Consider the following 70897-nt stretch of genomic DNA (forward strand, 5'->3'; position numbering starts at 1 on the left):
GCCCGCAGTGTGTCTTTGTACATGCCCAAGGGCCTGCCCGGACATTGCTGACTTTGAGACATGAGCTGACAATGAGAAGTTCTTTCTCCAAGGCTGTGACCTGAAAATGGAGCTTGATGTAGCAGAGAAAGGGATTTGTCCTAGGCATGGAGGCAGTAGATGCCCAGCACTGCAAGTTTGGAAAGACCCGTGTCCAGCATCCCAGGTAGGAACTGCGGGGCATGGGGTCAGTGGAAGTGGCCCCAGTGAGTGGGGAGTGGGAGATGAACACAGGCTGGAACTGTTTCTTACATGTTGCTTTCTTTAGTTTCGCACAACTCTGAACCATCACTAGGTCAATATTTAGCATTTGTAATAACCAGCTCCATTTTACAGATGACAAAACTGAGGATCGGAGAGGCGAAGGTGCCCAAGGTCACCCGCCATGCATGGATCGGAAGCCACATCCCTCTGACTCCCCTGTTCACCTTCAAGACGGTCATTCCCAAAGCGTGTGGACTTTTTCAGACTCTCTGGAATGGTTGGGCGGGTGCTTTCCCCCAGGTGAGGCAGACAGGTTTCTGGGGACAGGTTACTGTCCGTGTTTGGGAAGAGAGGGGAGGGGTGTGTGGTAGCACTGGCTCGGTCACCCCAGGTGGGAGAGAGAATTGTTCCCAGGACTGGTCCCTGTCTTTCTGCAGCCAGGGTCTGGCACGGTGGCCCTGAATTGTGATCATGATTGCAACTAAGCTGGGAGAGCGACAGGTCTGGAAGTTTCCAAAGGCACAGATTTCCAGAGATTCAAAGGGCGAATTGCGCAAGGGCGGACCTCTCCTTGAGGGGCCCAGAAAGCAGAAAGTCAGCTTCTTGTTAGTGGAGCACGGGTGGATCAGTGTTCCAAGGAGCCAAGCCTTTTCCTCATTCAGCCTGTGAGCTCACAGAGCCCAGCCAGGGTGGAGGGGAGCAGGATGAGGAAGAGCTGGGTCATCCCCATCTTTGTCTTCACCTACCTTGATAGGCAGCAGGGAGCCCAGTGCACTACACCCTCTCCCTTCCCTGATCCTGCCTTTTTTGCATGGGGTGGATGTGTTTCAAATCCAGAGATCTGGGTTCGGATCTCAGCTTTCCCCTCGTGTTCCCTCCTGCAGCACCCTCCTCTCCATGTTGATGGCTGGTGAGCAGGGCAGGTCATTCTCCTCTGTCTGAGCCTTAGTTTTCTCATCCATATAATGGGGATAACACTACTTGCCTCTCAGAGTTGTGAACGACTGAGCAGACTAAAATGGGAGAGGGTTAAGAGGGCTGGTTCTAACCACAGTCAGCTTCATGCTCCATCATGGGACCCCTACCAGCTCTAAGCTTCAGATTGACCATGCATAAAACGGGGTTCCCTCATGGAATCATTGCCAGGGCCAAATAAGACGACGTGCCTGGCACACAGAAGGTGCCTAGTACAAGTGTTAACGACCTTCTTCTTCTGGGCCCATTTCCTGATGATTCTGCCTAGAAAAAGATTTGGATCTCAAGACAACAAATTGTTGTGGAGATGAATCTTTTCCTGTCTGCCAGTTCACCAAATGGGATAAGAATAGCATGACCTCTCAGAGGGCTCTTGGGAGCTAATTGCCTTGATATGCGTTCCCAGCTAGGACAGTGTCTAAGGCACAGGAAGTGCCCTGTGAACGTCAGCTTCGTGGCTGCCTATAAATAGTTCTCTCTGCTGGTGATGCCATCCTAGCCGGTGCAATGGCCCAAGAGATCTGGGCTGAGCTGACTCACTCTGGGTGACACATTTAGGTAGTGACAGCTCACAATGGCAGGGCAGGGGGAGCAGCTGGGCTCCTCACTGAGGCCCCAACGAACATACTGGGTGTTATCTTGAGGTTGCTTTTGGCCTTGGCCTTGGCCCGTCCCAGACAAGGTTGGAAAGAGGGATGTCTGTGACAGTCACGGGCAGGGGCTCTGGAATCTGATCCCGGCCGAGTCAGACCAGATGGCAGGAAGTTAGAGGGCTGGGTTAGACTCCGAGGCCAGTGTTCTTCCCACAACACTGTGTGCTTCTCGGGTCAGGGACCCCCCTGCTCTGGGTGCGTGCCCCTTGCTTCCGGGAAGATGGCCAGCTAGCGGCTCAGGGAGCAGGGGCGAAGAGAAGTTCAGAGAAAGTTTGTGGGGGAGATGACTTCGGAGCCAGACCTTTCAAGTGGCGGCGAGGGAGAAAGCGGCCGGCCACTTCCCCATCTCCCCCTCACTTCTCCGCCTCCGCCGGCTGCTCTCCGGCCGGCCCCGCAACGTGGAACATCCCCCGCTGAGGTCATCCGTGACTTTCCTGTGGCAAATCCAGTAGGTGCATCACAGCCGCCTCTTCACTACCCTGAGGGTCACATTTCGCTCCGGGCTCACTTCTCCCTTCACTCCTGGTTCTCCTTTTGCTTTCCTGGCTGGTCCTTCTCAGTTTCTCTTGTGACTGCGTCTTTCTCTGCTACTTACCTGCTACCCACCCACGCACCTGCTCATCCACACCTCCATCAGGGCATCATGCACCCATCCAGTTTCTCTCTCTCTGTCTCTGTCTCTCTCATCTCTGTTCGTTACTAAGGAGACTGTTATGGAAGCACCATTTACAGACACGAGAAAGGATTAAGGAAACCCAGCAGGAGATAGTGCAGCAGTCCAGGGAGTCATGAGCAGCCCTAGGCCTGGCGGTCCAGCGGTTCTCAGAACCCGGAGAGTATAGCTGGAAGAGGGGCTGGCTGTTAGAGAGCTGGGACCTTGGGCAGAGGGACACAACCAGCCAGAGGCATCAGCTCTCTGGCTTGACCCTCCTCCCTGCCTGCTGCCATTTCCATAGTCCCTGTCCAACCCGGGCCTTGGACCTCTGATGCCAGCTGCTTCCTCCTCCTAGGTCTGCATTCTTTGGTCACCACTCCAAAGGCTAAACCTCCCCCACCCCTACCCCAACCTGCCAGATGGCTCTCTCTGGCCAAAACCTCTCCTGAGCACCGGAACACCCAACTCTCTGCTGCGTGTGCCACAGGCACTACAAACTCAGCCAGTCCATGGTGAACCCGTGGCTTTCCCCTAAACTGTCTCCCGTATTTCCTGTCTGCATGAATGGCATTTCCATGGACTTTGTCACTTGAGTCAGGGACTGAGACTCGTTCTTGACTCCTGCTTCTTCTGTATTCTCCACTGCCCTTGCCAAGTCCTACTGTGTCCAGACCCAGGGATCTGACACAGAGGCAGGCCAGGAGTGGGAACTGTCCACCGTCCAGGGCAACTTCACCAAGGAGGTACTTTGAAGAATCATGCCACGCAGGTGCCTAGCAATCAGAGACCAGAGGCATTCCAGCAGAGGGATCAGCATGTGCAAAGGCACAGAGGCACATGGGATTCCATGGTGGGAGTGCGATAGGGCGCTGGAGAGCAGGGGCTGGACCAGACCGGCCCAGAGCCAGAGGCTGGACTTCCTCCTTCCTGGGCCAGGGAGCTTTCTGTGGAATACAGCTCGTCCGCGTGGGGACGCAGAGGCTGGCCTCCGAAGGGCACTGCAGAGTCAGTACTGGCTGGGCGATCCTGAGCATGTTACTTAGCGCGGGGCTGTCTACCAAATGCTGCTGCTGGAGTTCTTATCTTACAGGGCTGCCAGGAAGATGACGTTGATGACTTTTTCAGCGCCTGGCATGCAGAGGGCCCTCGACGACCTCCAGCTGCCGGCTCAGGCTCGGTTTTCACACCTGCTCTCCCACAGAGCGGCTGACGTGACTGTTTCATCAACCCTCTCCTCTGGGCGTGTTGGGGAGTGAGGTCAGTGTAGAGAATCCATCGTCACCGACGCGAACAGGGAACTGAGAGGCACAGAGCCTCCTGGAAGGGCAGGGAGAACTTTCCAGAAGGCGTTTCTGTGGGGTTCCCAAGGCCTGGTCCTGAGCAGGCACTCTCTGCGGGCTCGTAGGTCTGTGACGTGCCTGGGGGCAGGAACCGAAAAGGGGACCTGAAAGATGTGTTTTCTCAGACTCATGCGAAAGAGGCAGCAGGGGTGGAGGGCACCGTCGCAGGGGGCTCCTGGCAGGGCTGGGAGACCCCGGGAGACTCTCTGACCTGCAGCTACCAGAGTGACCACTGGCCTGGACTTGGCTGGCTGACCTCTTCTCTTTAAATTGACAATGATGGACAAGATTCAAAGATTCAAGATTGGTGACAAAGCGTTGAGACGTACAGCTTGCTGTGAGAGGCAGACGTGGGCAGCTCCACGCTGCAACTATCAGCAGCAATTAAATGGTAGACGCTCCCCAGCCCCCAGCCCCCACCCCCAACACTGCAGGTCTGTTAGCTCATTTTCATGCCCTGTCCCATCCCAGTGGGCGTTGGTCTGCAAGGCTGCCAAGTCTACACCCCAAACACCCTCATCTACAGAAGGGGAAACTGAGACCCAGAGTGGGGATGGCACTCATTTCATTCTACACGAGCGAGCAGGCTTGGGTGAGACCCCAATCTCCCAACACTTGGGCACCTGTTCCATGCCTCTGGCTTCCCTCCTTGGCCTTTGTGCCCGGGTGGGCAGGGCAGAGGAGCAGGGGAAGGTGGTCTCCTTCTGGATTTACTACTTCCACTGGCAGCGTCTGCTTTGTGGCTACAATGTATCAGGGATGGCACATGCATTTAATCCTCATAGCAACCCCTTGAAGGAATAGTAGCCTCCCCGGAAACAGACTCAGAAAGGCTAAAAAGTCCTGGCCCGGCCTGTGCTGGAGCTGGACTTGCACAGTGCTTGGGAGGATTCCAGAGCCCCCTGGCTTTGCTGCAGGCCTAGTGATGAGCACTAGGGTGGGCTCTGGGGGGGACGCAGAAGTAGGAAGATTCTGGAAGTCACTGTCCACCTTGTTGACAATGTTGAGAGCGTGTCAGATGCCGAGTGTCCCCTGTGTCTCATGGGAGAGACACGACTTGGTCCTCCTGCCCCCTTTACCCTCTTACTTCTTGAAGAGAGAATTAGGGGAACTGGCCAGGACCCAGAAAGAGGGAGGCTCTGTGAACCAGGAAAGTCCTGCTCGCCTTCAACAACCCCCCACCTCCCTACCCAGGGTTCATGGCCCCAGTGGAGGGCTCCTCAGCACCAAGAGATGACCTTGAACCTGGCAGCTGTTCTTTGGCATTGGGACTTCCTTTGGTTGGTCTGCTCCCACTCTCGATTGCCCACTCCCTGAGTTCAAGGACCCTGTCCTCTTTGTCTCTGTGGTCCCAACATCCAGCACCATGCTTGGCTTGTGATGGCCAATTTGATGAAGCTGTGGCTCCATATGCATGAATGAATGTATGACAAGGAAATCATTTCTTCCTTCAGATTCAGTGGTCAGATTGCTGCTATTTGAATCTTGGCTGCACACTTATGGAATGAATTGGACGTGTTATTTAGTCCCCACCTCGTCTCAGCTTCTACATCTGTAAAATGGAGATGAGAATCAGGCCCATGTCATTATGGTGCTTGGTATGGTATCTTGTATCGTGCTGTCCAATATGGCGGCCACTAGTCACATGTGGGTTATTTAAATGAACCACACTTAAAAGTTCAGATTCTTTTGTTGCACCAACCACCCTTCAGGTGCTCAGTGGCTTCTGCATCAGGCATGCAGATATGGGACATTTCTGTCATTACAGAAAATCTGTTGAGCAAAAGTGGCCTGGAACTCGCTCCTGCTCTTCTTGCTGTTATTGTTGCTTTCCCATGAGTTACGATAGAGCAGAATACAGGTGCACTGGCTCTGCCCAGAGAGGGACATCTGCCCTTGTGGCAGGCCAGGGTGAGCCTGTGCCCTGTATTATATTAGCTCTCTTTTTGGAGCACTGTTGCCTCATCTTTCCCTGGTAACATCCCACTGGGCCTACGCCTGGGAGTTACTCTTTGAGAAGCCGCCAAGGGCTAGAGCCTAACTTAAGTGCCTTCGCCACGATCCCCCCCCAAGCCCCCCAGGGAGTCCAGGTCTTTCCGGGGGCCAGCAGTACATTTCCTTCGTCTCGGGGGCCCTGATGCCTGGCGTTTGGCAAGCACTCAAAGTAAGTTTGGGAATGAAGGTTTCCAAGGATCTCAGACGATGATTCTGTGGCTGCATGAAGCATTTCTGATGCCAGGTGGCCTACAGTGTGGAGAACGAGCAGCCAGGAAGCAGGCCTGTGTGCCCAGCCAGGAGAGGTGGGCACAGGAAATGTTAGGGGTGACAGCAGCTACCAGGGAAGTGGCTGGAAGCACCAGCTGAGAGGCCGAAGGAGGAGAATTGCTCCCAGAGAATGCAGGGGGAGAGCCGTCCTGCACATGGGCGACACCCCAGGGCCACCTTGAAGCTGAAAGGCAGGACTGAGGTTTCGGCACATCCCTGGCGGGGCTGGGACAGGCCACAGGCAGCACCAGTTTCTGTTCTGGTGTGTGCACGTGGCTTGATGTTTCTCCGTGCTGAAAGAGCCCGGGGAAATGAAAGTTAACCAGAAACAATTATCTCCGGCTCTGTAACCTTAAAGACTCTTCAGTTTGACTTCCCCAGTCTTTGGAGCTACTTCTTTCCTGGGCGTGTTTTCTTTGCAAAGTGTGTTGTTTCAGAGAGAAGTAGTAGCTTCCCGAGTGCTGACGTCTGAGGTCAACTGCGGGATTCAAGCCGGGGCTGCCGTAGGCGGCTCGGGCTGCTGGATGGAGCGCGGAGTCTGAGAGAGTTAAGCAGCACACGCTTACGTCTCACTGTCCTGGGGGCTGGAGAGTCCCAGACCCAGGTGCCATGGCTTCTGGCTCCCGGTGAGGACTCCTTTCTCGACCTGTAGATGGCCGTCTTCTAGCCATGCCCTCACGTCGGTGGAAATGGAGAGCTCCAGCCGCCTTCTCTAAAGAGCACAATCCCATCCTGGGGGCCGTGCCAGTGTGACCTCATCTGAACCTAATGTCTCCCCAAGGCTCCACCTCCTGATGCCACCACGTTGGAGGTCAGGGTTCCAACATAGGACTTTGGGGCAAAAGCACTTGATCCATATCAAGGTAATCAGATTCAGTCTCTTTTAAATCCATCTGCAAACTCAGGGGGCACCTTGAAGGGACAGATAGGCATTTTGCTCCCTCCGGTCACCGGAAACCTCCAATGCCTCAGGTGCTCTCTTGTGCAAGTCTCCACCTGGCCTCTCTCTCTTGGAAACCCTTCAGTGCCTCTTCGGGCCCATCTCCCTTCGAACGCAGCCCTGCTGTTAGTCCACCTGAGTCCCACCACCCACCTCCTCACACTCTTCTGCTAGCCTCACTCGGCTTTCTGCAGCAGCCCCGGGACCTCGCACGTGTTCTTCCCTTCCTGGTTCCCTCTGTTCCTGCCCTGCCACCCAGCTGACTCACCCCCCTTTGTCAGGCCTCAGCTAACATGTCACTTCTCTGAATCTGCCCCAGTGCCACCGGAACACTGAGCCGGGTGCAGCGCGGGCCTCCCACAGGGCGCTGGCACCTCAATGCACCAGCAGCTACCAGCTGGGGCTGCCCGGACTCTGAGCCTTGGGCCAGCAGGGCTGAGACCGTCCTGTTAACAACTGTGCACTCAGTGTGTTTCCGCTGGTGCAGATGGAGCTCCCTAAGACCTGCAGAACGAGTGAGAAAGTCACAGTAATGAGTGACATCATCGAGTTCACAAGCGGGTCTCGGATGACAGGTTCCGACAGTCTGGACAATGCTTATTGAATTGAACGCTGACAATGACTTACTCATCTCAGGAGCTTATTCATTTACTGGTCCAAAAAGCATAAAAGCATACAAATGGCTTTGTACTCACCTGCTGTTATGGCATAGAGCTTAATTGCATGGGCTTTGGAGCCAGGCTGCCTGTATTTTTTTTTTTAAGATTTATTTATTTATTTGAAAGTCAGAGTTACACAGAAAGAGGAGAGAGAGAGAGAGAGAGAGAGAGAGAGAGAGAAGTCTTCTATCAGCTGGTTCACTCCCCAATTGGCCGCAATGGCCAGAGCTGCACCGAACCGAAGCCAGGAGCCAGGAGCTTCTTCCAGGTCTCCCACATGGGTGCAGGGGCCCAAGGACTTGGACCATCTTCTACTGCTTTCCCAGGCCATAGCAGAGAGCTGGATCAGAAGTGGAGCAGATGGGACTTGAACCAGCGCCCATATGGGATGCTGACACTGCAGGCAGCAGCTTACCTGCTGTGCCACAGTGCCGGCTCCTGCCTGTATTTGAATTCTAGCTCTGCCACTTAGGAGTTTCATGATTTGGGGCAAATCACTTAGTTTTTCTGTGTCTCAGTTTCTTTCCCTAGAAGATGGGGATACTAACAATCCTTATCTAATGGTCTGGCTCTTAGGGCTAAATTAGTCTTTATTTGTACAGAGCCTAGAATAACCCCTAACTTGTAAAAAGCTACATACAATTTGTTAAATAAAGAATAAATCTTGGGGCCAGCCTTGTGGTATAGCGGGTAAAGCTACCTCCAGTGAAGCCAGCATCCTACATGGGCAGTAGTTCATGTCCCAGGCGCTCCACTTCCAATCCAGCTCCCTGCTAATGGCCTGGGAAAAGCATCAGAAGATGGCCCAAGTGCTTGGCCCCTGCCTCCCGTGTTAGAGACCTGGAAGAAGCTGGCCCAGCCCCTGCCATTGTGGCCATGTGGGAAGTGAACCAGTGGATGGAACAGCTCTCTCCCTGTCTGTCCCTCTCTTTCTGTGGCTCTGACTTTCAAATAAATCAATACTTTTTCTAAAGAAGGAATAAATCTCCCAAGTAGTGCGGTAGTGTCTTGGAAGTTAACTGCCTTCTGGGATGAAGCATTGGCTGGAGCCCAGCATGAAGAAAGTTCAAGACAAAGGCAAGTTCATTTTCAGTGTGTGCTCATTCTCTGTTCCCGTCTCCTTTCACCTTCTGTCGTCTTCTGCACGGCAGAGGTGTTCATCCTCTTCTTCACTAACACCTGTTTTCCCGTCTGCTCCAAGGCCAATTTTACTGCAGTGTAGATGACTGCTAGGGCTTCATGTGCCTCCTGTCTAAAATTATTGTGAACCTGAAGTGTCCTGATTAGCCTTGGAAGCCAGGAGGGCAGAAACTGTACATTACATGTGTTGCTCTACAGCACAGCCCCGGTTCTCGGCACCTCTCAGTGGAGCAGCCCTTGGCCAGGCTGATTTCTCACCTTCCAGGATACAGAGTCAGGAGAGGGAGGGTTGGACCACGGAGCAGAACGCTGAGAGTCTTGGGAACACAGAGGGCATAGAGGGGAAAATGTGCCACTGGCGCTTAATGACAAGAGATGATCTTCAGATAAAAATCAGTCCTGGCTGGTCCGTACTGCCCGCCGTGATGGCAACACCTTAAAAGATGCCGCGTGACCTGCCCTCAAAGGAGAGCTGTGGTTTCAGTCAGGGTGGCGGCAGCCAAGGATTTAGAAAGCAGAGCTTAGCGTGGGACCTGTGGCAGGAGGCTGCTTGGAGCCCATCAGTGAAGCCATTGTTTGAAGTCGCATGCAATCAAATTAAAAAAAAAAAAAAAAAAGAAAAGAAAAGAAAAGAAAATCAGGGGAGGAAAAAAAAGAAAGAAAAACAAACCACTTAAAATTTTAGGGACAGAATCTTTTGCCAAATTGTTTTTGTTTTTTTAAGAAAAAAAAAAATCTGAAGCCAATGAAGGCAACAGGAGTGTGGCCATCTGGGTCTGCTCCTGGGTTTCAGAGTGAGTTGATGGTGCATAAGCAAAGTGGCCCCCGGCGGGGATGGTCCACTTTATAAGAGCTGCCCTCTCGGCCCCCACCAGCCCTCAGGTCTTCAAACCTGCCATATCTCAGGTAAAATAGACTGTGCCAGGTGCTGTACTAAGCCTTGGGAGTCCAATGAACAAGACACAGGCCTCTGTCTTCAAGGAGCTTACAGTTTCAAAGGAGGGACGCTTACAAGCACAGTTGGCTGAGATGACTGACTGGAAATAGCTACAGTTCTTTGGCTGTTTTTTTTTTTTTTTTTTTTTTTTTTTTGACAGGCAGAGAGAGACAGAGAGAAAGGTCTAGCCTTGGGAGTCCAATGAACAAGACACAGGCCTCTGTTTTCAAGGAGCTTACAGTTTCAAAGGAGGGACACTTACAAGCACAGTTGGCTGAGATGACTGACTGGAAATAGCTACAGTTCTTTGGCTGTTTTTTTTTTTTTTTTTTTTTTTTTTTTTTTTTTTTTGACAGGCAGAGAGAGACAGAAAGGTCTTCCTTTGCCCTCCAATGGCGCCGGCTGCAGCGCACCACGCTGATCTGAAGGCAGGAGCCAGGTGCTTCCTCCTGGTCTCCCATGCAGGTGCAGGGCCCAAGCACTTGGGCCATCCTCCACTGCCTTCCCGGGCCACAGCAGAGAGCTGGCCTGGAAGAGGGGCAACCGGGACAGAATCTGGCGCCCTGACCGGGACTAGAACCCGGTGTGCCGGCGCCGCAAGGCGGAGGATTAGCCTAGTGAGCTGCGGTGGCGCCGGCCTTCTTTGGCTGTTTTCAACGTGACTTCCTAGCTCTTCTCATCCAGAGAGGGAAGCTTCTTCTTCCCCCTTGGAGGAATACCGAGGCTGACCTGGTATTGAACTTTCATCAGTAAAATACATTTGAAGTGCTGGTGTGTTAGCTTTGAGCCTAGGCCTTGTGTTATTACACCATTTCTAGGACCTTTGCAAAGTTGCTAGGAGAGCAAACCCGAGCAAACCTCCTTGCTGATGAGAGACACATGAGCCAGTCACCTCTGGCCTCTTAGCTGACAGCAGGCCAGCTCTAAGATATGCAAATAAAGAGACTCAACCAGCTATCCCCTATGTATCTGGCCAGCTGACCACAGATGCATGAGTGAGCTTAAGCAAGGGTAGCCGAGCATGGCCCAGATCAGCAGAGTGGTTCAGCCAGTTCACAGATGCGTGAGCAATAAGAAACGTTCATTGCTTAAAGCAGGCATTGGCAAACTATGGCCTCTGGGTGGGCTGGCCACCTGTTTACATACATAAACTTTTATTACAATACAGTCATGTCCATTGATTGATTGATTGATTGTCTAACATTTTGAATTACTAAGATGGAGATGAGTAGTTCCAACAGGGACCATGTGCCGTACAAAGCCTAAACTATTAACTCTCTGGTTCTTCAAGAAAATGTCTGCTGACCTCTGGTTCAAAGCTATGGAGTTTTGGAAGGATTTGTTACATAGTGCCAGCCCTCAATGCCTAGGGGCTAGAAGATAGGGCCAGTGAAGACACAAAGAAGGATGGGTTAGCTCTTCTCTATGGTGACAGGGAGTGCTCGGGAGAGGAAGTGATGCTAGCTATGTCTTGAGCCTGTGTGGAATTGGCCCAGAGGGAAACGATGAGGAAATCAAGGGTCAGAATGATTGTGATCAGCCCAAGGTCATGTGGCAGGTCTCCCAGTTCCTGTTCAGAGATGCCTTTTCCCTTGCTCCCTTGGAGAGACAATTTAACCTTTTGAGTCAGAGAGAGGGCCATGGGGCAGACAGAGCTGGTTTGGCCCTCCAGCTCTGCCCTTTGTGAGATGTGTGGATTAGGGCAACGTATTTCGTTTCTCTATACCTTAGTTTCTTCATCCATAGTGTGGGGAAGTAATACCCATCTCATAGCGTTGCCAGGAAATTGAGATGATGGGCACCTTGCTTTGTAGTGACACAGCAGGCTGCAGAGATATTAAGCACAGCTCAGACATAGGCACCACGGGGCTTTCTGGGTTTTTTCTTTTTTCTTTTCTTTTTTTTTTTTTTTTTTTTTTTTTACCCAGCACGGGAGATTGTGGACCAAAGAAATGTGCTCCACTGCTGGAATTTTGAATGGGATGGATGACTTTGAACATCACAAATGTGCACCTGTGAACCCTTTGTCGCTTGGAGACCACCTGCTTCCCTCCTGGGATTATCTCACCCTGGAGACCCCCACCACAATAGCTTCTTGGAACCCCTACTCTGGACTGCTCTCTATGTCCCAACCCTCCCCAAGTGGTGGGAGAGTGTATGGGCCTGGGGATTTGGTCACCTTGCTCTTGTCTCTAAGATCTTGAACTCAGGATGGAGTCCATCCACAACCCCTTTAGATGATGAGGACGTGTGAAGGGGGGTGAACTGGAATTGTTGTGCTGGGCTCTGCTCTGGGAATTGGGAATGAGCCAGCCTTGAGTTCCTCTTTTGTTCCAGAATTCAGAGTTCACTGTAGGAGGTGGACCATCAGAAACATCAAACAGATGTTTTTGGCCCAAGGCAGTGAGCCTAGAAGCAGAGAGAGCACGGTGTAGCCCGGGGCTCAGGAAATGCTGCTCAGGTATGTGAGCTGAGTCTTCTAGCCTGGGGAGGAGCCGGCCACATAAAGACTGAGTGGGAAAGGCAGAGCAAACAGCCTGGGCAGAGGGAGGGTGATGAAACAGCTCAGCCTGTGCAAGGCATGATGGGAGCTTGGGGTGGCTGAGCAGGGAATCTAGAGAAAGGTGAAGTCAGCAGAGTGAGCGGAGCTTAGGCCATCCCATTGTCACAAGCCCAGAATCAAATGCAATCTGGCAGGCAGGTGACAGGGGGGTTGTAGGCTGTAAGAAACCATTCAAATGATGGTTTCTGCTTTCTTGGCTCCCAGGAAGGGCAGGGTGTATGGAAGTTTCTAGCACCACCATGGATCCATTCGGTTTTAGAGCCCACTAGAGTTTCACCATTGAGTTCCCTTCTATTGCTTAGCGAACCGAACAGGAGATTTTATCATGTGGTGGGACGTGGAGGGAGCTGATAAATTGCACTGAGTCTGTGAGCAAAGGAGTAGGTGGAGGATATTTCCCATCAGTGCTCCCTGGCTCCAAGTGGTGATGGGCAGGGTCTGGGGGCAAGGCCAGTGGTCAGGGACAGAGTGGATATTTTGTAGGCTTTTTGGAAATCCTTCCTGTTATTCCAGATGAATGAAGAAGTGAATCCAAACCTGGAAGTGGATATTTGAAAAAAGTCCCATCATCACTTTGGGAGCTGAGATGTCCAAGTGTCACAAAGAAGAATTTCTCAATGAGGAACTGGCCAGCAAGGGGGAAAAATACCCTTCAAAAATACTTCCTGCTAGAAGTCAAATGGTAGGCAAACAAGAGTTGCACCATCAATGCTGTGTTCTTTCTGGGTTCATTTTTTGAATACGTTGGTGTCTGCAAATCCAGCATTGTGTTTGCCTAGCACTGACCCCCAAACTCCAGCCACAGGAGCAGCTCAGCTTGTGCAGGGCTTGAGCTGTTAGGGAAGAGGTTCTTAGTGATGGATCTCTAGGGAATGGGGAGCGAGCTGAGGTTCTCTGGTCATCCCAGAGGCAGAGTGACCCAGGACGTAAGAAGTCATGAGCTCCATTCCTCTGCCTCCGTGTAGACATGTGAGGACCATTTATATCAGCCAAGAGCGATTCCATCTTCCTCGTTGTAATTTTAGAGATAGCTGAAGCTCTGGGTTCATAATCTCCTTCTCACCTAGAGACTGAAGGAAGAGTTGGCTTTGGCCAATAATCTTGACCTCCCACTGCCTGGAAGGCTATGTGCTGGGCTGGGGGATGAGCAACACAATGGTGGCATTAAGCACGCCTTGAGGAGGGGAGCCCTGGCTCTCCCTTCACCCATTATAATACCTTGAGAAAGCATCAGTTTCCATATCTGAGAAGTAGGGGAGTGACATCGTAAAGGTAAAATTCTGCAGGCATGCTTCAAAGCTCCATAGAGACACCCTTATGCTGCATCCACGCTACCCCAGCATGTATGAAGGCTGCATCAACATGTCCTAGTAGTCAGGTGACCCAACCCCTGTCCTCAGGTTTCACTCAGCCTCTGGGGAGGTAGATAGGACCAGGGGTGTTTAGGAACAGGAGGAAGCAGCTCCCAACTCATTTTTGGAAGTGTGTACGTGTCTTTCTGCTTGTGAGGGTGTGTATGTGCTGCGTGTCTGAGAGCAGGAAAGTGTGGATACATTTGTGTGACTGTGATGAGCACAGATGGGTAAACGTGTGAGAGCTGAGTGTGTGTGTGAGTGTGCAGCTCCATGTGGGAGTGTGTGATTGTGAAGGTGTGTGAGCAGAGTAGATTTGTGGTTTATGCATGAGTCGGTGAATATGTGTGTGGATGATAGTTTCTGCATGTGGGCGTGTGTGTAAGGATGTGTATGTGCTTTGTCTATATGAGTGTGTATATGTGTGAGAGAGTTGAGTATGTGTGGCCTGTGTGGGAGAGCTGTGTGTGTGTGTGCACAGTTGAGTGTTGTGTGTCTGTGAGAGGTGAGAATGTGTGAGAGAATTGTGTGTGTGCATGCATGAAGGATTTTTAGCATCTTTGTGCTTGTGCTGAGTACCGGGGACCAAGCAGTGTGTGTGGAGCACTGAGTGCAGGGACTGGTGGAAGACCCCAGAGAGGATTTGTTCATTCGCTCATTCAATAAATATGCATATGGGGTGGCATAATGGGTTGGGCCCGTCTGCGGTGCGGTGTTCCATGTGGGAAGTGGTTCAAGTCCCGGCTGCTTCAGTCCTGATCCAACTCCCTGCTAATGTGCCTGGGGAGGCAGTGGAGTATGTCCCAGGTGGCTGTACCTATGTGGGAGGCTCGGATGGAGCTCCTGGCTCCTGGCTTTGGCCTGGCCCAGCCCTGGTTGATGTAGCCATTTGGGGGAATGAGCTAGCCAATGGAAGATCTCTCTCCTCTCCCCTCACCCTGCCCCCAGTCTCTCTGAGACTCTTTCAAGTATATAAACAAATTGTTAAAAAAGTAGAGATGCATCGAGAGTCTGCATGAGTAGCCGGGCAGCCCTGCATGGCTACCAAGCACCTGCCTTTGTTGCTGGTTTCCACTGCCCACCTGGAGCAGGTGCCTGCCCTTCCTGGAGCACTGGAGGCTGACCTTGTCCACCATGTCTGCAGGTGCCTTCTCACCCGTCTTCTGGTGCAGGTTGGTCCCTGGAGGCCCCCATGAGGAGACAGAGGGCCATGGGAGAGGTTCGCATCTCTGGCAGAAGCTGGGCCCTTCCCATTGGTGACCCCCAGAGGTGGCCCCTCTTCCAGGAGCACCCTCCCTCCCCTGGCTCCCTCAGCCGAGAGACTGAAGGGTCCCCATTGTTGCAGGCCTGGGAGCCCCCACATCCAAGTCTCCTCCGTGAGTGGTCCCTTCATTTGCACATCTGGGGTGACCCCCATTTTCAGCTGGGGTCTTCTGGGCTGTACCTAGGATTGCATGGCAGTCAAGCTTCCTGCCAGGCCCGAGCTTGCTCAGCTTGGGGTGTGTCCTCAGCACTCTCCTCTTCTGTTGTCTTTGGTCAGAAAGCGGCCAATCAGCGGCCAGCAGACTCTCTCAGGTTCCCTGCAGGCCTGAAGATCCTAGATTGGGCTTTCTGTTCTCGTGCCAGCTCAGGGGTTGGGGGCTCGGCTCAGGGTGGCTCTGGGCACTCCCCGCCTTGGGGAGGAGAAGGGGGAAGATCAGTACCCCCGAGCAGCTGTGCCCGGCCTTGTGGGCAGCTGACTGCAGCTCCAGCAGTTCCTCCTTCAGGACTGTTCTGCCTACCCCGCCTCTCCCCTTCCCACTTTACTCAGTTTGCAGCTTTCTGCCAGGATGCCCCAAGGTGTCTAATAGTTCCTTCTGCTATGCAGCAAATAGGCACAGAGCACTTGTGATGCGCCAGCTCCTGCTCCAAGCAAGGAAGAGCTGGCAGTGAGCAAGGCAGGCCGTATTCTCGCCCTTTGGAGCTTGGAGTACAGGGGAAGCCATGCGCAACGAGCAAGGAGACGCACCGTTCTGATTGGTCGGTTAGTGGTGCATGCTTGCAGGAATGCGGTGGGTGAGGCGTGTGAGCAGTTTCTGGAGGGTGCTCATGCAGGACGTATGGAGAAGGTGGCCTGTGAGCCGAGACCGGGAGAGGGCCTGACAGAGGACGGTGCACCCAGCAGGGCATGCAAGGGCAGAGCCTTGAGGTGGGAGCTATGGCTGCATCCCAGGAAGAGTGGCCAGAGTTTGCCCCTTACAGAGTTTCGTCGGGAGACCGGAGAGCAGAGGAGAGACGTTTGCATCTCTCTCTCCTTGTGGACAAGGAGGACAGTGATGGGCTCTGAGGTGAGGGAGGCAACAGAACAAACCTGCTGAGACCTTGAAGGCTGTGTGGGTGGCTTTTGAATCTATTCTCCATGAAGCAGGTGTCTTTGAAGGAGCAGAGAAGTGATCAAGATTTAAGGACCCCTCTGGCCATTGTGGAGAGAAGGAGAGGTAAGGGCAGGAAGAGGCAGCCAGAATGGGACCACTTAGTGACCAGGAGATCACCACTAGCACACCTGACATGCCAGGTACTGGCTGCTGTTGTTCTTGGAATTGACATCACCACCCTGTCAGCAGTGCGACTGTTGGACCTTATGTTTTCGGTTTAGGATTCACATTCTTTTCCAGGAAATGGAGATGGAGGCTGGGAGCACTTACATGCATAAGGTGTAAAACTCTTACAGGAAGGGAGGACATGGGTGTCGCTCTCATTTCAAGGATGAGGAAATTGAGGCACAGTTCCTTAACTGAGGTTGTAACTTGCTCAACTGCTTCTAAGTATTCAGTCCTATCAGAAAGGACCTCGAATCCAGGACGCAACACAGAGGTGCATTTGTGTTTTCTTCTCGCTAATGTAACCCCAAGATCCTTTTCCTCCTGGCCCAGTGAGATTCCAGGCTCCAGTTTTTGGTGGAGGGAAATCCAAGGCCCACTCCTTTAACCACTACAGGTTCATAATTCTTTCTCATTGGCTCTGCCATAATTCTCACCCAGCAGGAGGGGCAAGTCCACCTTACTGTGCCCCATTCCTCACATGGCATAATGGGATTGAGTAAATTCTACAACAATGGCTCTCATTTACTCCATGTTTCCTGGGGAGTCAGACACTTTGCCAAGCATTTTATATGTACAATAATCCCACCATACCCTTACCTGGTTAACATTATTCTGTGTGTTGTGGGTGGGGAAATGGAGGCATAGAGAGGTCAGATTGTTTGTCCAAGGTCATATCTCTAGTGAGGGGCAAAACAAAGGCTTGAATCTTGGACCTGATGACTTTAATCCTGTGCTCTTTCCATGAACGTGTTCTGTTATTCTACTGCGTGCCCAGCTTAGTCAGAACATTCATGCATGGACTAATGAATTCACTAGTTAATTAGATGTATAGTGCTGATTTGGGGGAGTAGACTAGGGCAGGGAGGGGCTGCTATTGCCAGGTGAAGTGGGTTGGGCTGTCTCCTGGTTGAGTCTGACTACTCCACTTCCAATCTGGCTCCCTCCTAATGTGCCTGGTAAAGTAGCATAAGATAGCTCAAGTACCTGGGTCCTTCCACCCAAGTGGAGAACCTGGATGGAGTTCTGGGCTCTTGGCTTTAGGCTGGCCCAGCATTGGCTGTTGTGGCCATTTGGGGAGTGAACCATGCAATGGCAGATCTCTTTCTCTCTCTCTCTCCTGCTCTCTCTATAACTCTACCTTTCAAGTCAATCAATCAATCAATCAATCAATCTTAAAAAAGAAACAACAGGGCAGGGAAAGAATGATTGGAATCAGATCAGTCTGGGAGGAACCTGGGGTTCCTGGGCTTCCTGGCGATGTGGTCCTAGGCAGAGGTAGTTGGCAGGAAGAGGCCCTGTAGAGATGCTCACACCTGAATCCCTGAAACCTGTGTGTATCTTAACTCATGTGGCAAAAAGGATTTTATGGGTTTGATTAAGATAAGCAAACTTGACAGGAGCTTGTCCTGATGGGCCCGATCTCATCACATGGGTCCCTAAAAGCAGAGACCCTTTCCTGGCCATGGTCGGAGGGAGGGATGCTATGAAAGGAGGACCAGAGATGTTGCAACATGGCAGCGTCTCACCTGGCCATTGCTGCCTCTGCAGGTGGAGGAGGAGGAGCCAGTGAATGCAGATGGCCCCTGGGGTCTGTAGAATACAAGGAAGCAGATGATATCTTAGAGCTTCCCGAAGAGAGCACAGCCCAGCTGATGCCTTGCAGTTAGCCCTGGTGAGACACACGTTGGATTTCTCATCTACAAAAGCAAGCTTACAACTTTAAGTTGGTGTGAGCTACTGACTGTGTGGAAATTTCTATGACCACAATAGAAACACTGATACGTTTACTTCAGACCTTGGGACTCTGTTCACCCCTGAGCAAAATGGGGGCCACAAACCTCTTTCTCCCTCTCTGGGTGGTTGTAAGAATCATGTGAGACTGGTATTATCAGTTTCTGACATGGAGGCTGGCACACAATAGATATCTGGGCACTATCAGCTAAACTGGAGTTTGACAAGGAGCTGCTGGGACATTCTCTTTGAACTCAGGCTGCAACCGACAGGTGCCCACTGGTGTGAAGACGGCAAGGCTTGGAGGTGTGCAAGACACAGTGGACTAGGCCGGTCGTGGAAGGCTCCACAGAGGGGCCTGGAGATAGCAGTTGGAGGGACATCTTGGGAGAATGATTTTGTGACTTGTAAGACATTAGGTCTGTCTCAAATCCAAGTATCTGGGTTACGTCCCACGCAGGTGGCGGGGGTGGGGGACATTAAATAGACTTGAGGTCAAGGTGTGGTCTACTGGAGCAGGGGTTTGCAGTCAGGAAACCCTGACTCTGGACCCTCGCTGGGCTGTTTCCTGCCATTGTGTTGTCTCTTCCAGATCTGTTCCTCCCCTAGAGCTCACTCAGTTGGGGGAAGGTAAGCGCTGAGAGAAGGTGGTTCTTCCCATCAGCGCTCGCTTGCCCCAGGACCTGAGGGAAGTGACGTTCTCCCCCTTGTCAGCAAAATACAGATGCTGCTCTGGGCAGCCTCTCAGGTACCCTGTAGCTCCGAGGGTCTGCAGGCCTGCGTGATTCCAAGGCAGGGAGAACCCACAAAACAATAAGCTGAAGGACGGATGTCACCACTTCCGAACAGTAAGGGCTACCCTTTACTTGCTAAATGCCAGGCTCTGCTCTCACAGTCACTCATTCATTATTTGCAGGCACAGAGAAGTTAGGTTTCCAGCCTTGAGTCACTCAGCATGACTGTGGCGTGTGGCCTGGCTGGGCTTCACCCCCAGCAGCTGTCCTCTGTAGGCTGTGCTAATAACAGAGAGCCTTGGGTTATTTCCATTTTGTTTCCTCCATTGTTGGGGAGTTATCACGCATCACCACCAAGGGCTGGTCATGTCTACTTTGCATCCATCTCCTCTTGGCTTGAACTCTGTTTCTTACTATCATCCAAGTTACACTTGGATGTTTTCTGGAAATTGAGGGCTGAGTTGGAAGAACGTTTTGAGAACTTAATACTCAAGTCTTCATGTTCTTGGATGATTTGTGAGTCCTACCTTCTAATTGATTATAATCACTGTTGAGATTTAGTGAACACTTGCTGCACATCGTGTCCATTCCAAAGACTTCAAGGGTGTTGACACTTCCAACCCTTGTGCTGTCCATATGTGATGAGGCAGGTCCTCTTCTCAGCCGCCTTTTGCAGATGAGGACATGGAAGCCCTAGGCATTGGCGAGAATAATGTGCTCCTGTCACACAGAGACTGTGAGACTTTGCTGGGATTTAAACGCAGGACGTCTGCCCACAGGCACTGACTTCCCTTGACTGCCTGTCTCAAGGTAGCCTGCTCCGGGAAGTACTGTGGAATGTTTCTAGGAGCTTGGTACTAAACGTGCTCCGTGGTCAAATGTTTATAAAAGTAGAGGAATATGAATTGAAACAAGTTACTCTATGTACAGATTCTTTAAAAACCAAGTGGTTGTTAAGACTTTCGAGAGTTAGACGCCAGACACACTTGTTAAACTCATTTGACCATGGATACTCTTTACTTTTGGTGGACTGTTTCAAAGAACATACTTTGTGAAAATCAGCCCCAGGATCATTCCAGCTGGGAAGGCTTTGGAGGTGATGTGGAAGAATCCTAGCTCCAGATTCTCTCTAGCCTTCCCTCCCCATTCCAGTTTTCCTTCAAATATCCCACCATCACCTGACCAGAGATTTGGCTGACCTTGCTGTGCACTGGGCTTGTTGACAGGAAATCAAGGCTGTATACTGAGTTTCTCGGAACTTCTAATGCACTAATTTCCCCTTTAAATCATCTTTTCTAACATAGAGGATTTCTAATAAAGCCAAATCACTGTTCCTAACTGATGAATAATTTTGGTAAATCTAATTTCTATATATCATAAACTTTTAAAAAGAGGCACATTTGAAATTTCTTTATTGGATGGGAAGAAAATGTTGGATAAGGAGAGAAGGACGGAAGAGGGTGCGGAAGCCAGGGATAGAAGCTGTTGGTTTTCCCCAAAGGTTGCACAAAATGGTATGACTTCTGCTTTTGCTGTGCTCTGAATTGCACTTGGGGAGCCCACTAGCTTACTTGAGAGGTTGGGGTGCAAGGCAGTCTTGTTGAATATGAAAGTCTTGGGTGTTTAACTTGCTGGCTGGCTTTTCCTGTTCACAGCAACCACAAACAGCGTTCACTTTGGCATGCAAGGTTTTTCTCATTTGGTTAATTTCCATGTTCAGTTCTGAGTACCAAGCACATACTATGGATTCGCTGTGAGTCTGGCTCTGTGGGTTTACTAATCTTCTTAATCTATACAAGCTGGTGTGGATTTATTCATTCATTCCCAGGCCCTGGAGATACAGAGATGACTGAAGCATGGTGTCGGCACTGGAAGAGAACTCAGTTGAGTAGAGATGATTAAGCCAAATAGGCAGCAGATCAGAACTTCCGGCAGAGCTTAAGGATCAACAAAGATGGACAAAGCTGAGTGACCATAGCCATGTGGCAAGCTTGGCATTCTGGAGGACTTTCTTGATAGAAGGGGCAATTGAATTGGACTTGGAAAGATGGGTAGGGCGATACTGAGTGATACAGAGAAGTTAATGGAAAATACTTTCTGGGAGAGGGAACTGCGTCAGCCAGGAGAAGGCTTAGGAACACTAAGAGGGTACTACTAGCTTGTTACAAGAGGCAAAGGGACACTAGATCTCGGTTATTTTGCTATTCTATGACAATGGGTGCCACAGGTCCTGTGGTCCCTTAACATCTGGCAATGATGGAAATCTAGCAGAGTTTCTCTAGGGATCAGCTAAGTGATTTAACACTAGAAACCTCGTTTTTATTATCAACAGAATATGGGTAAGTGTTTATCTTGCTATGTTAAGGTAAGGATTAAGAGTGAGTGATGTATGTAAAGTTTGGGAACCAAGGATAACAACTGACATGCTCAGCGACGCTCGTTGTTATTATTATTACTTTTCTGATGACTACCACCGCTCTGGAATGTTCGGGGATTTCGTCAAACAGCTTGGCCATCAGACCTCTAAGGGTAGACACGCTCAATTATTTCTTCATCTTCCGCACTTACGATTTCTGAGCTGGTAGCTTGCAGTAAATGCCTTTCAGATGACTTGAATGATTGAGTGGATAAACATGAGCAAAACATGCCTTCTTGCTATGAAACAACATCCCAGGGAGGCTGAAGATAGCAGCCCCGGCCTTGGTGGGAAGCCCTCCTCGCCACTGGATCAACCCTTTATCTTCATGTGCATCCTCTGCGAGTTCCTCTCGGGTAAAGAACATTTGACCCCTGTTTAGAAAGATGGCCTTTCACAATCTCCCAGTTCCCTAGATGGGACTTGCTGAGCTGACAGAATGAAGAGAAGAACTAACTATTTTTAGGATGAACTAGAAAGATTAGAACTTTGCTCTCTGCTCAAATATCAAACCTGCCATCTGTAGGAATCCAGAGAGGAATGGTTGGGGAATTGGATGCAAAGAGGTGTGTGCTTTTATTGCTCAAAATTCCCTCATAAAGATATTAGTAGACATGATGATGGAATGTCATTTCTGTGCGAGGCACAATATTGATAAGAGCTTTGCATTCATTATCATCTAATTCTTTCTTTCATGTTAAATATATTCCTTTTTACTTGTTAATTCATGAGATCGGCTTATTTCTTCCTATTTTGCATGATAGGAAAATCGAGGCATTGAGAAATAAAATATATCAATCAAAGCCACACAGAGAGGATGAAGTCCAGCTGGAATTCCAACCCTGGTGTGTCTGTCTTCAAGACTCCGGCCGCTGTGAGAATGAAAACAATGCAACAACACAGTACAGGGGGAAGAGAACAGCCTCAGCTTGCTGACTGAAGAATGCAGTCCTTCAAGTCGCAGCTGATGTGTTGAGTGTGCCATTTTGCCGGGACGGCGGCAGATTTGTAGAGGAAGAAGTCAAGAATTCTGTCTCTGAGGAGCTTCAGCCTCGTGAGGGAGGTGTAAGGACTCTGTTATCTTTCACCTGTGCATCTTCTTCATTACCTTCTTGGGGTCTGCCCTTCCCCACTGCATGCCACGATGGGAGGTTTGCCAGCCAAGGTGCCTGTACTCCTCCAGCCAAGGGGTTGGTGCTGCCCATGTTGGAAAACCAGACTCTGGGAAAGTAAGGTCGTGACTTGAGGTCCGAAAATGGCTGGCACTGACTGCTCCAGCTGCCCATTTGTTTCTGCTTTTGCTTCTTTCTGAGAGCTTCCTTTTGGCAGATCCCATGTCTTGGCTCACTCAGCACACATTGTAAGTTGTGCTTCTCTATTCTAGAAAGTGACAGTCTCAAAGCTCTTTCCCAGACTTCCTTGAAGAGGTGCCCATTGGGCATAACCAGTGAAAGGCAAGTGTAAGTCTGTGGACATGGTGGACTTGTGGGCATGGTGGTCGTGTCCACATGTGGACACAGTGGACTTGTTGGCATGGTGGTCGTGTCCACATGTGGACACAGTGGACTTGTGGGCATGGTGGACACGTGGACATGGTGGACATGTGGACATGGTGGGCATGTGGGCATGGTGGACATGTGGACATGGTGGTCATGTCCACATGAGGGCATGACAGACTTATGGACATAGTGGATTTGTGGACATGGTAGTTGTGTCCACATGTGGACGTGGTAGACATGTAGGGATGTGTTTGTGTCCACATGTAGACATGGTGGACACGTGGACATGGTGGTTGTGTCCACATGTGGACATGGTGGAGTTGTGGGCATGGTGGTCATGTCCACATGTGGACACGGTGGACTTGTGGGCATGGTGGTCTTGTCCACATGTGGACATGGTGGACACGTGGACATGATGGGCATGTGGACATGGTGGTTGTGTCCACATGTGGACATGGTGGGCATGTGGACATGGTGGTCCATGGTAGCCAGCTTGTAGAGTAAAAATTATTGTTATTCTCCATCTTATGGGTCAAAAGAACTTCTTGGAGCTTGTGTTCTATGGAAGTGAAGAAAATAAAGTGATTAATTCAAACTGTGACAGCTTCATGAAAGGAGTGACTTTGAGCTGAGTTTTGAAGGATTAGCAGACTTTTGGTCAATGCAGGAGGCAGTGAGAAGAGCATTTCCAGCTGACACAAGAAGAGGAGATCCTGGAGGCACGAGCAGGGTAGGGAGTTTGGGAAATAAGGTTGGTTGGTATTCAGTGCTGGAGTGGGAAGTGTAAGGGAAGCAGGATTGGAAAAGTGGACAGGGGCCAGATCATGAAGAGCCTGGTACACTGGCAGCCTTTTTGGGTTGCAGAGAATGGAGGCATCCATCCAGATGACCTCAAGTAATAAGCTGATTGTGAGAATATAGATGATAATAAAGAAGGTTCTAGAATTAGATCCAAGCTTCTTAGAGAACCAGGACTGCACACAACCAGTTTCATACAGTGGAAAAAACCCTCAAGATAATCAGGCCTCATGGAGGTTGGAATGCGTTTTGACAATGTAAAGCTGTTCCAAATCAAGCCCAGTCCTATAACTGAATTGTCTCATATTTCTTTCAGTAACAAAAGCTTCCTGGTCCCTTCTGTAGAGATCTGACATGAACATGAAAGCCGTTTGTGTCCGAGGCTCCTCGTGTGTCTCCAGCTCACATCCTAGAGAGCGTGCATCACTTGGGATGGGGTTGGCTCTGCTGTGATAACAGATTAGCCCTGGAACTGTCTCATCTTTGCATAGTTACACAAAGTGTCACCCAGAATATGTGACTTCAGAGTTCCCTGTGGCAAGAGAAGATATAGGGACAAAGGAGGCCCCAGCTCCGTGACTTTCTGGACTCTTATCTTTACTGTGCATTCAGCAGAAGCAGCCACATGGTCCTCACCCAACTGTAAGTGAAGTTTGGAAGTGAAACACACAGAGGATTCGATAAGTGTGAACTCGCTGCTGGAGTCTGGGGGATTTCAGCGGCCCCCTTCATCTCTGCTGGGCAAATCGCTCTTGCCATGGTCACTTCCTTGACCCCTTTCTGGCGATGGATTGGCTGCCCTGCACGCAGGTGCCTTTTCCTGCTTCCATGAGCTGTGTCATGGGCAGAAGAGACAGTGGACTCCCTGATGTGGGCAGGGCCATTTCCATTTGATGATTAAATGACTTAATGGAACCACTTGAGTGTGGTGTGTGAGGATCAGAAATGGAGAGTGGTAGTGGGGCACTGAAGGGTGTGGTGGGATTTGCAGTTTGCTTGGGCGACCCCAGGACTGGGCTGAATCTGATGGAGGGGAGACACAGGACACAGGACACAGGACAGATGGAAAGTGGAGAGATGGGTCATGCTACTTCTGCTATTGTCTTAAGAGGATGCAGTACAGGAGCAAAAGGAGTCAAAGCAAAATCTGGCACTGAACCTGGGAGAGACGAAGCAGGCGGGAGTCAGGCTGGCAGGGGAGGGCCCATGGAGCACCTGCCGTGTGACTGTGTGGGAAGTGGATGAGGTGCCGTCTCCGGGAAGCCAAGCCCAGACCCTGCACTTGCTGGGAGTCCCTGCTCAACACGCTCCTGCAGGGCCCTGCTGGAACGCTCCAGGGGAGGGAAGCTCACCACATTCCCAGGAAGGCTGTGCTTTGTGGGACCTCAGTAACATTTCAGAAATGCCTCCCAAGGTCCATCTCAACTCTGTCCTCCCTTCTCTTTCCTTTCTTCTCCATCCATGGTCCTTTTCTCCCTTAACTCCCTGCCCATAAGCAAACGAGTCCTATCGGCTCCCTCGGATTCCCCCGCCTTCTCTTTCTCCTCTGCCTCCTCTTCCTCCACCTTCTGCCCTCTCTCCCCCTCCTGCCTTCAACTTCTCAGGCAATCCCAGAATGGAACTTCCCACCCAACGTCCCTTTCCGACCCTCCCCAGGGGACATTTCAGTCCCCTCTGCTGGGATGGGAAGCACCCCAGGGCTTCCAAGGAGCAGAGGTTGCATCTCTGAGAGGACAGTGATGACAGAATTCATAAAAGGCATTGGCCATTGAAGTGTTCTCCTTGGATATTCACATACAAGGTCTTCCACAAGTTCATGGAAAATGTGTATTATGCAAAAGCTGTGCATGGACCTCAAAACTTTTGGTAGCATAATCAACTTATTGGTTAATTTCCCATTCTGGGAACTTGTTGAAGGAGCCTCGTATAACAGGGAGAGCTGACTGTGGGGTGATGGGAAATGCCTTATCCTGGGTGCAGGAGGCGAGGTGTGACGTTTAGCTAACTGTGCTCCTTACAGTTGAAACCTTGACAACAGCCTGAAGTCAGGGGTCCACAGTTAGTGGCCCTGTCCTCTTCTGAATGCCAAGCCCAGTTCCACGTCTCCCTGTGTGTTTCTTTAGAGTGCTTATGCGTTTAGGGCTCACTCAGACCCAAGCAGGGAGCCCTCCTGGTCCCTGCCCGGATGTCACTCTGATCTAGTTTGGATGAGAGAGAGAGAGAGAGGGAGAGAGAGAGAGAGAGAGCACTCACCTGCCCTAAGTAACAGCAATAAAAGTGACAGTATTAGGAGCACTAAAATGTGAGCCAAGCTAACAGAGATTATCTCATTGAATCTCACCAACGACTGACTCAGAGAGTCACTGTTTTATTCCCATTTTGCAGGTTTAGAAAGAGCAAAGACAGTGCCCAAGATCCCACAGCTAGAAAGTGGCAGAGCTGGGGTTTATGTCCTCACTTGTAAATACTTCCTGCTTTTCTCCTCCATCACACACACACACACACACACACACACACACACACACGAGGAGGAGCAGCACCTGAGCAGCCCACGATTGCCAGGAGCCCCTCCTGCAGGGGTGATGTCAGAGCTGAGTCCTCAGGAGGTGTGGGAGCACCTAGCAGAGAGGGGGCGAGAGGGGGCGGCGTGGACAGCGTGGTGGTGAGGGGGTGAGAGAGTGGGAGGTGGGCTTGGGGAATCCGGTGCTCAGCGTGGCTGACACGTGGCTTTCCTGGAGGGGAGGGTGTGAGATGGGGGTGGAGAGGTGGACAAGGCCAGGACAGGCAGAGTGTAGGTGTTGTGCTATGAGAACCCAGGTTATCTTAGGGGCCAGGGGTGTGTTGAAGGCCCCAGGAGAGGCCTGTGTTTCGGAAAGCTCGCTCTGCTGTGTAAGCAGGGTTTCAGGGACAGATGGGCCGTCACTGTGACCCCTAGGATGGCCTGACCAATGCTCACTGTCTGTGAGGCAGGAGAGGCCTGCAGGAGGCCACACTTCCTCAGTCCCACCACCCCTCAAGTCCCAGAGGAAGTAAGGCAATGGCCCCAGAAGTCCTTATTGTCAGGGGGATGGCGTTCAGAAAGAGTGGGAGATGTGCGCTCAGTCCTAGCTCCGTAGCTTGCTGAGGGGACCTGGGCCTGGCTGCTTTGCCTCTCAGAATCTCCGATTTGTCAGAGATAACATCTTCATCACAAAGTGGCAGTAGGGAGCCTGGGAGATGAAGGCGGACACACAGGTTTTAACCGTTTTCCGCCGAACGCTTTGTTCCAGTCCCCCATGTCTGCGTAATAGACAGCCTGAAACCTTAGCGGCTTAGCACAATATTTTGTTTCTGGGTTTGTACCGTGGGCAAGGGAGGGACCTGCTCGTCTCTGCTCTACTCAGTTTCAGCAGCAGCAGCCTAAAGGCTCGTTTGCTTGTCACTCTGGAGCTGCTGTGGGCTGTCGCCCGGGACCTTAGCTGGGACTGCTGGCAGACCGCCACACATGGCCTTGAACTTCACGCAGCCTGGGCTCCCTTACAACATGGCGCCTGGGCTGCCGGCAGCAGCAGCACTCAGAAGCAGAGAGCATCGGGTGGCTGCACAGCTCGCTTCGGAAACCACATGGAGTCACTTCTGCTTCAGGTTATTAATTAGGAACCAGTCACTAAGGCGGGATTGCGTGCAAGAGGAGAGGAGTTAGACTTCCTTTAAGGGGAGGAGTTCAAAGAACATTTGGACATGGTTTAAAGCAAACGAATTGCGACCTCACGGCCATGGGTCAGGCGGGATGGCCATGAGCAGTCAGAAGATGGGGTCTCTTCCCTCCTTTGCGCTGACTTTCATGAGACTAACGACCCAGAGCTGGCTGATAGCTCAGCTGAGACACCGCATAGAAGGTTGTTTCAGTACTATCAAGGGCTGAGCTATGATATCACATTTCAGAAACAGAGGCAGTCTCAGAAACTTACAATTGATGGAAAGTAATTGAAACCTAGTTTAAATTAATGTACAACGGATGTATTGGTTGAAGTTTTAAAAAACGTCTTAGAGTGTGTGCTTCAGGAAAAGCTTGCTCCAGCAGCACGAAGATGACTCCTGTGATCTGAAGTCCCTGTGTCTTCTCTTTGCCTTCCCTCACTGCGGGTGGCCTGGAAGCTCCATGTTTTCATACTTCTTCATTCCTAAGCAGATAGACAGAAGATGCCTTTTCTCCTTCGTTTCCAGCAGACACACTGAAGCCCACCCTGGCTGGGCCAGTGTCCATCACATGCCTACCTGTGGACCAGTTGTGGTTTGCAGCTTGGTGGAACTCCGTGGCTGGCTTGGTCAAGGTCACAGCGCTGGAGCTGGGGCAGGGATGGAGTCAGCTCTCCCTAAACCCTGTAGTGGACATCAGCAGGAAGGGAGACACGGCACTGTGTCTCCCAGGTTTAATCTCCTCTGCCTTCCATGCCCGTTCAGTTACGAGGAATCGTAATTGGACCTTGGGTTGGAGTAGGGGTGGTGGTGGGAGGAGCCCTATCTTTTATTATTATTATTATTAACAGACTTATTTATTTATTTGAAGAGGGGTGGAGAGAGAGAAAGTGGGAGAGAGCTTCTGTTTGCTGGTTCACTCCCCAAATACATGCAACAGGCAGGTCTGAGCCAGGTCAAAGCCTCTGACCTTAGCCTCAGTCTGTGGGCTCTAGGCTTGAGAGGAAGGGAAAGGCAAGGGTCCCACTGGGGAACAGACTCCGGTGGCTCCCACAGAAGGAAGGAAGGAGACTTTGGAGGATTGCCCAGCACCCAGAGCACCAGGCCAAGACTTGGCAAGGTGCTCCTGGCCGGGCCCGGCTGTTCTGACACTCTGGGCGATGGCATCATGCAGTGAGGCCACCTGCCTGCCCGAAGGCCTCTGGCTGACCAGGTACATCTGCAGCGAGGCGAGGGTCACTCTGGCCCTTCCCTCTGCTGCCCCGTGCGTGCGGCTCAGCTCACTGTGGTGTGGAAGGAAAGAGCAGCTCCAGTGCTGCTACCTGCGGGCCAAGTGACCCCAGCACCTGTGAAACTCAGTTTCCCAATCTGCCAAGGAGGACAGAGAGCCCCGGCCTGGCCTTCGTCTGCCACCAGGCACAGGATTTGGAAGGCAGTGGCGCAAGGACTTGGTGCCCACGACCCATGGTGGAGGATTCTCCATACTGCTGAAGTCATAGGCGCCCTGGCTTTGCCGTTGGAAGCTGGAAGCTTCCGCAGAATCCAGGCTCTGGCTGCAAGCTGCCACCTTCCAGATTGAGCAGAAGATACACAGGGCACAGAGGAAGAGCTGCCCCTGCAGGCCTCTGTCCTGAGACCTCATCGTCTCTGTTTTTCCTGGGAGGCCTGCAGGGCATCTGGGAGCCTTCCAACCTGCACGGTGCTACCTGTTGAATAATCGGTACCTCGGCACCTGTCATCACCTGAGAGAGGCAGCCAGGTGGAGGTAAGGAAGCAAGCCACACACGAAGGAGGGGAAGCCCCCTCCCTCTCCCCACCAGTCACCTGTACCCTCTCTGGGCCTGTTGACTTCCTGATTCAGGGTGTTTCCTGAGCCCTGTCAGTCAGGTGCTCCCTCTGTCTCGAATCTGTACCCTTGCTCCCTTGGTATTTGAAATCAAGCCCACTTTATTCATTCTTAAATAAATGTCTTTAACAGAAATGTTGAGGTCATAAATACGTTCACTTGTGAAGAAGCAGGTTGCCGTTAAGTACAATTTAAATATATTTATACATAAGTGACACCTGGCATGGATTTGCAAGGGGCCACAGAACCAGTATTGATTATGTATGCATTGATTCACATCCGATTTAATTCACCCAGGGTTAAGACTTATGAGGCTCTACTTCCCTTCTTCTAGAGAGCAAAATGCAAGGGGTGTTACTGGGCCAAAGTTGCAAACTCTGTGAATGAGGTTTGCCCCTCTCTTTATGTCCACGAGAACTCTTCAATCAACAATTATGTTCGAGTGTGTTTTCTTGGAAAACTCAACATGCTTCCAGAGTCGTCAGTGTGACAGCCCAGGAACAACGTGCTTGCATAGCTCGAAGCTGGGACCAGAGAGGTGAGGATTTATACCAAGGCCCAGGAGTGCAGATTGGATGGTATGAGACTCCGTCCCTGATTTCCATGGCTGCTGTGTGTGTGTCCATTAGGGGGCTGTGTGCTGAGGCTGTGCGGATGAAACCATTGCTTTGAGGAGCTCCCAGGACATAGATAGGGTAAGCGTTGACTGAATGTTGGATGTTCCGTGTTGGTGGAGTCATGTGCAAAGTGCTTTGAGAATAGCGTGTGCACGTGATGTGTCAGAAGAGATCCAGGCTTTGAGGCCAGATACACCTGAATGTCAGTTTCAGCTCTGCGGTTTACTGTGTGACCCTGACAAGTCACTTAGCACCTCTGAACCTAAGAAAGGCAGACTAACAGCCTACCTGTTGGCACTGATGGAAACTGAGTAATTGAGCTACTGTCAGTGCAGGGGCGGGCTCAGGTGGGGAGCTGCCATCATCTGCAGCCACCAGGGCCTGCACAAAGCATGCAACACATCCGAGCCTCCGGCAGCTCCCAGCGCTCTCATCCGTCCTGTAAGTGAAATGCGCTTTGTAAAACCGTGACATGTTGAGCAAATGCCAGTTATCACTGTCAGGGCGATTAGCCAATCCTGATGAGGGCTGAGAAGGCAGGGCAGCAGGGCGGCTTGTCAAAGTCCAGAGAGTCACTGCAGGTCGAGGCCAGGCGGCTGCTCCGGCTCCGGCCCCTCTCACCCACTGCCCTTTTCGCTCCCAGCCTCTGTAACCCAACCGCACCCTGGAGCAGGCTCTGCAGATGGCCGGCTTGGGTTCCCTGTCAGCAGAGCCCTTATGCTGGCGGGGGGACATACCATGGGGCCTGAGAAAGAAGTCAGGCGTGCTTGGAATGCAATTGCAAAAGAGGTTACAAGAGCCCGGCCAGAATGCTGAAATCAAGTGATGTCGAGAGGTTTTGTTATTTTTGAAAAAGTGACTCATTCTGAGAAACCCTAACGGCCTTGCAGAATGTTCACCTAGTTGCCTGTGTGTCTAACACAGAGCCCGCTGCAGAGAAAAACAAACCCTGTTGTCACAGCGGCGGAGGGGGCGGTGGGGGCAGGGAGGGCTGGGGGCAGGGGTAGGGGTCACCATTTGATGGAGGAAGGGTTGGAGAACCACGTGTGCTCCGTCTCCCAAGTCCTTCCCCCCGATTGTTCTGTTCATGTTATGGCAAAGCACACGCTCTTGCGTCAGTCTCTGGAGGTGGGATGCTGCCTGGCTGACATCAAAGGAAATGGAAGACAACGGGTTCTCAGAGAGCTTTAGCTGTTTCCCCGAAATGAGAGAGAGAGAGAGAGAGAGAGAGAGAGAGAGAGAGAGAGAGAGAGAGAAGGAAAGGTAGAGGAGGAGGGGTGGAGGAACGAAGGAGAGGGAAGGGATTTGTGAATGAGAAGCAGCGTGCTTGGGACAGACACACTGGGGCCACATCTGTTCTCCGTGAGGGCACCTGCCAGCCCTGCCAGCCCTGCCTGTGGGATGCTCAGGGGAGCTGGGAGGTGGCCTCTAGCTTGTCCCTGCCTTTAGCCAGCTCTAGGACCCCCTGGGACACAGACCCCTTCCACGTGTCTCCGCTTCCCGGGGCGCTCGGTGGGAATAATCAGACATAAAGAGAGCTGTGGAGTGCGCCTCAGCATGCGGACCGCTGGGCCCCGCTCCAGCTGTGTCGCGGACAACCTGCGTGCCTAACAGCTCCCGGGCGAGGCAGACACGGCCTGTGCCTCTACGGACCTCACTTAGGGTAGCCTGGGCTGCATGATCTCTGATGTTTCTTCTTGTTCTGCCATTCAGTGGGGCAAAATATTCAAGGGCTCTTGGCCATTGAGCCCTGCATCGAGTTCTGGGAATGAAAAAGAAATGAGTGAGCCCTGGTTTCTGCCTTTAGGGTCTAGCTGTGCAGATGTGGAAGCCGGTGGGAGAATGAGTGACATCATCACCCAGAGTCTGCAGGGGCCGGGGGGTTGTGTGAAGGTGGGGTGGGGTGGGCGGCTGCTTTTGTGGGCATCTGCTTGTGTGGGCATCCAGGAGTAGGGCACGAGGGTGTCTTTGGGCCCACACAGCCTTTGATGAAACGCTGGAGGATGGCACTGGACAGGGTGTTGTGAACCAGACTCTCAGAGCTGGCTTTGGCTAAGTGTTCACTGCCACCATGGTGTCACCTCTGCCCAGGGAGATGTGGTGCTGCTCGCCAGGAACTGCCAAACTCAGCTCTGTGGTACCCCAGCTCCCTAGAGGGTCCTGGGAAACCAGGGAAGACGGCTCCTGATGGGCCAGCTCCCCAGAACTCAGTCAGATGCTTGAGATGTGTACACACACATGCACACACACACAAAGTCCACACGTACAGACATGCGGACATCTGTGTGGTTTTCAAAAAGTTCATGGAAAATACACATTATGAAAAAACTGTGCATGAACTTAAAAATTCTTAACCAAAAAAATTTCTATTTTCCGTGAACTTTTTAAAGCCTCCTTGTATTATGTACACACACACACAGGGTTTGTCTTCATTATTCACAGATTCCACATCTGGGAATCTGCCAACTCACCAATGTTTACCCGTAACCCCCAAATCAATACTCGTGGCACTCTCTCCCTCATTCAGGGACACGTGCAGAGTGGCAGCAAAGTCCGACTCAGCCCACACTCACGGTCCCCACTGGGGTCGAGAGGGTGGCGCTCTGCCCTAGCGCGCACTGTATAGTCTCCTTTCTGCACTGCGTTTGGTGCCACGTTTTGAGCGTCTGGGTGCTTTTGGGGCCATGTCACAGCTGGCAATACCTCCTCCCTGCCCCGGGTGTAGTGGTGAGGATCTAGCTGCGGTTCCTAAGCGCAGAAGGCCCTGGAGTGCCTGATGGGGGGACGTACGTGGAGGAGATGAGTTTTGTTCAGGCATGCGCTGTAGTGTTGCTGCCCGTGTGGTCAGCGTTGATGACTCAGCAATAAAATGACATAAGGTTCTTGGAACAAAAATGCACAGGAAACGGAGCTGGGTTTTGATGGTGGATGAAACTGCCAGAACCCAAGTTGTGCAGGTTCCTCACCTCTGGCAGCTCTGGTTTCTTCTCCACGCCAGCACTCATGGTAACTCCACTGAACACGGCTACCACACATGTGTCCGTGTGCATTGCCATGGAGAGATAGATGGCTTGAGGTCTCCTTAGGACCTTTGCGTGGGGGCAGGAGACTGAGGGGCAGTAACTGGCCCAGGTGAGGCAGCCAGGAAGCGGCTTGTGCTGGGCCTCAAGCCCTACAGGCCGCGGCAGGGGGCCCTGCGCTCCTGGCCTTCCTCCCTCTGCGCCTTTCACCTGACCTGGTCCCGTCCTGGTCCCCCAGGCCTTGTCAACCCTTTCTGGTGTTTATGGGAAACGTGCTGAGAACCCAGACTGTTCCCCCAGGCCTTTCTGAGGTTGCAAGTGGACATGGTTCAGCCGGAGCCGGGGCCAAGGGCTGGCAGGCCTCTCGGACTGAGGCTTCTCTGGCTCCCACTGGGACGGGCCGTGCTGCAGAGTGTCTGCGAGCCCCCAGGTCTCTGTTCCAGGGACAGATTCCTCCCCAGGTTCTCAGGAGCCTTTTGGTCAGTTGAGCTAGAGCTTCCTGAGGCTGCAGAAGCGCTTGGCTGGCTGCTGTCCCACGTAAACACGCTCGTCGCTAGAAATTATTTACGCGCCACGGGGAGGCAGGACAGGCTCCTTGATGGGCTCGTTAATAAGAAGCCCGCGGCTCCTGCTGTGGCCCAGATTCCTGCGGGCCGGGGTAGGGGGAGGTTTCCTTTCGCTCAGTACCCCCTGATTAGAAACCTGTGGCCATCCGTCTCCAGGTGCAAGTGCGGATGCCGCAGTTCGGCACTCAAGGCCTCTTTCGAGATGCAGGTCTTGCTATCGTCCACTGTTTCAGCTGGGACCACTTTGCACTCTCTCAGCAAATGAGCAAGCCTGCAGAACTTGGAAATTCATTTATTTATTTTCATTTTATTTGAAAAGTATAGAGAGACACACAGGCTCATATACAGAGTGAAAGACACACACACACACATACACACACAGGTCTTCCACCTGCTGATTTACTCCCCAAATGCTTGTAACAGCCAGGCCTGTGCCAAGCTGAAACTGGGGGCTTCAATATGGGTCTCCCAGATAGATGGCAGAGACCCAAGGACTTGTGCCATCACCTGCTGCCCCCAGGATGTACATTAACAGAAAGCTGGATTGGAAAAGGAGTAGCAGGGACTTGAACCAGGCACTCTGATGTGAGATACTCGCATCCCAAGAGGCAACTTACACTGTGCCACACACTTCCCAGAACACACACCTGCGCATCCCTGCCTTCACCATCCCTGCCCCACGCTGCAGAAGTTCGTACTGTGTGTGCTTTCCTCCGCCTGGAAACCTTTCTCCTTCTCAGCCTCCTTGCAGGTAGCTCAGGCATCACCTCCTCTGAGGGCCCCCCCTGCTCACTCCCGTGGAGGTGTCGGTGCCTTGCCTTGGGGCGCCCTGGCCTCTGTTCTGCACCCCGGCTGCACGCTGCGTGCAGGGACCTTGCAGTGCAGGGACAATGACAGTGCCTTTGTGTGGACCAAACACACACCCCACTGTACGCACCTTAGCCTGGCACCCATGAATCATACCATGGATGCTCGGGCGATGATGATGATGATGAATATAGCTCCCGTGCCACTGTCTTGTAATCCCTCTTTCTAAACCTTGCTCTTAGCAGACCCTGACCTACCAGAGTGCAGGGCCCATGAGCTCACTCATCCCCCAACAAGCATCTGTCACCTTGTAAGGGTTCAACGAGGAGGACACACCCAACAGCAGCACAAATGCAAAGTATCAGATGAGGCCATGTTCTGAACCCTTAGTAGGAATTAACTTACTTGATAAATAGTCCTAGGAGATAGTTACTCTCAGTCTTCTTGCTTTATAGAGGAGGAAATTGAGGCATAGAAATAGCTTGTCCCAGGTCATACAGCTCGTGGGTCACAGAGGCGAGGTTCGAACCCAGGGCGAGCCCAACAGTCTGTTCCACCGCCTCTCGTGAGTGATGCCTGGCAAACAGTGGGTGTTTAGTGAATGTTGAATGAGTGCTTTGGGTCATTGAGTGTTTTGATTGCCCAGCCTAGAGACAGAGGAGTCACAGGGATCAGCTCCTGAAAGGGTAAGTGCTTCTGTTTGTTCACCTTATCTCTAGAGATGGTTGGGGATGTGCCCTTGAGCAGCGCGCCTCTTCCTGGTCTAGACCCAGCACAGCCTTCCAGAAGCAGCCGCGTCCTCACCGCCATGGCCCTGCAGGCTGCTGGGCCTCAGCCCTCTGCCTAGAATGTCCTTGCCCTGTCTCCCTCCCTTCCTCCCTGCCACCTGGTGCTGTATGAGAAACCCCTCTGTCTTCCTTCTCACAACCCTCTGGCAAATCCTGCTCAGCTGCCACCTCTCTGCCTAGCTCTCCCTCATGGAACACACTCTCTGTTACTTACATGCACACACACTCATGGCAAAGTGGGGAATGTGCCAGACGCCTGGCTGGCAGTCTGGCTCTGCCACTCGGTACAAACCTCTCCACTGACTCTCAGTTTTCCCATCTGTGAAATGGTGCTGATCAGACCACAAAACTCACTGGGATTGTGTGAGGATGAAGGAGAATACACAGAGTACTGTCGATGTGCACTTAGGGCACTGAGGCTGGGGTGCGGAGACACTTGCTGTGTGCATGCTCCATGCATGCCTTTCATTTTTCTGGAATGTGGGTCCTGCACACCCTGGATGTGCCCTTATGTATTTGTATATCTCTAATTTTTAGTAGAGTGCCTGGTACACAGCAGGTGCTCAGTGCATGTACATAAAACTGAAGTTCAACAAAGCAAGGATTTATTGAGCACCTAAAATGTACTAAGGGCTGAGTATACAGAGATGGGCAGGGGGCAGCTGGATGTTCCAGATGCACTTAGGTTAAGAGAGCCCGTAAGGGACTGAGGGAAAGCCAGCATGGTGCAGTTGTCCACTCACTGACTCATTGAGGAGTTTGTGGGGCATTTGTGTGGTACAATGGGTTAAAGCCCCGACCTGCAGTACCAGCATCCCAGTGGGCACTGGTTCCAGTCCTGTTTGCCCCACTTCCAATCCAGCTTCCTGCTAATGTGCCTGGGAAAGCAGCAGAGGATGGCTCAAGTCCTTGGACCCCTGAACCCATGTGTGAGACCCGGAGGAAGCTCCTGGCTCCTGGCTTTGGATCAGCTCAGCTCCGGCCATCATGGTTGCAGTGAACCAGAGGATGGAAGTCTTTCTCTCTCTCTCTCTCTCCCTTTCTGTAATTCTGTCTTTCAAATAAATAAAATGAATCTTTAATAAAAGGCATCGTGGCCCCAGGGTATGGGGAGACAGAGAAGAATACAAGGTCTCCTGGTCCCCCAGGAGATGCCCTCAAGTATACAACATGGACAATGAGTGCTGTCATAGAAGGACAAGCAAGGCGGGCTGGGAGGCACAGAGGGCACAGAAATCGGCACATCCATCTGTCAGGGATGGGGACGGGCAGCGGGTGCTGTTGACTCTGCTTTTGCCTGTGTGGACCCTGGGCTTGGGTCTCGGCGTCTCCTTTTCTTCCTTCCAGCCTGAGTGTTCACCTTCCCTCAGTGAGTTCACCTTGGAGGCTTCCCCCATTACTCTGTTGTTGTCCTCCGATGCTCACCACAGTCCACAGGGAATGAGAGGTGGGCAAGGAAAGGGGAGCTATCACTTCGGGAATACCTAGCAGGTGCCAGGCCCAGCGCTCTGTAGTGGCTCTGCACTATTTAGGCTTCCCAGCCCTCTTGTGGGACCAGGATTACTCTCCTCTGTGTTTAGACTACAAGAGAGGCCCCAAGAGGGCACGTGCCTTTGCCCAAGGTCACCAGCTGGAAACCAGAACCAGACTTGGAATCCAAGACCAGCTGCCTCCCCGTACCACGGCGCTTTAATGGCTCTGGGAGAGGCCAGGTAGGCAAGAAAGGAAATGGAGTGATTCGTTTACTGCCCCAGGCATTTTCAGCAACAAGCAAGTGATTTCCCTAATTCAGGTCGGCTATTAACACAGGCTTGGCAGTAAGAATGAGGTTGTAGAAAAACAGGTTTTCTTCCCAACTCAGCAGCACCACCTGCAGGATCTAAGGGAACACTGCAGAAACGGTCGGGTGGGCAAAGTGGGAGGGAGAGGAATTTAACTGCAGAACTGGTGAAGTGTGTATGACCCTGCATCCCTTCTGACTTCCAGTCTGGTCCTCCTCCCCTCCCACTCTTCCTTTCCCCTCTCCCCATTCTTATTTCCCATTCATTCAATCAACTTTTATTGAGTACTTAATCTTGGCTGTATTCCTCTTTGTGAGATACAAATAGAGAAAATTTGCTCTTTAAAAAAAACCAAGATTTATTTATTTAGTTATTTATTTGAGAGGCAGAGCCACACATACACACAGAGAGGGGTGGGGAGAGGGAGAGAGAGAATCTTCCATCCAGGGGTTCATTCCCCAAATGTCCACAACAGCACAACAGCTAGGGCCGGACCGGGCTGAAGCTGGGAGTCAAGAAATCCATCCGGTGCCCCATGTGCATGGCAGGTAGCCACGTACTCGGGTCATCATCTGCTGTCTCCCAGGCACCTTAGCAGGAAGCTGCATCAAAAGTTGAAGTAGCCAGGACTCAAACCTGGCATTCCTATATTGGATATGGACATCCAAGTGGCAGCTTAACTCGTGGTGCCATGACACACAACACCTTCCTCTCAGATTTGCTTGTTGACCTATTGACAGTAACAATGTACTTGATGGTTACAACTAAGATGCATTGAGCAGTGCCAAGTGTAGGCACCATGCTAAGGCTTTGTCTCAGTCACTCCTTAGGGAGGGTGAGGGACATCCCTGGAATGAGAAGTTGGAGGACTGGAAGTCAAACCCAGATCCTTCTGACTCCAGAGCCAGAGATCAAAATCATTAAGCAAAATTGACTCAGGTCTAAGGTTAACCCCACACGTGTCCACACGCTAGTAGAATTGTTTTTTCCCTGGTTCAGATGATGACTTAGTTCCTGTCTGAGGGTGGTGCTCACTCTCCTTTTCAACCCATTGCTTCTTAAGTCCCTTGGAGGTCACACTGAGATTCTAAGTGTCCAGACGTGGTGCTTGGTGTCAGGGATGCAGAAGTGACTGTAGCTCGGGGAGGTGTTCACCATAATACAGGGCAGGTGACAAGACTCACTCTGACAGAAGCACTGCATGGCAACACGGAGCGCCAGGGACACTGTAGCTGCTAGGAATGGGACCTGCTGGGTGGCGAGTGCCCTGTGCCACTGTATGTGGTATCACTGACCAAATGGAATGGGCACACGGGTCAGGGGTGAAGGAAGGGATGGGGACAATCACGTTGGCCTCTGCAGGGCTGGGAGGCTGCACAGGCAGAGGGCACTGGAGCTTGGACGCTGTACAGACCTTGGTTTCCTATTCTTTTCGACTGGGAGGTAAGTTCAAGGTTTGAGCAAGCAAGTGTTTGTTCTGTGACCTGCAGGGCAGGAAATCTCCAGTTTCCATTTCTGCAGTAGCTACTGAGTTGCGTTTCTTTTAAATTCCCAGGAACCTGTTCTCCTTTTTTGGGTCCATGGGTAGTTTTTCTGGTCTGGGCGTGGTTGGCTCCCGAAATTAGAACTGATCAAGGGCAGGCGTCATGTCTAAAACTAGAGGAGTGACTGTGGATAGGTTTGTGGGAATTTCTCTGGCACAGCTGAGGGGAAATCGATGGCAGCCCCATCACACACACACACACACACACACACACACACACACACCTCTCACAGGGAAGACAGGTGCCACATGGAGGCATGTTTATAGCACGTTTGTGGCTCCCTCACCTTTTCCTACATCCTCACCTGCCAAGAACACTTTTCTAGTAGCTGTACAAACTTTACTTTCTTTATCCTGTAACAGAAAATGAAAGTTTTTTTTTCCCATTTTCCAAATATACAATTACTACATATTGACTCTGAGTTTTCCTCACTGTGCACTCTGAAGATGCTAATTTGAAGCTGTGTAGAGAGAGTGCTTGCCCTGGGTGGAGATCTTGCGGCTGGATTGTACCTGTGACTAGAAGTGTGTTAGGGAACAGAGATGCAAAGGGAACAGTAACGCTGCTTCCAGCCTTCCAGGTGCTCCTGGTGCTTGCTGACTCCGTGACCCCTTTAAGATTCCCCTTTAATGGGGCCTGTGTTGTAGCATAGTGGGTGAAGCTGTCGCCTGCGAAGCCGACATCTCATATGGGCACCGGTTCGAGTCCCAGCTGCTCCACTTCCAATCCAGTTTCCTGCTAGTAGCCTAGGAAAGCAGTGGAGGATGGCACAAGTACGTGGGCCCCTGTACCCAAGTGGGAGACCTGGAAGAAGCTTCTGGCTCCTGGCTTCATTCAGGACTAGCTCTGGCTGTTATGGCCATTTGGAAAGTGAACCAGTGGATGGAAGATCTCTCTCTGTCTCTCCTTCTTTCTCTGTAAGCTGACTTTTGAATAAATAAATATATACATATATAAAATAAGGATTCCTCTTTAGTAACTAGCATCATGGTTAGAGGACATGGTGAAAGTAGGGAGGCTCAGTGGTAAGACATTAGGGCAAGGGAGGTCTCTGCCAGTGTGGGGTGGGGGCAGAGAAGCGAGGGGGATGATTCTGTCTTTTTCTGCCCTTGGAGAGAGATGTGGGCCCGCCCTTTGATTTCTCACTAATTCAGAATACCAAGGTTCCTTTGTCGCCAATGTTGTGGCTTAATAGGTATCCTGCAGCCAGTCTGGGAGCACAATCAGGCTGGGTGACCTTGTTTCTATGGAAAAAATGAGTTCTGAGACCCAAATAATTGTCCTACAAATCAACTAATGGAACACACCCCTTAGCTAAGGTGGAGAGCCTGTGCTACTTATGGTGGGAAAGTTGATTCGTGAAAACAGCTATGGAATGGGAATCCTGATGCCTGGATCACAGACTGTCCAAGCCCCCTGGGTCATGGTCATGGGCAGGTCTCCTGGGTTTCCTCTTTTGGGGCTCACCTGGACAATGAGGGGCTGGATCAGATGAACTCTGTGCCCCTTTGATCGTTGAGTCTTTGGAACACTGAGTCTCTTTGTCATGTTATTTCATCTCCTGGGCACTCTTGCACTTCTGGCTGAACAGAAGTTTAGTCTGGCTCCTCCCCACTCCAGATCCACTCTTGGGCCAGCTGGTTTCTGGCTGGGTCCAGCCAGCGGGAGGCACTGGCAGGAAATGAAAGGGCAGCAGGGGAGGGGAGACCCGGAAGCTTTTCCTCTGCTGGTGGAGCTGTCTCTGGCAGAGACTCTGTAGTTCATGCTCGGCCCTGCCTCCCACGTGAGTCCCAGCTTCTGATGGGATGACCCAGGCCTTGGGCGGCTGCACTTGCCTCCTCCCTCTGTCCTGCCCCCTGGGATAGACATGGTTTCCTGTTCTTGTTGGTCCCTGGGCTCCCTCGCTGTGTCCTGGTTGTCTTGTCAACTCTTCCTTCTCCTGTGTAGCCCATTCTTCGTGGTGACTCCCTCTGTTTCAAGAGTGTAAAATACTGTTTACTCGGCTGGACTTTGATGCATTTAGACTTTTATTGGCAGCGAGGGCGACGATGAAGATGTTGATTAGAGCCCCTTCCTTGGTCTATAGCCTCACATATACAAGGCTGTAGCTCGGCTTCTGTAATTTGAGTTTCATAATAACAGCATGACGTCAGAAAGGCATTTGTCATTAATTCCACTTTACAAAAGAGGAAATGATTTCACTCAGCTCACACAGCTGCTGGGTCCTGATAGAGCTGGAACCGGAACTCAGCACTTTTGATTCCTCATCTAGTTTTCTTCCCCGACTTGTTCCTCTGCTTCCCATCGGTACCGCACCTGACCCTTTGGAAAAGGGCCTTCATGCTGTTCCTTTAGGTCGATGTTTTCCCAAGCGCACACCCCAAGTCATCGGTTGAGGGTGCGTTAGTTACTACTGCAGAGAGACAAAACACCCTTCCGCCTAGTGGTTTCCGACAGCATCGTTGCTTATTTTGGAAATGGCTCACAATGCCTCGATGCCTTCCCCTGCCTCCCATGTTCAGAATGATTGCCCACCCAGAGCCTGGGAGGGCACGGAGGTTGCACCCTAGAGCAATTGCAGCGGGGATCTGGCTGTGGTATGATGAAGGGGAGGTGACTGGCTGGTGTTTGCCCTGTGCAGCCCTGAACAAGCAGTCCTGTGCCTACAGCTGATCCCCAAACACAGCAGCTCCAGCTACAGGCAAGGCCAGGAGGGTGGAGCCTAAACTTGTTCCTATTCCAGGCTCTACCTAGGAAAGACCACAGCATCTTTTTCTCCACCCTTCTTCTTCGCTGAGCCTCTCTGCAGGAGGATGTGTGTCCTGCAGGGGCTTTCAATGCTAGGAAGAGGAAGTGTTCAAGTTCCCAGGTCCCGGGGACCTCAGTCTTCGGGGGGAGCTGAGTCAGAACACCCATTGCACCCTCCGTTTCATCAGTCATCAGCACATGTTTACATGCTTTATGCTCACCGTGTGCCAGTCTCTTATCCACTGCTGTGAATCCCTTGTGAAGGATCTCTCCCCAGTTGTTCTTGGATGTTCTAGGGGGTGGCTCACGTGTCCTGGGAACGCCCTCCTCCTGTCTCTTGTGCAGTGTTTATGCTTCTTCTCACCAGCCCCAGCCCCCTGCTCCCAGGTCTGTAGCCTCACTTTAGAGGCTCTTGCTAAGCGGGACCGTGTGGTTACTGTCGGGGCTGGGGCCCCCGTCTCCCTCCAGGGCTGCACTGTACTCTGTGCTGACTGGAGGAGAATGCTTCTCTCTCTCTCTCTCTCTCTCTCTCTCTCTCTCTCAGTGCATCTTGTCTGCTTACATTTGTGCCAAAGCAGAGTCATTTTGCCTCCTAATAGCTCTTGAAGATGTTAGCAAATATAATTCTGTTTTTTGCTTTCATCTGTTTCAGCCTCTGACCTCATGGGTTCCTGGACAAGCTCCAAGCACAAGACGACACCCTCTGCACCCCGGCCCTCAAGTCACCCCTGACCTCTCCATCATGGTCCCACCTGCGCATTGGAACACTGACTCCTTGCAACAGTGTTTCCTCAAGTGTGGGGCACAAGTCTTAGTTGAGGCTGCATTGGTTGTCCAACTGTGTAATAAATCACTCCAATACTTAATGGCTTATAACAGCATTATGTAGTAGCTTACTGTTTTACTGTGTGCAAGACCTTGGTTGGGTCCTTTGGCTCTGGGTCTGCCATCCCAAGGCCCAGCAGCACAGGGGCTGCTTCTAGATCACTCGTGTGGTTGGCAGGACTCAGTGTTCCTGCTGTTTAGCTCAGGGCCTCTGTTGATTAGAGGTTCTCCTTGGATCCTTTCCAAATGGGCCTCTCCGTGGAGTATCTCACAACATGACTCTGACTTCATCAATTGAGAGAACACACAAGGCAAACGAGACCCAGGCTTAGGTAATGTCATTTTAGAAGTGACATCCCATCACTTCCGCCGGATTGCATTAAACAGAAACAAGTAGCCAAGTCCAGCCTGCACCTATGAAGGGGTTACACAGCCATAACAGAGGCTGGAACCACTGAGACCATCACACCGGCTGCATGCTGCAGGTGGCTGGGATGAGGGTGAAATGGATTCTGACTTGAAAGAAATCATCAGGGAGAACATTGAGTCACTAGCCATTCGTTTTTAAGGGACCATAGGAAAACTGTAACTGGATATTATTGCTGAAGAAGAGGTTAAGTAGAAAAAAGTGAGTCCATTAAAAAGCCAACTATTGCAGACAGATGCTTGCTGAATGTGGGAATGCGAGTGTGTGCCCGAGACCGGAGAAGGCTGGGCAGCCTTTCCTCAATGTGAATCTTCCCCAGGGGGCTCTTTAGTGACTTTTGTAAACAGACTGTTGGTGAGTCCACCCAGCAGACCCTCCAGGCTGTGTGCATTTTGCATGGTCTTTCTCAAACGGAGGTGCGCACTTATGAAGAAGCGTGGTGCATCTTCCCAAGTGCATGTTCATTGAAGATACTAGGGCAAGAGGAGTCACAATATCTAACCAGCAATTTTTTTTGTTTTTATTAAAGATTTACTTATTTTATTTGAAAGACAGAGTTACAGAGAGAGAGAGGGAGAGACACAAAGAAAGAGCTCTTCCGTCTGCTGGTTCACCCCCCAAGTGGTCGCAATGGCTGGAGCTAGGCTGGCCAAATCCAGGAGCCAGGAGCTTCTTCTGGGTTTCCCTTATGGGTTCAGGCACTGGCATCACAGATGGTGGCTTTACTGGCTATGGCACAACATGGCCTCTCCAGCAAGTATGTTTGAAAAAAGTGTTCTTGGAAGCAGGCATTTAGCTTAGGAGTGAAGATGCTGCATCCCACCTTAAATCATGTAGGTGCAATTCCTGGCTCTAGATTCCAGCTTCCTTCCATGCAAGACCTACAAGGCAGCAGTGAGGGCTCAAGAAATTGGGTTCCTGCCATACACATGGATACCAGCTTGCCCTGGACCCTCGTGGGTTTAGCTGGTGTGGGTGTTTGGAGGATTGAATCAGTAGATGGGCTATCATTTTTGTGTGTGTCTCTTTGCCTCTCAAATAAATACATAAAAATAAAAAACTCCATATTTTTAATTAAAAACATGGAAACATTATAGAATTAAATGTAAATGTCACCAGAATTCCCCAGATAAAAACACGTGACCAGAAAGAAACTATGTTTGGTGGTTGGGAGTGGGGCTGCATCCCTTAGCTTCCTCGTGGTGGAATGGGAGAATGTGAGGTCATTGTCACCTATCGTGAGAGCATTCTGATGAAAAAGGGACCGATGTTGGAGTTCAAGGGGGAGACTCCTAGTGGTGGATCCACTCCAGAGGGACCACCATGACCCCTACCCCCGGTGCTCCTGCCATTGTGTTCTCCCCTCCCTTTGATTGCCTGCCCCCCACCCCCCCCCAAAAAAAAAGTGGCAAAGGCAATGGGATGCCACTCCTGTGGTTCGGGTATGTTATATCAGACTCTATCTTATCTGAGATCTGCTTGTGGGCTTGACGACACAAACGGCTGTGCCGGGGAAACCCACATGACAAGCAGCTGTTGGTGGCCTCTATGACCTGGGGATGGCACCTAGCCCACGGCCAGCACCAATCTGCCAAGAGAGCCACAGATTGCCAACAATCTGAATAAGCTTGCAAGTCAATTCTTTCCCAGTTGAGTCTACAGATGAGAACACAGTCCATCTGATACTTGGGTTATAGCCCAAGTATCAGTTACACTATGCCTGAACCCATGATCCACAGAAACTGAGAAAATAAATATGTATTGCTCATGCCTCTAAATCTGTGATAATGTGTTCCACAGCAATAGAGAAAAAAATTAATCTTCTAGAAGGCTCATGTGAGACTCTTAAAAATATTTCAAGGTACATCAAGTTTGACTAATTTTATTTAACATTTGCATTTTTGGGTTTCAATTGGTTTAAAGTCATCCTGTGAGAATATAAAAAATTCACATCACAGAAAACTTGATGATACAATTTTCTTTAAGAATTATCTTTGGGTTCCAGATAGTTTTAAAAATCCTCAGAAGGACAAAACCCTCACAGCCAAAGTTCACGAGTTTTGCTGAAAAGTAGGTCTCTCAAAGCCCTCTCAGTATGTGGAACCGCAGCATCCGCAGAGTTGAGTAGCGGCCACCTTGCTGGTGGTGGAGTTGAGGTTTACAGCAAGAGGTGAGAATACTAATTGGACAAGTCAGTGACAAGAGGGCTTGCCTGGGCTAAGTGAAGTCTTTCTAAGGACTGGCAGGCAAAGGACGGCAGAGTGCTCCGATTTCTTTTTTCTTTATTTTTTTTGCCCATTTGCATTTGTGACCTGGAAGGAAATAGATAAGTAATATAGAGGGTAGTTGATTTTGAGTGGGCCCAACAGCAGCTCTGTTTTGGTGCTGGGGAGTCTAATTTATTTCTGAGAGCTTAACACTGGCTCACCTATTCCTATAGGCTCTTGTAGGAATAATATCATATTCGTGGCTGAGAATGTTAGATGAGCGTGGCACTAACCTTGGGTGCTGAATTTAAAGGGTGCAATCCCTGGGGCTGGCGCCGTGGCTCACTTGGTTAATCTTCCACCTGCAGCACCGGCATCCCATATGGGTGCCAGTTCTAGTCCTGGTTGCTCTCTTCCAGTCCAGCTCGATGCTGTTGCCCGGGAGGGCAGTGGAGGATGGCCCAAGTGCTTGGGTCCCTGTACCTGCACGGGAGACCAGGAAGAAGCACCTGATTCCTGGCTTTGGATAGGTGCAGCACCAGCCATAGCTGCCATTTGGGGAGTGAACCAAGGGAAGGAAGACCTTTCTCTCTGTCTCTCTTTCTTACTGTCTACAACTGTCAAATAAAATAAAATAAAATGAAATGGTGCTATCCCCTTAGTAATGAGGATAAATACAATTTTAATACAGTATTTAAAAATTAAAATTAAGGCCAAATGATGGACAAATTATCAAAATTTTAAATAAAGGTAGTATCCAAACTTGCATTTTTTTTTGGACAGGCAGAGTTAGACAGTGAGAGAGAGAGACAGAGAGAAAGGTTTTCCTTCCGTTGGTTCACCCCCCAAATGGCCACTATGGCCGGCGCGCTGTGCTGATCTGAAGCCAGGAGCCAGGTGCTTCCTCCTGGTCTCCCATGCAGGTGCAGGGCCCAAGCACTTGGGCCATCCTCCACTGCCTTCCCGGGCCACAGCAGAGAGCTGGACTGGAAGAGGAGCAACCGGGACAGAATCCGCTGCCCCAACCGGGACTAGAACCAGGGGTGCTGGCGCCGTAGGCGGAGGATTAGCCAAGTGAGCCAAGGCGCCGGCCCCAAACTTGCATTTTTTTAAAAAAAATCTCTTTTTTATTTATTTGAAAGGCAGAGTTACAGAGAGAGAGGAGGAGAGACAGAGATCTTCCCTCCACTGGTTCACTCCTCAAATGGCCACAGTGGCTGGGGCTAGGCCAGGCTGAAGCCAGGAGCCTGGAGCTTCTTCCTGGTCTCCCACGTGGAAGCAGCCGGGTCTTAAACCAGTGTCCATAGGGATGCCTGCGTCACAGGTGGAGGCTTAACCAGCTGCGCCACAACACTAGCTCCCTCAAACTTGCTTTTGTGTCTTTGGTTTTAAAGGTCTCATCCTAATCCTGGCCCTGGTCCTACACATAGGGAGATAGTGTCAGCAATGTTAGAATCCAGTCTGCAAATAATGGACCGTAAAGCCCTTGGCCAACCTCAGATAAAGTCAAAGTCTTTAATATCAAGAACATTTTGAGATAGTAGACCTTTTGGCCATGACTGGAAAAAAGTCACAGAAGAATGAACTGGTGGACGCTCTGTTGAGAGAGAGCACCACGTTGTCATCAGGATTTTTCTTCTTAGTCTTGCTGTACAGCATATTTCACTGCTAATGTTTATCCTGTGCAGCAATGGTTAACTCATTGTTTTTAAATAAATGCATAAAGTACTTTAATTGAAGAATTTGTCTTGGTTTGGGTTTTCCCAGGCTCACAGCCTAGGCAGGAGCTTTGGAGACGACCCCAGGAAGCTCCAGTCGGGTAGCAAAGAAACAGCCAGGAGAAGGTAGGAAGGACCAGCAAAGGGCACAGACTGAATGTTGGCAACTGGTGCACAGCTGGTTGGGAACCTATTGAGAGACAAAGTGGGTGCTATAGCCTGGATATGGTTTGTCCCCCAAAGTTCATGTGCTGAAGGCGTGGTCCTCAGTATAATGGTCGTGACAAATGGTGGAACCTTTAAGAGGTGCAGTCTGATGGGACATGATGAAGTCATTGGGGGCAGCACCCTCAGAAGGGATTAAGTTAGGTCTTGTGAGAGCAGGTTGGAGACCAGGAGTGTGAGTTGTTACAAATGAGGTTGGCTTGCTCACCTGCTCTTTCTCTTTATGTGATTTCCCCCGTTGTATGTGTGTGCGTGTGTGTGCTTATGCTCCCACTGTGTAATATCATCTACCGTGCTACGACGGAGCATCAGGTTGCTGCCAGATGCACCTGCCAGATCTTGAACTTTTTAGCTTCCAAAACTGTAAGCCAAAATAAAATCCCTTTCTTTATAAAGTATCCAGGCTTAGGTATTTTGTTATAGCAACACAACACAGATTAATACAATGGAGTCTGACTTAGATGTGCCACATTCAGAGGTGGGGCGTGTGGGTATTTACCTGTTAATTCTTGCCTTCTATTAGCAGAGAGTCACTCTAGGAAGCATTATCTCCCTGGTCTCCCCTAAAAGAGGACCAAGTGCATTCCTGCGGCAAAGACTCAGACCAAAAGCTGAAGGGGCTGGGAGTAGAAGGCAAAGGTATGTATTAGTGCTGCCATCAGACTGAAAGTGGGCTAGGCTGAAGGAAGAAGTCAGAACACTGATATGTATGACGTGCAACAATAATATTCACAGGGAATAATAATCCAAAATGGGACATGTGGTTTCAAGCACATTGAATGAGCAGGGTCCTGGCCCTCCAGGTCAGGAGACAATTAGACAACCGAGGCACAAGTAGTGTTGCAGTTAGGGCCAATGAGGTGTCTGTCACCCTGTGAGTGAGAACCAGCTTTCGTCTTCTCCTTGCTGGCTGCCTTGAATCAGCTGGATGCTGGATCCATTGGTGAGCAGTGACAAGACTAGGGCAGTGCAGTGCAGGAGCCCAGAGGAAATTTTGGGCATCAGTTCAAGTCCTTGCTGCTCCATTTCTAAGTTGGACCCATCTCTGTGACTCTTACAGTGTTCCTCTTATCAAAAGCATCCTTTTTGGAGCCAGCCTTGTGCACAGGGGACTGGGCTGCCACTTGAGATGATGGCATCCTTTGTAGGAGCAATGGGTAAAAGGGTAGAGTCTCTGCTGCCTTGTTTCCCATCTAACACCCTGCTGGTGCACCTGGCAAGACAACAGAGGATGGCCCAGGTGCCTGGACTATCGCTGTTCAGGTGGGTGACCTGGACTGAGCTCTGGGCTCCTGGCTTGTGCCAGGATCAGCCCCCGTGATTGTGGCCATTTGGGGAGAGAACCAGAGGATAGAAGAACTCTCTCTTTGTCTCTCCATCTTTCTCTGTCACTCTGCTTTTCAAATAAATACATAAATCTTTTAAAGAGGTACTTTTCTACTGGGAGTAATAATTCACCCCTTGGCTTAAACATGTGGTAGGTAGTGGAGAAGGCTGAGTAGAAAATGGACATTTTGGGGGCCGGTGCTGTGGCACAGCAGGTTAAGCCACCACCTGCAGAGCTGTCATCCCATGTGGGTATCAGCTCAAGTCCTGGCTGCTCCACTTCCAATCCAGCTCCCAGTTAATGGCTTTGGAAAAGCTGCAGAAGATGGCCCAAATGCTTGGGACCCTGCTACCCACGTGGGAGACCTGGTGGAAGCGGCTGGCCCCTGACTTCTTCCATTGTGGCCATTTGAGGAGTGAACCAACAGATGGAAAACCCCCTCTCTCACTCTCTCTCTTTCTCCTTCTCTGTAACTCTGCCTTTCAAATACATAAATAAATCTTAAAAAAAATCAAACATTTTAGACATGGAAAGAGAAAAAATTGGTCAAATTAAAAAATTTTGATTTAATTCCTTAATAGCCTATCACATATAGAGAACATAGATCACTTGCAGGATCAGTGCTATTAATAATTACTAACTACTTTAGTGATTACTAGGTTACATTACATTATATTACTACATGGCCTGACCTCATTGAATCTTCACAACAAAGCAATTAGAGATTTTCTAAATATCTCTAAGTCATACATGTGAGAACTGAGATTTAGAGAGGGGAAGTATCTCATCCATAGCCCAGGAATTGGGAAGGGCAGCCGAAGCCAAGCACACGTCTATGAACCTGGAGCACATTTCTAAGACTGTATATGCCCTCTGGAATGGTTTGGTGGGCCAAGGTGGGCCAAGAGTTAGCCAGGTTGTTATTAATTTTGGGAGGGTCTTGGATTTCATCAAATGCTAATGTGAAAAAACTGTAAAAGCACTTGACCTTGCGTGGGGAGAGGCCAGTCTCTGCGCATGTGTGGAAAAATCTGTGGATGTCAAGCAGTTGGGATAGCCCCCGTTGGCAACCTCCTGCCAAACATTCCAAATGCAGCCCAGACTTCCTGGGAACAGGAATGGGAGGCTATGGAGCCAGGTGTCGGGTGACTGATACACTGACTTTGGGTCCCACCCTTTCCTGGCTGTTTGACTTCAGGCCAGGCCCTTAGTCACCAGGCAGCCTACTTTTCTCATCTGTGAAATGAGGATAATGAGCCCTGACTCCTACCTTCCTCGCAGGGAGGGCAAGAGGCTTCCTGAGATCACCTTGCAGAGCCTTTTGATGTGCTGGAAGGGATCCTCCCTAATTGCCCGGCCGGGCGCTCCGAGCAGCTGGGCGAAAGTTTTATGACCCCTGATTCCCACAGCCCGCAGTCCTCACGCTCCCAGAAGCCCTCGGAGGTTTGCCATGATAGATTGGGCTGACGAATACACGGCCAGGCCATCAACGGAGATTTCGCAGGGGCTGAGTCACTTAATAGGCTGCTTCCTGGGGTGTTCTTGCCAATGCTTCCACTTATTTATGTAGTTTCTATGAGCACATGGCAATTTCTCACTCCTCCCCAGACGTGTCCGCTGCAGTCATTGCTGGCGTCATGCTAACCTTGTACAATAGTGTTTGGCTATTTTAGCTGCAACCTGGATGGACCCCCCCTCCTGGTGGTCCTGGTTTTAAAAGGTTGCACTTCTTGTCTGTACCATCACCTAACTCCCGTCTTCAGAGCTTCCTGGTGACTCTCCCGGTCTCCAGTCCTCCTCTCTCTCTGTGTCCACCACAGTGCATCCCAGTAAATAAGACTTGTACTCCACCTCCAAAGCCTCCAGAGCCCCTCTAGAGTAAAAACAGAACAAATTCACTTGGCACTCAAAGCGCATTTCCCTCAACTCAAAAACCTGACTCCAAGTTTCCTTTCTTCACTCATTCCTCATCTCTTTCCATTTTTTGTTCATTTATTCCATCAACCATCCCACTTCTATGTACTTATTACCTCCTGTAGCAGGTGCTGTATTTTTGCTCTGGGGAACAGATTAATTCCCCTGCTCTCATGAGGAGAGCCTTGTGGGGGTTACCGACATCTAAACCGGTGAGGACCTGCAGTTTGAGAAGAGCGCTGGCATGGGAAATGGAGGGTGTGCAGGACTCCCCTGCAGGGGAACCTGTGTCCGTGGGGTGAGGGTAAGATGCCGTGCCCTCAAGGAAGAGCAGGATGCAGGCTGACCAAGAGTCGGGAGTGAGAGAAGAGAGACGAAGACGAAGACGTGGCCAGTGTTCCAGCAAGAGGAGCTTAGATGTGTGGCTTGGGAAGAAGCCTTGTTCAGAGGCCCGAAAGAAAGGGAACCACCAGCCAGAAGATGACATGGTCACCACTCTCGCAACTCGGCCAGCTGTCTGGTGGTCCTGGACTTGAGGTCTTCTCTGGGCCAGTGTTGTTTTCCGGGTACTCTTCTCTGGTTCTCCCTCCTCTTCTCATGCTCCTCCTGCTGTGGTCCTGCCTCTTTGCCATGTTCCCCTTCAATTGTCAGCTGTTCTTTGAAGACTTCCTGGACCCCAGAGTCAGAATTAATTATTCCCCTGGCACCTAGAACCCTTTACTTGTAAGTTACCATTCATCCCCTTCTACCTGGGATTTTCTGTTGGTTGTGCCCATTGGTGTCCTTTCCTGGGCTGAAAGCTCCTTGAAGGGTGTGTTTACCTGCCGTATCCCCCTCTGCATTTCCCACAGCGCTTAACAGATAGTGCTTTGAGCCAGGCCTCGCTTTAAGCTTCATTTCCACTGCTTATTAGTTCTATAATCTTGGACAAGTCACTTTATCTTTGAGACCTGGAGTTGTCTCATCTATAAAATGGGGGCAATGATTTTTATTGCATAGGATAATTGTGAGGATTAAGTAAAGTACCTAGTTAACACTCCATAAACATTAGGTGCCTTATTCCTTCCCTTGCTCTCTGGCTCAGAAAGATTGCAGCAAGCCCTTGGGAGAGCATCTCCAAAGGAGGGCGCCTCCCTTTTCCCATGGACCCAGAGGAAGAGTTGGGTGCATGAGAAAGATCTCATCTGCACTGTCTTGCTCAGCACCCAGGCAGAGGCAGAATATAAACATTATTGCATGATGTCTTGGTTATCAGTGGCAGGTGGAGCCACCCATTCTAATCTGATTATTTCTTTGACTCCTTCTCTGCTATGCTCATCCTTGACGTAAACAAAAAGAAAATGCTGAAAGTGATTTGCAAACCACAAGTCAAATAATGGAAGTCCCTTTGTGTAGGATTCTGCCTTCAACCAAGGAGTACTCCTAGGTAGAAGAGAAGGTAGAATCTACCCCTGAGTCTTTCCCTTTTCTGCCTGGTTGTGGCTCAGCTCCTGAACAAAATCTACACCACAAGAGTACAGGGGTCTTTGTCATGGCTTTGACCATCCTTGTCATTACCAAGAGTAGCACCCACAGCTTTCTCTTCACTGTCATTTGGGAGGGCTGCAGAACAGATCCCCAGCTCCTCACCTTCCAGCCATGCTATACAGACACAATCTGCATGTGCAGCCCCAAACCTGATTCTTACAGCAGCTCCTGGGTGGGTGGGGGGCAGGTAGAACAACCGCCATCACCTTGATTGATAAGGAGCCTGAGGCACAGAGAAGTTGGGCAGCTTCCTCAAGCCTAGTCCAAGCTGGGGGCATGTGCAGGAATGGAGAGCAGAGGAGACCTGAAGAGGGTTGTCCTAGGGAGAGAACAGCCTAGGGCAGCCTGCCCTAGTTTCTGTTGATAGAATGCTGCCCTGATTGGCTAAGCGAATAAAGGTTGAAGGAAAACCCGAGGAATAATGAGAAGATAAGGGTTCTTCCCTTGGGATAATGGAGCTGAGGGATTTCTGGAATATTCCACAGATGCGCCCCATCTCTCTGCCTTGGCTCACATATCGAAGTTCTAGGGACAGGGCTTTGGTCTCTGTGCTGCTTTGCTCATATCTCTTCACAGGAAGTGCAGAGGCGCTGCTAGGGTAGGGCTGTTAGGAAGGCCAAGTTTATTGGGTCATTCTGGACCACTGAGCAGGGCACTATCTGATGTCTGTTTATCTCTTCCTTCTGGACTTGCCTGACTTCTCTGGTTCCTTGTACTTCTACTGTTCGTGCTTTAATTGCCCTCCTGCTGCAGGTGGTTTTAGGAACATTTTTGGCTAAAGAACAGAGGTGATTTTTTTTTTCCCACCAGCCTCTTAATTAATTAACCTACAACTTTAATCAGGCAGGGTGTGAAGGATTTAGAAATCCAAGAGTATATATCAACATATGGGTTTTTCAACCAGACCCTTGTTATTTTTCACTCAAGGTATTATTGAGATAGAATCAGGTGTTCTTGGCATTGCCCTCACAATTCCCTGCTGGAGACTTTTCCCCTGGGATTGTGAAAACAGTTCTGAATAGTGACAGTGCCTTCACTTCTTCCCCATTCCCACTCACCTCACCCTTTGGAGAGGGAGACAAAGAGAGGCTCCTTCGTAGTGCACTTCCTGGGACAGAGCCTGGCCCCTGCTTGCCTGTGGACAGGTGACTTGAAATCATTGACAACAGTGACATTCACTTACTATTGCTTCACTCTCATCTGGGGCCCTGTGAACTTGGTTTTGTTTAATTTCTAATGGATTTGCTGCAACACAGCAAGCATGGACAAAGCCTCATGATTTACAGCAAGATACAAAGACTTTGAAGAATATCTCATCTTTCATTTCCTTCTCTCTGTTCTTTCTTTTTTTTTCCAATGGTTTATTTATTTATCTGAAAGTCAGAGTTAGAAAGGGAGAGAGGGAGAGAGAGAGGGAGAGAGAGAAAGGATCGTCTGTCTGCTGTCTCATTTCCCAGATGGTAGCAATGGCTGGGGCTCGGCCAGGCTGAATCCAAGAGCTTCTTCTGCATCTCCTATGGTGGCAGGTGGTAGGTGACAGGGGCCCAAGCACTTGGGCCATTCTCTGCAGCTTTCCTGCCCCATTAGCAGAGAGCTGGATTGGAAGTGGAGAAGCTGAGATTCCAACTGGCATCCATATGGGATGCTGTTGCCACAGGTGCTGGCTTCACCCACTAAACCACAGCACTGGCTCCAAGTCGTAACATTCTTAATGATCTCTTGGCAGAGTGGAGTCTTAGGGTACTGGATTCTACAAGGTAGGGTTCACCAAATCCTTATTTCTCTCAAGGGGAGGATGGAATGTCACATGGCAGACGACCAAGACACTCCTGCCTTCAAGGCAGGGACTTCTGAGTCTGGGTATATGTGGGCAGGGAGGCCAATCAGCCTGTAGCACCTCCATCTGTGGGTGCTGTGTGGCACACTCCTTTTGGCGAGAGGTAGGAGCCACTGGGCAGTGGTGCTTGATCCGGGACTACTTGAATCCCCTTGGGGGTGAGCTGAGATGTTGGGATTGTCTTTTACAAAATCCCCAGTGATTGTAATACACACTATGTACCACAGTCTCCAATTCCTAGGATTACTCCTTATTTCTTCTGTCTATTATCTAGTGAGAGTAAGTGTGTACCTTGCAGGAGGAAAAGGAGAAGTGGTCTTCTTTGTCCCTACTGCTCCTAGGAGCTTGAGTGTACTTCTTTACCCTCTACCCTCATACCAATCCTTCAAGGTGAAATTTAAATGAAGAAACTGTAGCTCAGAGAAGTTGAGTGAATTTCCCAGGTCCGCAGGGTAGTTAAACAGTAGAGCCAGGATTTGAATGTGGCTTTCCTTGGCTCCAAAGCCCACTTTATTTGCTCCCTACCCATGAGTGGCACTTCCTGGCTCTTTCTGCCCCTGTGGTAGCAGCTGAGAGATCCTACTTCTCCAGTCCTGTAGACAAGGCCTGTTGTCATCCTGTTCTCCAGGTTGTCTTGGCAACCCCAGTGGTCAAAGGTCCTTTCCTCTTGACCAAAAGGACCACCCACCATTCCTGAAGTTCGTCAGTGCAGGCATCTGTGTTCACCCTACAGAAATGGAATAATGCCTTCAGCTTAGAAACATCAGTCACTCTAACTGGAGCTTACACCAAGCCCTTTTTTCTTTCTTTTTTTTAAACATTTGTTTATTTATTTGAAAGGCAGAGTGACCCAGAGAAGAGGAGACATGAAGAAAGAGAGCTATCTTCTATCTACCAGTTCACTCAAGTGCTTGAAAAAGCCAGGTTTAGGCCTGGCCAAAGACAGCAGCCAGGGACTCCATGTGGGCCTCTCACTCAGGTGGCAGGGCCCCCAAAATTTGAGGTTTTATCTGTTGCCTCCTAGGGTGCAGCTGAGCAGCAAGCTGGATTGAAGCGGAATAGAAGCACGGAGTACCTGGAACTGGAACGAAGCCCTGTGACATGGGATGCCAACAACTCAAGCGTCTTGCCTCCCCCATCCTCCCTTCTCTCCAAGCCCCTCTTTCTCAAAATCCTCCCAAGAACCTGGGACCCTCAGGTGCAGGAAACACTGAATTGTGCTTGCTTTGCAAAACTTTCTTACTGTTCCCCCTGATCTGTCCTGGCCTCTTCATTTGGATGAAAACAGTTAAGAGGCAGGTGTGGTGGCCTGGAAGGAAATGAGACAGGGCCTATTGGTCTCCACTGGAAGCCAGTTAGACAGGAACTGTATAAGAAGATGAGTTTAGTGGAAGTTCCTGTAATGTGCACTTAGCACTGGTTTGAACCACAGGAAGTCAGATCATGCACCAACAATATGATCTGACTTCCCTCCCCTATTAGCTCCTAGTGTGACCATAGGGTATAATCCCATAGTGGGAGTGGGATGGGGTTGGGCCCATTCTGTAGCAAGTCAGGCTCATCCAGGGCCATGGTGGTCAGCTCTGGGTATTGGTCTAGAGATGAGCTCACACAAACTAGAAGGTGTTTTGAAGACATCAGATGGTGTGTGGAAAGACTTTGCTATGGTATATGACAATGAAATAAAAACCCCAAACAAACAAACAAACAACAGAAAACTAAAAAAAGTTGGCATGGCTTGGTGTAGATATGGGTAAAAGTCATAACTTTATTTTAGCAACCCCAAGGGCTACTAAACGTTTAGTTAGGTTAGGCTGGGGTGTGTTACAGTAACAAAACCAACCACAGAAACGTTAGTGGTTTCACACAACGAGAGTGGATGTTTCCCTCCACTGAAGCCCATGGAGACTGTATATTCTCTTTGATTCCACAGTGACTCCATTGGAACACACGGCCTTGGGGGCCACTGCAACAGGGCAGAGAAAGAAGGAAGAGGGGTATCAGCTTCAAGGATGTGACTGGGTGTGATTCAGGCCACTTGTGCTCAGAATCCATCAGAGTGAGTCATATGGCCCTGGAATCACCACAAAGGTGACTGGGAGGTGTGGGGCAGCTGATGGATAGTTGGTGAGCACCTGAGGTTCAAGTCCAAGTTCCTTCCTGCAGCTGTCCTGCACCCTTCCCTGGTCTCTAAGTCTTAACTCCCATTGCCCTCATTTTGTGCTCTGTTGGAGGCGGTATGCTTTGACTCACGCCATCCTCTGTGCCTGGTGTGCTCCTCCTTCTTCTCCCCTCCCCCGCACTCTCTAGCACATGGCCGATGCCTGCTGGTCCTCCAGAACGCAGCTCTGTTGAGCATGTACTTGGCCTGACCTTCCTTATCCCAGTGAGAGTCCAAGAGTTCATATCTGAATCTTGGTTCTCAAGTCACAGCATCTGCTATTGGAAGCCAGAGCTACCATTTGCTAGCTGTGTGGCTATGGGCAAGTTAACTGACCTCTCTTGGCCTATGATTGTTGCTTGCAAAATGTGAAAGGCAAGGGTGCCTGTCTCAGAGTACTGGAGAAGGTTAAAAGGCAGTGCATCTGTAGCACTTTGTATATTGTCTGGCTATTTGTGGGGACTCAGCAAAAGCCAGCTCTTCTCATGAAATGGAATAGCACTGACAGGGCTTCAAGTTGCTGTGAGGCTCAGAGGAGAGGCTGGGTATGGGAAGCAGGGGGAGCAGTGACTCATCCGAGGCATCGGTGAACCCCGACCTCCTGGTCCCCAGTCCCATCCTCCTTTCTAACGGCTCGTGGCGCAGAGATCAGCAAACTACAGCCCACAAACCGCATGTGTTCACTGCCTGTCTTTAGAAAGAAAATGTTAGAAGCACAGCCTACCCATTTGCTTACGTGTCCTCTATTTGTGGATTTCATGTTACAATGGTAGAACTGAATAGTTGCGATAAAAACCATATGACTTATGCGGCCAAAAATATGATCTAGCCCTCAAGCGAGAAAGTTTGCCAGGCCTGACCCAGAGGACCAGCAGGCTTCACTCTTCTGATTTCTTTTCCTTTTCGCTGTTTAATACTTTTCTGCAACACCATATACCAAGCAATGTTTTACATATTTTATACGTACAAAGTCATTGAATCCTTGTAATAACCCCATGAGGTATATATTAATATCCCCATTTCTTGGATTAAGAAGTTCAGGGTCAGGGCTGCTGTCATGGTGCAGTGTATTAAGCCACTGCCTGCATCCTATACGAATGCTAGTTCGAATCCTGGCTGCTCCACTTCTAATCCAGCTCCAGGCTAACATGCGTGGGAAGGCAGCAGAAGATGCCCCAAGTGCTTGGGCCCCTGACACCCACGTGGGAGACCTGGATGGAGTTCTAGGCTCCTGGCTTCAGCCTGGCTCAACCTCAGCCGTTGCAGCCATCTGAGGAATGAACCAGCAGATGGAAGATCTCTTTCACTGTCTCTCCCTCTCTCTGTAACTCTGCCTTTCAAATAAAAAATAAATCTAAAAAAAGTTGAGGTTCAGAGCAAGGAGGTCCAGAAAAGGGAGAAGTTGAGGTCCATATTCAAGTGGGTTTCAGAATCCCTGCTCTAACCACTGTACATGTGCTGCCTACGCTCTCTACAAAAACAGTCTTTGGGGGAACTGGGGGCGGTGAAAGCTTGGAATCAATAGAGATCAAGAGTTCACAGGGAAGCAGAACTGTCGAAGGCCTCAGAGAGCACTAGCGCCAATGCCTGCATTGAAGAGAAGACTCCAGGCTTCCGGGGAAACTGAGGCCCAGGAGGGAAAGTGAGGGGGCTGAACATGCCCTTGAGGTTAGAGGCTGGTGAAGGGTGACCCGATCAAAGCTCTTCAAAATGACATCAACAAAGGCCTTTTATGAAATTACAAACACGCAAAAGTGGGGAGAATGAGTTAAGGAATCCCATATACCCAGCCTCCAGCCTCAACAAGGATTAACGCTTTGTCCATCTAATTCCATCTATCACTTGCTAATAATTTTAGGGTGGTGATCAGAGTTTTGAAACAAGCCCATGTTACTTTCCACATACAGACCCTCAGGTCCCAGTGCATTTTGATGGGGGCTTTGGAGGAGACAGTGAGGCAGAGGCCAGTCCTCTGGGGCAGCACAGGCAGCTGTGGCTGTGAGGGGGCCCTGGGACTGTCAGAGAAGGCTTGCACACTTCTTCCATCCATGCCTGGGCCCCCGTTCCAGGCCCCACCCTCCCTTACACATGAGTCACACTGGAGCCAGCCAGGCTCCGGCAGCTCCCAGTGGAAAAAAACACCTTGTGAAAGGCCTTCTGCAGCCGGGATGAGAGAGAACTGTCTCCCTTATTCACAATCACGCTCTTCTTCCGAAGGCAGCCTCTTGCCCGCTGCGGGGCCTCTGGGCCTGTAGATGGCTGCTGGTGTCAGCTGAGTCACCCGTGGCATTGCCATTATCTTATTTAGCCGCTGCTGTCATTTTCTAACAGTGTGACTCATGGGGCCAAGAGAGAAACAGCCTGGAGAGAGCAGCCTTTTATCAAATGCTTGCAGCCTCTCCTTCGGAAGGGAAATCCTTTGCCCTGGAACACTTGCCAGAGCTCCCAGAGGAAGGGGCACGAAATGCCCCATGTGCTTTGTGGAAGGGCTGGGGGACAGCGCCAGGCTCCACACCAAGCTGGGGTGGCATCACAGAACTCAGGACAGTATCTGCTCCTGTTCTGTGTGGCTGGGCTATCCCAGAGGGGACGCCACTCTCCACTGAGCCCTGCTGGGCCCTTCTGCCACCAAGAGAGGAAAGATCTCTACCAGACCCAAAGAAAGCTCACCTTACCGCCCCAGAGACTGAAGCAGAATGAAGCCCCTCTTCAGCCCTCAGCACACTCACTCTGTCCACACTCAGGCTTGGTCACACTGCAGCACCCCTGCACACGCTTGACATCCCGTGCCAGCCCCTGGGAGCAGCGGCCTGCATGTATTCCTGTTTGCAGCACACCCTGGAAGTCTTTATATGACACCTCTGGGCCAGGAAGTCTTTATATGACACCTCTGGGCCAGGACAGACATTAGGCCTCCCTTCTCACTGTGGTACTTCTCTCCCTCCCTTGCATCTAGCCTGTTGTGCTTTACAAAGTTGTCAGATTATTGATTATTCTAGAACAGAGCACCTCATTTGCCTGTGTAAAACTTTTCAAGCTCTTTCTTGGGCACCTACAAGAAAATCTGAATCATCACTATGACCTATAGCCTTGATATTCAAAGTATGGCCTCAGTCTTGGGAAAGGGGCTTGGTGGGATGAGCTGAGTGAGGGGGAGAAAACTGGCTCTGTGAGAAATGCAGGATCCCAGGCCTCACCCCAGACTTGTGGGATCACAAGCTGTGGTTTCGTGAGATCCTCAGTGATCCTGTGTTGTGTTACAGTGTGAGAAGCTCCCACCATCTGCAAGAGACTAATGGTTGTAGCCCAACATTGATTGGTAATCAGCATCACCTGGGGAGGTTTTGCACTCCTAATGTCCAGCTCCTGGAACTGGATCCTGATCCAAGCACTCCCGACTACCACCTATGGAAGAAGGTCTTCTTGGTCCCCGCTGTGGTTTGCAGTGGTTTCTGTGTGTGCCCACAAGGGTACATGTGCTGGAAGTTTGGCACCAGGGTGGTGAAGTGAGAGGTGGTAGGCACCTAGTGCAAGGTGATTAGGCCATGAGGGGTGTGCCCCCGAAGGGATCAGTGCTGGTCCTGGGGGCTGGGTTAGTTCCCATGAGTGTGGGCTGTTGTAAAAGAGTGACCCAGGTGTCTAGATTCTTTCTACTTCCTGTCTTAGCATGTGAATGCTCTCTCTAAGACCCTCTGTGATCCAATCCAGGGGGACCTCGGCCAAGGCTGAGCTGATGGGACTGCTTAACCTTGAACTTTCCACCTCTAAACTATGAGATAAATAAAACCCCGTTTTCTATATAAACTACTCAGCATCAGGTATTTTCTTACAACATCAGAACAAGGAAGAATACAGTTGCAGATCCGCATGGGAGGGAGCTCAGTCTCAGTGAGATGCAGCGTGTTGTCCCAGGCCCCACCCCCCCCACACCCCGGGCAGGTGGGGACTACAGCTGCTGGGACACCTCATCTCCAGCCACAGGGACAAGAGGAGTCGAGAATTTGTGCTCTGGCTTCAAACTGGCCTGGGTTCGAATTCCTGATACACCACAGAGGGGTTGGGAGAATTCCTCATCAGCTGGGTTTCCTGCTCCTTACTGTAAAATGCACAGAGAAGGAAGCTGGGTGGCAGTGGCATTCAGAGGAGTCAAGTGAGGTCCCGTGTTTTGCACGGTGCTTGAAACGTGCAAAGAGCTTAGCAAACATTACTTTCAACTATTATGATTGTTATTTGTTATTTCTGACCATCAGTTTTTGGCCTTTTAAAGCAGAACAAGCCCTAAATTGTCTGGGTTCTAGGGTTTGTCTCTAGCGACTTCACAGCCCAGGTGGCACAGTGGAAAAGACATGACATCTTGAGTAATCTCACTTGTTAGGTGATGTAAGGAGAGCTCTTGACTCTGCTGCCCACTCTCTCTACCCGTGGAATGGGGACGTCAGCCCCCGTCTCCAGAACAGGGATGCATATGGGTTGTAATGTCAGACGTAAGGGCTCATCCTACTGGGCCTGAATCGGGGTGAACTGGACTGAGACTGATGCAGGCAGAGTGTGACTCAGGTCTGCACCCGCAGAACATGAGCCTTGAAATTTCACTCTACCATAGAGCAAAGACCCTGAGCAGCAGGGCCTTCCGCGGGCAAGATGAGCTCCTCTCTCCTTGCAGGGATACAGCGAGTGCTCACCACTCTTTTCTAGAGTCGAGGAATCGGGACTCAAAGTTGAAATACAATGGACTCCAAGGCTCCACCTGACAGGCAGTGTGATGGCTCAAATTGTAGGTTCTGGATTCCTCCGAGATGCACATCGATTCTACCAGCCACTAGCTGTGTGAATGTTTTCATTTATTTATATTTATTTACTTATCTTAGGGCCAAATTATGGAGTCTTTATTTCTTTTTTTCTCTTTTTTTCCCCAAAGAAACCTTTTATTTAATGAATACAAATTTCGTAAGTACTTTAGGAATATAGTAATTCTTCCCACCATAGCTGCCCTCCCACTCACACTCCGACCCCTCCTCCTCCTCCCTCTCCCATTCCCAGAGGCCTTCTCCATTAAGATTCATTTTCAATTAACTTTACACACAGAAGACCAACTTGATACTAAGTAAGGATTTTAACAATTTACACACACACACACACGCGCTGTTCAAGAACAAGTTTTACAGTTGATTCTCATAATACAATTCACTGAGGACCGAAGTCCTGCATGGGAAATAAATGCACAGTGGCTCTTGTTGGTAATTTAACAATTAACACTCTTATGTATGATGTTAGTGATCACTGGAAGCTCTTGACATGAGCTGCCAAGGCTATGGAAGTCTTTTGAATCCACAATCTCCATCAGTATTTAGATAAGGCCATAGCAAAATGGAAGTTCTCTCCTCCCTTTAGAGAAAAGTACATTCCTCTTTGATGGCTACTTATTTCCACTGGTATCTCTCTCTTAGAGATCGTTCATGTAGGACATTTTATTTTTTGGCCACAATGTATTCGCTTTCAATGTCTGAAATACTCTCATTGGCTTTTCAGCTGGACCAGAATGCCTTAAGGGCTGATTCTGAGGTCAGAGTGCAATTTAAAGCGATTGCCATTCTATGAGTCTGCTTTGTGGACTGTTTCCCATGTTGGGACATTCTCTCCTTTTTAATTCTATTATGATTACCAGACATTTGATCTTATTTTTATGATCCCTTTAACATTCAATCCTATCTATAGGATCACTTTAACACTTTATATGGTCACTTTAACACTTTTTAACACTTAAGGTGGCATTTTTTACCACCCAGCTTAATGGGATTTGGGGTCCCAGGGCAAGTTTTTAAACTGTACCCTTAGAAGTAATTCCATAGGAATGTATGCAGAACTATACAACTTTACAAACTTCCTCCTCTCTCTCTTATTCCCACCTTTATATTTTATGAGATCTATTTTCAATTGACTTTATACACATATGATTAACTCTATGTTAGAAAAAGAGTTCAACAAATAGTATGAAGAAGAGAAATAAAACCATTCTTCCACAGTCAAGACAAGGGATATTCAAGTCATTGCTTCTCAAAGTGTCAATTTCTCATGTACAGATTTCCTTTTAGGTGCTCTATTAGTTATCACAGATCAGGGAGAACATTTGGTATTTGTCCCTTTGGGATTGGCTTATTTCACTAAGTATGATGTTTTCCAGATGCATCCATTTTGTTGCAAATGACCAGATTTCATTTTTTTACCACTAGGTAGTATTCCATAGAGTATGTATCTCATAATTTCTTTATCCAGTCTTCAGTTGACGGGCATTTAGGTTGATCCCCTGTCTTAGTTATGGCTAATTGAGCTCCAATAAATATGGTGTGCAGATAACTCTTTCATATCCTGATTTCACTTCTCTTGGGTAAATTCTGAGGAGTGGGATGGCTGGGTCATATGGTAGGTCTATATTCAGATTTCTGAGATATTTCCAAACTGTTTTCCTTAGTGGTTTTACCAGTTAACATTCCCACCAACAGTGGTTTAGGGTACCTTTTCCCTGACATCCTCACCAGCATTTGTTGTTTGTTGATTTCTGAATGAAAGCCATTCTAATGGGGGTGAGATGAAACCTCATTGTGGTTTTGATTTGCATTTCCCTGATGGCTAGTGATTTGAGCAGTTTTTCCTGTGTCTGTTGGCCATTTGGATTCCTCTTTTGAAAAATGTCTGTTTAAGTACTTTCCCCATTTATTCACTGGATTGTTTTATTATTGTTAAGTTTCTTGATCTTTCTTTTCTGTTTGTTGATCTTTTGTATTTTTTTTTTTTGGTTTAAATTTTATTTATTTCTTCTCTAATTTTGATTGTCTTTTCTCCTACTAGTTTTGGGTTTGGTTTGCTGTTGTTTTTCTAGATGCTTGAGCTGCATTGATAGCTCATTTATTTTATGCTTTTCCAGTTTCTTGATGTAGGCACCAATTGCTATAAACTTTCCTCTTAACACTGCTTTTGCTGTATTCCATAAGTTTTGATATATTGTATTGCCATCTTCATTTGTTTCCAGAAATTTTTTGATTTCTCTTTTGATTTATTCTATGATCCACTGTTCATTCAGGAGCATGGTGTTCAGTCTCCATGTGTTTGCAAATATTCTAGAGATTCCTAGGTTGGTGACTTCCAGCTTCATTCAGTTGTGGTTCAAGAAGATGCATGGTATGATTTCGATTTTTTTTTTTAATTTGCTGATACTTCCTTTATGGCCTAGCATGTGGTCAATCCTAGAGAAAATTCTGTGCACTGCTGAGAAGAATGTGTATTCTGCATCTGTAGGATGAAAAGTTCTGTACTTATCTGTTAGGTCCATTTGGTCTATAGTGTCAATTAATTCTATTGTTTCCTTGCTGATTTTCTGTCTGGTTGATTTGTCCATTGCTGAAAGTGGGGTATTAAAGTCCCCCATTACTGTTGTACTAGAGTCTATGTCTCCCTTTAGATTCCTTAATATTTCTTTAAATAGCCAGGTTCCCTGTAATTAGATGCATGTACATTTATAATAGTTACGCCTTCCTGTTGAATTGATCCCTTAATCATTACACAGTGCCCTTCTTTGTCTTTTTAAACAGTCTTTGTGTTAAAGTCTATTTTGTCTGATATTAGGATGGCTACATGAGCTCTTTTTTGGTTTCTGTTAGCATGGAAAATCTTTTTCCATCCTCTCACTTTCAGTCTGCATCTATCTTTGTTGGTGGATGTGTTTCTTGTAGGCAGCAAATTGATAGGTTTTGTTTTTTAATCCATTCAACCAGTCCATTTATTTTAACTGCAGAGTTTATTTTAACTGCAGGTGACTATTGATAAGTAATGACTTTGTCCTGCCATTTTTCCAAAAATATTCCTAATTTATACTTTGAACTTCCTTTGATCTTTTACTGGGAGATTTCCTTCCTTTACCTTCTTTTGTAGTGATGGCCGTGTTTCTACGTTTCTGTGTGCAGCACATCGTTAAGCATCTTCTGCATGGCTGGACAGGTGGTTAAAATTGAAAAAAATTCTTTCAATTTCTGTTTGTCATGGAAGGTCTTTGTATCACCTTCATTCATAAATGAGAGCTTTTCAGGGTTTAGTATTCTGGGTTGACAGTTCTTTTCTTTTAAGACTTGGAATATATCTTGCCATTCTCTCCTAGCCTATAGGGTTTCTGATGAGATGTTTGCTATGAATCTAATTGGAGATCCTCTGAAAGTAATCTGGCATTTCTCTCATGTACATTTTAGAATCTTTTCCTTATGTTTTACTATGGAGAGTTTGATTACAATGTGTCATGGTAAAGATCTTTCCTGGTCATGTCTATTAGGAGTTCTATGTGCTTCCTGTACTTGGATTTCCCTTTCTTTCTCCAAATTAGGGAAATTTTTTGTTATTATTTCACTAAAAAGACCTTTTAATCCTTTCTCTCTTTCCACACCTTCAGGAACTTCTAGAATCCATATTTTGGATTGTTTAATAGTATCCTGTAGATTACCAACAGTGTTTTTTAGTTTTGTAATTTCTTCTTGTGTTTAGTCTGACTGTATAATTTCTATAGTATGTCTTCTAAGTTGGATATTCTTTCTGCTTCACCAATTCTATTGTTAAGGCTTTCCACTGCATTTTTAATTGGTTCTATTCAATTCTTCATTTCTAAGATTTCATTTTGATTTCTCTTTAAGATCTCAATTTCGTGGCAGAAATTTTCTTTCATGTCATGTACGGATTTTATTAGTTTGTGCATTTGCTTCTGATTACTTCTAAGTAATCTTACGATCAATTTTTTGAATTCCATTTTTGGCATTTCTTCAATCTCATCATCTTCACAATCTAGTATTGAAGTGTTGTGTTTTTTGGGGACATTATATTGTGTTCCTTATTCTTGTTTCTTGAATTGGTGCATTTGTTATTTGGTATTTGTGGAGATATTTGTCAGTTTCTTCTTCGTTTTTTTTTCGCTGTTGCAGCTTTTATCTTTGGACTATGTCTGATTGAATTAGTGGAATTAGCTTTCAGGGAATACTTAGAGGCGTGTGGTGAGTGTGGCCAAGGAGCTCTGTTCAGTGCTCCTGGGTGAAGGGCGTGTCTGAAGTTACACACCCAGGTTTGGTGTGGTAAATTCTCTCTCTCTGTCTTTATCAGAGGGAAGGTTTGTTCTTGTCTGTTGGTGTAGACTCAGCTGAGCTCCTCTCCTCAAAGGAGACCAGTGCCTGAGTGCTAGCATCAGTGGGTATATTATTCATTTGCTCTGCCACAAGGACCACACCAAGGATCTGTGTGGTCCTCAGTGTAACCACAGATTCCACAGCAATGCCCCTTGCCAGGTAACCAGGGAGCCTTGATCATGTGGAACCTCCCACAGTGACTGTCCAAAGTCCTAGACACACCCTTAGTCCTCCCATGCAGCATCAGTGTTTTCACAGTCCTGGCACACAAGCCTACCACAGTCATGAGCTCCCAGCCTCCTTTCTGTTAGCCCCTCCTGACTCAGGAGTCTCCACTTGGCTGGTTGCTGGGTGCAGACACAAGCTGGCACAGCTTTTATGTATGTGCAAAATGGCACCTACTCTCTATTAGCTTGTTACAGGACGCAGTTGCAGGGTGATTGGGGAGAGAGAAAACGTGCCCCCACCTTTGTTTTTTCTCTAGTTTGGCAGGTATACTAACCCTCATGGGGCTCCAAGCTGCATTACCTCTAGGCTCTTCCTGTGGCTTTTCCACCAGTGGCTTGGGCTTCAGTCTGGTCTCACCTCATACTCCAACGCTGGTGCTGAGGCTCTCAGCTGCTGGGGACCTGAGTTGTGGGTGTCCTCACCCTCCTTGTAGGTCCACTGTGTTCCTCCAGTTTGCGTAGTTTCCTCTGCTGTTTTCTCCCTAATTTTTCCACTTTTTAAAACTATATTCTCCTAGACTAGAGCAGCAAGCTCCCCCACCTACTCTGCCATCTTAATCCCCCTGGAATGTTTGCTGTGTGAATTTAAATGAGTTTCTTCACCTCCTTTTTCTTCATTTTTCTTGACAGTAAATTAGGGACATGCTGTGCACCTCCTAGAGTGGTTGTTAGAGGTGACTGCGCTGATCCATGGGAATATAAGGTGTTGTGTTTGGCACATAGCAAGGGCTCTGTGCTTACTGTACGCCCCCACTACTCCAAGTTCTTGAGTTTGTGCTCCCAGCTAATAAGGCTTGTGATGCTCTGTTTGTTAACTTCGGTTCCCCATGAGCTCACGTCTGTGTTCCTGTACCTCACAGCAGGGAGCCTGACACAGCATTGGTGCTCATTATTATTATTGCTGTTTTTGCTGGAAGGACTGAAAGGAGTCTGAGATCAGCTGACATAAGCTAGAGGCCTGCCGGTTAGTGTTACAGGAGTTAGATCCAGGCTAGTGACCCATGGGGCCATAGCCTGGGGAGGCCTGCTCACAGCGTTGGGATAATTCCAGCCCTTGTTGAGGGAAGCACACAGAAATAGGAGGGCAGTTACTCAATCCTCGCTCTGTGCCAGGGGCTTGACGTGAACCTGCTCCCCAGGCAGGCCCATCATGCACCTGCCTGTGCCAGAGAGGAAGCACTTTGCCTGTCTACCAACCAGGGGTGCCCTCAGGGTGTCCCTTGACTCATCAGACTTTCTATCCACACTGCCCTGGGCTGGGGAGGCGCCTGTTAGGTCTTTAGAATCGTCAGGCGGAACTTCTGCAGAAAAACAACTTTTCCTCTTGGTAGAAGCGATTTGATACATTAAGATGTAATTTTTTGACACAGAATTCTGAATTCGTTAGAAGTTCCTCAAAGGTATTTTTCTATTAGTTTTTAATTTAAAAAATAAATGGTCATCTTAGAACTATTCTGTAGTCTCTGTTCTAAGAACTTTGTGAATATTACAGCGTTGTTAAAAAAGATTCTTTCTTTAATGGAAGAGCACAGACAGAGGAGAGAGATATCGCCCATCTGCTGGTTTACTCTCCAAATGTGCACAGTAGCCAGTGTTGGGCCATATGGAAGCCAAGAACCCAGAACTCAATCTAGTCTCCCACGTGGGTGGCAAGGTCCAAGTACCTGTGCTATCAAGTTCTGCCTCCCAGGATTCACATTAGCAGAAATCTGGAATTGGGAGCAGAGCTGGATTGGAAATGAAACAGCTGGGACAGGAACTGGCGCTCATGTGGGATGCTGGCATCACAGACAGTGGCTTTACCTGCTATATCACAATGCCAGCCCTTTACTTTTAGATTTTTTTAAAACTGTAGGTCCCTGAAGAGAAATCTGAGAAATGCCAGCAAGTATATCATAGGTACTATGCCTGTTACTTTAAGCTGAGAGGCCTTAGCTGGCTCTGTAGAGCCCAAGTTTGGAAACCATGAATCAGGTAATGTCAATGACTATGTGGAGCTGGCAAGACCAGTGAAAGAGTTTCCTGAGCCGTTAGGTTAGCACCAACTTCTTGGCTTTCACACAGCAGAAATGTATTCCTTCACAGTCCAGAGGTAAGGAGTTCCAAATCAAAGCCTCAACAGGCCACACACTCTGAACCCTTTAGGGAGGACCCCTTTGCCATCTCTTCCAGTTCCTCCTGGCTGCAGCAGTCCTTGGCACCACCTGGTGTGGGGCTGCAGAGCTCCAATCTGTCTGTCTCCATCTTCACATGGCCTTCTCCTCTGTGTCTCTGTGTCTTCTTACAGGCAAGTCTGTGGTGAGGTGGAACGTCCACCTGCATAATCCAAAGATGTTCTCATCTTAAGATCCTTAACAAAATTGCATCTGCAAAGCCTCTTTTTCCAAATAAGGTCAGATTCACAGTTTCAGGGATCAGGACGCGGATGTATCCTTTTAGGGCCACCATTCAGCTTGCTATCATAGTAATGACCTTGAACATCTACTACCTGCCTGGCTGAGCAAGCCAGTGATATGGAGATCTTCAAGACAGAGATGTTAGTCCTGGGACCCTCCAGGCACACTTGGAAATCTCAGCTTTGTTCCCTTCTTCCTCCCCTCCCCTCTCCGTCCTCCCTTCTCCCTCCTCCCTACTTTCTTTCCTTCCTAAAATGGGTTTGTTGAGTTATGGTTTGCATACAGTAAAGCTTTCTATGTTTGGATATCCAGATGAGGAAACAGGCTTAGAGACAATTTGCCCAAGTGCATGCAAAGAGGAAGAGGCAGAGACTGGGGTCTGAACTTGCACTCTGTGTTTCCAGGGCCTGCGTGCTAAGTCATCTGCGTACCTGGCCTCTGTTCTTCCTCTGGGGGCCTTGGTTCCTCAGATGAGAAGGCTGACAAGATGCTTTCTGGGAACACTTAGATCACTGACCTTCAAGACTCCACGTGAAGTGCAGAGGAGCACTCCCGAGTCGCAAGAACTCCTCAGTGAATTTTTCAGAGAATTTTCTGAAATGGAAAATTTTTATGCCTCTTAAAGCCTTTGGCCAGCTTGCGATTTATTGCATGTCTACTTGCCCAGTTAAGTGGATTTACAGCTCAAGGTATCTCATTTCAATTTGACTAATCCTCACAAAATGGACAAGTGATTTAGATGGTTCCTGTGAAGGAGCTGCAGGCCGAGGACAGTATTAATGATGCAAGCCCAAGGAACAGTAGGGAATGGCTGACTTGATGTGTCCACCACTCCTGGTGCTTGTTGCTTTTCAGCTCATCACAAGATTAAAGTTTTTAAAAGATTTACTTATTTGAAAGGCAGTGTTACAGAGAGGCAGAAGTAAAGAGAAAGAGAGAGAGAGAGAAGTCTTCCATCCGTTGGTTGACTCCCCAAATGGCCGCAATGGCTGGAACTGCACCAATCAAAAGCCAGGACCCTGGAGCTTCTTCCAGGTATCCCACTGGGATGCAGGGGTCCAAGGACTTGGGGCATCTCGTGGTGTTTTCCAGGCCATAGCAGAGAGATGGATCGGAAGTGGAGCAGCCAGGATTCAAACCAGTGCCCAAATGGGATGCTGACACTGCAGGTGGCGGCCTTACCTGCTGTGCCACAGCGCTGGGCCCACACAAGATTAAATTAATTGATGATTATTTTATCAATCACAAAATTGCTCAAAAGACCTAAAAATTATTAAGAAGGCTATTTGAAATACAGTAGTTTTTCCACTGTCACCAATGGCTTTCTTTGAGTGAATGCTGGATCTCAATATAGTTAATGAGAGTGTGAGGCCACTCTGCTTGGCAAGACATTAAAAACTATGTTTTTCAACTGTTTAAAATCACACGATGTTCAATCCATTCCTTTACAAAACTTGATTAAATTTGTTCATTGTGAATTTGTTATTTAAGCATTAATGTGAAAGGCCATCATTCATGGGTCAAACACCCCTCTCCCTAGGGTGAAAATACCTTAAGAAATATATGAAAATTACATAATAACACATTAAAATGGACACAGTGGTGACTAATTACTGTTGGAATATTCATAGACTGTATCACTGAAGAGTTAAGAAGAAACAGTCCTTAAAACAGACAATTTAGTATGAGAGGGTTGCAACACAATTGTCTTGAAACTACAGATGTCTCCAACATATTTCAGCTTATGCTATTCCTAGATCCTTCATTCAGTAAGGAAATGTATTGGAAAGCACTTTCTTGTGCGCCTTTAAAGGAAAAGTGCACCAGAAAAGAATGTATTATTGATAGTCAATGAATTTCTCGACAAAAACAACATCTTTGGTATTTGGATTAGAGAGGGAATGAATAAAATTAGGTAAATTTCCCAAGTTGATGTCTCACATGAAATTAGCATGCTACTCATTAAAGAGGTTAAAATCACAAGAGCACAGAGCACAATAGGAAATCATTAATGCAGATAATTGTACAGAATCTCTACAGTATTTTGTAACTCTATAGAAGTGAGCCTGAAATCATTTTGTGCAATGAGAATCTCTATTTTGGAAAAGTATTTTAAATAATGAGCGAACGTATACTCAAGGGGTCCAAATTGTTTCATTTTTTTTTTTGACAGGCAGAGTGGACAGTGAGAGAGAGAGAGAGAGAGAGAGAAAGGTCTTCCTTTTGCCCTTGGTTCACACTCCAATGGCCGCTGCGGCCAGCGCGCTGCGGCCGGCGCACCACGCTGATCTGATGGCAAGAGCCAGGTGCTTCTCTTGGTCTCCCATGGGGTGCAGGGCCCAAGCACTTGGGCCATCCTCCACTGCACTCCTGGGCCACAACAGAGAGCTGGCCTGGAAGAGGAGCAACCGGGACAGAATCCGGCGCCCCGACTGGGACTAGAACCTGGTGTGCCGGCGCCGCAAGGTGGAGGATTAGCCTAAAGGTGACAAATGATGGTCAAGAGAGAGTTACAGCAGTGGCATTTGAGAAAATACAAGCCTACACCTAAGGTGTCCTTTAGAAGAAGGGTCCTGAAGGATAAAACCCATGATTCAGTAACAATGAGACAGTGACTAATTATCAAAAGAAACTTGTAAACCACAATGGGATACCTTCCAACATGCACCAACATGGCTAATGGAAAGATAGACAGCACCAAGAGCTGGCAAGGATGTGCAGCAGCTGGGAATCCCACAATTTGCAAGTGGGAAGAAAGCAGAGCATAAAAACTGCGAATGACCCAGCAGCTCCATTCTAGGCATATATTCAACAGAAATGCATCTGCATGTTCACTGAGTGACACACCCTGAGATGTTTGCAGTAACCCTATTCTTAATACCCTGTCACTGGAAGTTGTCCAAATGTTACCAAAACTATAGTGGGTAACTTTGTTGTGTATCCCCACAAGGGAATACTGGATGAATGAATGATCCTTGACAACCCTGAGTGGTCTGGACAAATTTCGAGAATGAAATTCTGAGCAAAAAGAGCCAGATACACGAAAGGCTGCCTCTGGTCTAATACTATTAAATGAGGTTAAAAAGAAAACCCAAGCACAATGAATTGGAAAGTTAGGGTCATCACTCCCCTTGGGGGCAGAATTACTGTCAAAAGGGCACAAAGAGGTTTCTAAGCTGCAGGTGAAGTTCTCTGTTTTCATCTTCCTTTTGTACAGAGAGTGTTTATATTATGCAAATTGCTTTTATGTTTTATTAAAATATATCAGACAAATAGTATGTGTGTATAAATTAAAAACACATAGTCGTACACTCTGCCAATTAAATAAATGGAACAAATCTTTAAAAAAGTGCATAGTTGTATATTGGAAGTACATGCTTGAAATTAAAATAAATTATTTGAGAGGCGGGGAGTGGGGAGAACAAGAGAGAGAGGAACAGAAAGAAACAGAGAGAGCGCCTGTCTGCTGGTTCACTCCCCTAAATGCCTGTAATGGCTGGGGATGGGCAGGTCAAAGCCAGAAGTTGGAAATTCAATCCAGGTCTCCCACATAGGTGCAGAGACCCAACCATTTGAGCTGTCACCTGCTACCTCCCAGAGTGTGCATTAGCAGGAAGTTGGAACTGGGGATATAGCTGGGATGAAAACTCAGGCACTCCAGCATGGGATATAGAGACTCCAAGCAAGGTCCTAACCATTCAACCAAATGCTCACCCTGAATGCTTGGAAGTTTTTCTTGACATTGGACTGGATCACAGAAAGCTCAGGGACTACTGGTTCTGCATTATTTCCATGGTATTTAGCTTTTAGCAGTAGGTTATTTTAGATGATTTGAGCTAGGAGCCAGGCAGATGATGATTTGATTCATCTAAATATTTGATTGAGCAATTTGTCAGTGGATCTGGATCCCAATTTTTCATTAGTAGAATGGGAATTTAGCATATCTCTAAAAAGGCTTGGTGATATAATTCAATGAGTCAGTACCTGTAAATGTCTTAGCACTTTGACTGGCTTACAGAAGTTTAATCATTGGTCACTACTATTGTCATATTGTTGTTTTCTGAGTGCTTTCCA

The 70897-nt window shown here is 49.2% G+C and overlaps 3 long non-coding RNA genes across 5 annotated transcripts; all 3 read left to right on the top strand.

Moving 5' to 3' along the window:
• Positions 1-1556: 1556 nt before the first annotated feature.
• On the top strand, positions 1557-7063 carry LOC138849987 (uncharacterized). The gene is made up of 2 exons (XR_011389337.1): positions 1557-2319; positions 3617-7063. It is a non-coding gene; the product is annotated as an uncharacterized lncRNA (long non-coding RNA).
• Positions 7064-13061: 5998 nt separating this feature from the next.
• LOC127490617 (uncharacterized) lies at positions 13062-24397 on the top strand. Of its 3 annotated transcripts, XR_011389335.1 has the most exons (3): positions 13062-21751; positions 21950-23718; positions 23799-24397. It is a non-coding gene; the product is annotated as an uncharacterized lncRNA (long non-coding RNA). The 3 variants fall into 3 exon arrangements; XR_011389333.1 differs by having other exon boundaries at positions 21950-24397; XR_011389334.1 differs by having other exon boundaries at positions 13062-21541; positions 21950-24397.
• A 2591-nt stretch (positions 24398-26988) lies between these two features.
• On the top strand, positions 26989-41758 carry LOC138849986 (uncharacterized). Its single transcript, XR_011389336.1, has 2 exons — positions 26989-29544; positions 41530-41758. It is a non-coding gene; the product is annotated as an uncharacterized lncRNA (long non-coding RNA).
• Positions 41759-70897: the final 29139 nt, after the last annotated feature.

This window comes from Oryctolagus cuniculus, chromosome 6 (assembly GCF_964237555.1).
Source record: "Oryctolagus cuniculus chromosome 6, mOryCun1.1, whole genome shotgun sequence".
NCBI lineage: Eukaryota > Metazoa > Chordata > Mammalia > Lagomorpha > Leporidae > Oryctolagus > Oryctolagus cuniculus.